This window comes from Peromyscus eremicus, chromosome 1 (genome assembly GCF_949786415.1).
Source record: "Peromyscus eremicus chromosome 1, PerEre_H2_v1, whole genome shotgun sequence".
In the NCBI taxonomy this organism is placed as follows: Eukaryota; Metazoa; Chordata; class Mammalia; order Rodentia; family Cricetidae; genus Peromyscus; species Peromyscus eremicus.
The window spans coordinates 174951893-175023981 of record NC_081416.1 but is presented as its reverse complement, the minus strand read 5'-3'; the positions used below and the strand labels follow the sequence as shown (position 1 = coordinate 175023981).

The following is a 72089-nucleotide window of genomic DNA, read 5'->3' as shown; positions in this document are numbered from 1 at the left end:
TCTGCTTCGCAGAGGAAACTGCCAGACATTCTACCAGACCCAGAGAGAAGTGACTCAGAGACTTTAGGCCTGTGGGCTGAAGACAGGTGCCCCAACTTTACCTAGGGACTTTAGATGACTGTCTAGGTTGCAAGCAGTCTCTGTCTACTCTTGCAAGACTCCCAAAAGTTGCTTGCATCCTTCTCCCATTTCTGAGGTAATATTATATCCTTCTGAGGTCTTTGATGTAGTTGAAGACAAGATAGTTACAATTCTCCTTAGTTATGATAAAAGATAAATTAGATTTAAAACCTTAGATTCACAAATATAGGATAGATAGGATATCTCTTTAATTCTGCCAAATACAAATAGACTATATATTGTAACTGTAATTCTTACTTGATAATTGTTTTGTTATATTTAATTTTATTATGTTAAAGTTAAAATCTTTCTTTTTGAAAAATTAGAAAAGGGGAGTGCTGTGGGGTGTCCTTTATGCTGTAAATATATGTTGCTATGGTCGATTGATAAATAAAATACTGATTGGTCAGTAGCCAGGCAGGAAGGATAGTGTAGGTGGGTCAAGGAGGAGGAGAATTCTGGGAGGTGGAAGGCTGAGGGAGGGAGACGCTGCCAGCTGCCTCCATGAGGAGCAGGATGCAAAGTACCAGTAAGCCACTAGCCACATGGCAAGGTATAGATTAATAGAAATGGATTAATTTAAGATATAAGAACTAGATAGCAAGAAGCCTGAGCCATTAGGCCAAATAGTTTAAATATTACAGGCGTCTGTGTGTTTATTTGAGTCTGAGTGGCTGCTGGCCCAGGTGGGACTAGAGATAACTCCAGCTACAAGATTACACAAGAAAAAAATTTCTGTGCTGCATAATAATAAAATCACAAGACAAACTGAACAAATAAAGAATGTAAAATTTGCAAAGGATAAAGGCCAAGTAACATATAAAGCCTGACCTATTACACTTACACCGGACTTCTCAGTGGAGACTCTAAAAACCAGAGGGGCCTGGAAAGATGTTTTGCAGACTAGACTCTAAGAGTCCATGCATGCCAGCACAGACTACTATACCCAGTAAAGCTTCCAATCACCATAGATGAAGAAAAAATATATTCTGGGACAAAGTCAAATTTAAACAATATTTATTCACAAACACATTCCTACAGAAGGTACTAGAAGGAAACTCCAACCCAAGGTGGAAAACTATATCCACAAAAACACAGGAAATGAACAATCTCTACCAGTAACACCAAAAGAAGTAAAACACATACACACACACACACACACACACACACACACACACACACACACACACAATCACACTCACACATACAGGCACAAACATGCACACCACCAACAGCAACAACAATGACAATAACAATGAAATAATAGGACTTAACAATCACTGTTCATTAACATCCCTCAATATCAATGGACTTAATACCCTAGTAAAAAGACACAGAATAACAGGATGGATGTGACAAAAAGATCCATCCTTCTGCTTCATATAAGAAACACATCTTGACACCAAAGAGAGGCATTGCCTCAGAGTAAAGGGTTGGGAACAGATTTTCTAAATGAATGATACAAGAAGCAAGGAGGCTAACTTTTGTTATATCTAACAAAACAGACTTCCCACTAAAATTAATCAAAAAAAGGGAAGTATACTTCACATTTATCAAATAAAAAAAGACACCTCAAATCTTAAAATCTATGCCCCAAACTCAAAGGCTTCCACATTTGTAAAAGAAACATTACTAAAAATTAAATCACACATCAAACCTCATACACTAATACAAGAAAACTTTCATGCCACACTTCCTCTATTGTACAGATTATCCAGACAAAAACTAAACAGAGAAATAATGGAGGTAACAGACATTATAAACCAAAAGGACCTAAAATATAATTATAAAACATTTCTCCCAAACACAAAAAATATACCTTCTTCTTAGCCCCTCAGAAAGTATTCTCCAAAACTCACCACAAACTCAGCCACAATTCTTAATAAATACAATGATATTCAAATAACCTCCTGTATTCTATCTGACCACTATGGATTAATGCTGGATTTCAATAATAATAAAAAAACAGAAAGTATACAAACTCACAGAAAATAAACAACACTCTATTGCATGCACAATGGGTCAAGGCAGAAATAAAAAATAATCAGACTTCCTAGAAACCAATGAAAATGAATGAACACCATACCCAATCTTATGGGATACAATGAAAGTGGTCCTAAGAGGAAAATATATTGCAATAAGTTCCTTCATTAAGAAATAGAAGACATCTCAAACTAGCAACTTAAAGAACACCTGAAAGCCCAAGAACAAAAAGAAGCAAACATATCCAAGGAGATGGCATGAAATATAATCAAACCATAGGCTGAAATCATTAAAATAGAAACAAAGAGAACAATACAAAGAATCAATGAAACAAAAGTTTGGTTCTTTGAGAAAAATTACAAAGATATACAAATACTTACCCAATGCAATGAAAAGACAGAGAGAGAATATTCAAGTTTCAGCTCAGAAATCAAAAGGGGTAAGTAACAACAGACACCAAGAAGATACAAAGAATCTTTATGTCACACTTTGAAAACATATACTCCACAAATTTGGAAATGGAAAAGAAATATAGAGTTATATACCACTTACCAAAGTTAATTCAAGATCAAATGAACAATTTAATTAGATTTATAAACCCCAAGGAAATAGAAACAGTCACTAAAAGTCTTTTAAAGAAGAAAACCTACTCCTCCAAGCCACTGGAGCCCCACGGACTGGCCAGCTGCTTCTCTCCCTGTCCCCTTGCCAAGAAAACAGCCCCCTTGTGACATTGGTGAAAACTGGAGATATGAGCCCACCCTGCACCGAATGGGAACAGAAAGCGGGTCCGATCTTGCACCAAATGGGAATAGCTGCTCCCTGAGACATGGCCCAGTGGTGCTCAATGGACTAAGATCTGTTCCCTGAGACTCAGAATCCATCAGCACCAACTGGACCAAGAGCCAGAATTAGACCAAAATCTCCCATTAAATCTAGATTATCAATCAGAAGAAAAGAAGCTACCTCAGACACAGACAGTACTTGCATGGAGTAGAGGAAGAAATGGGTAGAATCCAGTGCAAAAATACAGTCAAAAACATAAAAATCAATATGGCACCATCAGAACCTAGTGGTGTTACATCAGCTAGACCTGAACATTCTAAACCAGAAGAAGCAGAAGAAATAGAACTTAAAATGACTTTAAGAAGATGGTGAAGGCTTCAAAGAGGAAAGGAAAACTACACTTAAAGAAAATGAAAAAAAGACAAACACAAAATTGAAAGAAATCAATAATACCCTTAAAGAAAGTCAAGAAAACGCTATTGAAGAGGTGAATAAAAAAGTCCAAGATTTAAAAACTGAAATAGAGGCAATAAAGAAGAAACAAACTGAGGGAAGGTTAAAAATGAAAAAATATGAGTAAACGAACAGGAATTACAGATGCAAGCATAACCAAGGAATGCAAGAGATAGAAAACAGAGTCTCTGTCATTGAAGATACAGTAGAGGAAATAGATTGATCATTTAATGAAAACACTAAAGCAAAAAAGTCATAACAGAAAACATCCAGGAAATTTGGGACAACATAAAAACACCAAACCTAAGGATAATAGGGATAGAAGAAAGAGAATACCAACTCAAAGGCACAGAAAATATATTCAACAAAATCATAGAAGAAAACTTTCCCAACTTAAAGAAGGAAATGCCTATGAAGATACAAGAAACTTACAGAACACCAAATAGATTGAATCCAAAAAAAAGACCTCTTGCCAAATAATAATCAAACCACTAAATGTAAAGAATAAAGAAAACCATATTAAGAGACACAAAGGAAAAAGGCCAAGTAACACATAAAGACAGACCCATCAAAATAACACCTGACTTCTCAATGGAGTCTCTGAAAGCCAGAAGGTCTTGGACAGATATACAGACACTAAGAGACCACAGATGCCAACCCAGACTATTATATCCAGCAAAAGTCTCAATCACCATAGACTGAGTGAACAAAATATTCCATGATAAAAACACATTTAAACAACACCTATCTACAAATCCAGCACTACAGAAAGCAATAGGAAGAAAAATCCAAACTAAGGAAGTTAGATACACCCATGAAAATACAAGCAATAGATAATCCCACACCAACAAATACAAAAGAATAGAAATACACAACACTACCATCAAAAAATAAAAGGAATTAACAATCACTGCTGTAGCTAGAGTTTTCCTGCCTGGCCCACACTCAGGATAAATCTCTCTCACCCGCCAGTCCCACAGCCGCTCAGACCCAACCAAGTAAACACAGAGACCTATATTGTTTAAACTGTTTGGCCTAATGGCTCAGGCTTCTAGCTATCTAGTTGTTACATCTTAATTAATCCATTTCTATAAATCTATACCTTGCTATGTGACTCGTGGCTTACCGGCATCTTCACATGCTGTTTGTCATGGCGGCGGCTGGCAGTGTCTCCCTCCTCGGCCTTCCTGTTGTCTCAATTTTTCTCTCTGTTAGTCCTGCGTATACTTCCTGCCTGGCCACTGGCCAATCAGTGTTTTATTTATTGACCAATCAGAGCAATTTGAAGTACAGAACATCCCACAGCACACTGGTCATTAATATCCATTAATATCAATGGTCTCAATTCACCTATTAAAAAGACACAGGGTGACAGAATGGACATGAAAACAGGATCCATCCTTCTGCTGCATACAAGAAACACACCTCTACTTTAAAGACAGACATTACCTCAGAGGAAAAGGTTAGGAAAAGACTTTCCAATCAAATGGAATTAAGGAGCAAGCTGGTGTAGCTATCCTAATATCTAATAAAATAGACTTCCAACTAAAATCAATTGAAAAAGGTCAGAAAAAAACATTACCTACTTATAACATTGAAGTCTCAATTTTGAACATTTATGCCCCAAATACAAGGGCACCAAAATTTGTAAAATAAACATTACTAAAGCTTAAATCACACATCAAATTCCACATGCTAATAGTGGGAGATTTCAACACCCCACTCTCACCCCTGGATACATCTGCCAGACTGAAACTTAACAGAGAAATAAGGGACCTAACAGATGTTATGACTCAAATGGACTTAGTAGATATCTACAGAACATTGCACCCTAATACAACAGAATAAACCTTCTTCTCAGTACCCCATGTAACCTTCTCTAAAATTGATGACATGCTCAGTCACAAAGCAAATCTCAACAGATACAAAAAATGGAATAACCTCCTGTATTTTATCAGACCACCATGGCTTAAAGTTGGATTTCAACAACAACAAAAACTACAGAAAACCTACATTCTCATGGATACCGAACAATGTCCAAATGTATCACCAATGGGTCAAGGAAGAAATAAAGAAATAAATTAAAGATTTCTTAGAATTCAATGAAAATGAAAATACAACATATCCGAACTTATGGGACGCTATGAAAGCTATGCTGAGAGGAAAATGCATAGCACTAAAAATACCCACAGAAAGAAAATGGGAAAATCTCACACTAGCAACTTAATAGCACATCTGAAAGCTCTAGAACAAAGAGAAGCAAACTCGCCTAGGAGGAATCAAAACCAGGAAATAATCAAATTGAAGGCTGAAATCAATAAAACAGAAACAAAGAAAAACAAAAAATCAATGAAACAAAGAGTTGGTTCTTTGAAAAATCAACAAGATAGACAAGCCCTTATGCAAATTAATCAAAAGGCAGAGAGAGACAACCCAAGTCAACAAAATCAGAAATCAAAAGGAAGATATAGCAACAGACAATAGGAAATCCAGAGAATCTTCAGGTCATAGTTCAAAAGCCTATACTCCACAAAATTGGAAAATCTGAAAGAAATGGAAAATTTTATGCATAAGTACCACATACCAAAGTTAAACTAAGACCAGATAAACTATTTAAATAGGCCAATAAACCCAAAGGAAATAAAAACAGTCATCAAAAATCTCCAAACCAAAAAAGTGCAGGCCCAGATGGTTTCAGAAGAGAATTCTACCAGAATTTCAAAGAAGAGCTAGTTCCAATACCCTTCAAATTGTTCCACACAATAGAAAAGGGGAACATTACCAAACTCTTTTTATGAGGCTACTGTTAACCTGATATCCAAACCACACAAAAATGCAATGAAGAAAGAGAATTACAGACCAATCTCTCTCATGAACACTGAGGAAAAAAATCAATAAAATATTGGCAAACAGAATCCAAGAACACATCAAAAAAATTATCCACCATGACCAAGTAGGCTTCATCCCAGGGATGAAACGATGGTTCAACATATGAAAATCTGTCAATGTAATACACCATATAAACAAAATGAAAAAAATCATCATCTCATTATATGCTGAAAAAGCCTTTGACAAAAATCCAACACCCATTCATGATAAAAGTCTTAGAGAGGTCAGGAATTCAAGGAACATACCTAAACATCATAAAGGCAATGTGCAACAAGCCAACAACCAATGTTAAATTAAATGGAGAGAAACACAAAGTGATTCCACTAAAATCAGGAACAAGATAAGGCTGTCCACTCTCCCCATACTTATTCAATAAAGTACTTGAAGTTCTAGATAGAACAATAAGACAACAAAAGGAGATCAAAGGAATAGAAACTGGAAAGGAAGAATTCAAACTTTCACTATTTGCAGATGATATGATAGTGTACATAGGGGACCCAAAAAATTCTACCAGGGAACTCCTATAGCTCAGAAACTCCTTCAGTAATATGACAGGATATAAGATACAAAAAAAAAATTAGTAAGCTTCCTATATACAAACGAAAAAAGGCTGAGAAAGAAATCAGAGAAACATCACCCTTTACAGTAGCCACAAATAATATAAGATATCTTAGGGTAACTCTAAGCAAGTGAAGGACCTTTATGACAAGAAGTTTAAGTCTCTAAAGAAAGAAATTGAAGAAGATATAAAAAAATGGAGAGATCTTCCATGCTCATGGATAAGTAGGATTAATATAGTAAAAATGGCAATCTTACAAAAAGCAATCTACAGATTCAATGCAATTCCCATCAAAATCCCAATACAATTATTCACAGACCTGGAAACAACAATATGCAACTTCATATGGAAAAACAAAGTAACCAGGATAGATAAAAGTATCATGTACAATAAAGCAACTTCTGTAGGCATCACTAGCCCTAACTTCAAGCTCTACTATAGATCTACAGTAATAAAAACAGCTTGGTACGGTCATAACAACCAACATGTGGACCATTGGAATTGAATTGAAGACCCTGACATTAATCTGCAAACATATGAACACCTAGTTTTTTACAAAGAAGCCAAAACTGTACAATGGAAAAATAGAAAGCATCTTCAATAAATTGTGCTGGCATAACTGGATGTCAACATGTAGAAGACTGCAAATTGATCCATATCTGTCACCACGCACAAAACTTAAGTCCACATGGATCGAAGACCTCACTATAAATCCAGTTACTCTTAACCTGATAGAAGAGAAAGTAGAAAGTAGTCTTAAACACATTGGCACCAGAGATCACTTCATAAATATAACCACAGAAGCACAGAAACTGAGAGCAACAATCAATAAATCAGACCTCTTGAAACTGAGAAGGGCTTTCAGGCAAAGGAAATGGTTAATAAGACAAAATGACAGCTTACAGAATGGGAAAAGATCTTCACCAACCGCACATCTGACAGAGGGCTAAACTCCAGGATATATAAAGAACTCAAGAAACTAGACATCAAAATAACTAACAGTCCAAGTAAAAATGGACTATAGAGCTAAACAGAGAATTCTCAACAGAAGAAGCTCAAATGGCTTAAAGACATTTAAGGAATTGCTCAACATGTTTAGTCATCAGGGAAATGGAAATCAAAATGACTCTGAGATATCATCTAACACCTGTCAGAATGACTAAGATCAAAAACACTGAAGACAGCTTATGTTGGAGAGGATGTGGAGCAAGGGGAACACTCCTACACTGTTGGAGAGAATGAAAATTTGTACAGCCACCTTGGAAATCAGTATGGCAGTTTCTCAGAAAATTGGGAATCAATCTTACTCAAGACCCAGCTATATCACTCTTGGACATATACCTGAGGAATGCTCAATTATACCACAAGGACACATGCTTGACTGTGTTCACAGCCGCATTATTCCAGAACCTGAAAACAACCTAGATGCCCCTCAACTGAAGAATGGATAGAGAAAATGTGGTACATATACACAATGGGGTCCTACTCAGCAGTAAAAAACAATGGCATCATGAAGTTTACAGGCAAATGGATGGAACTAGAAAATATCATCTTGAGTGAGGTAACCTAGACTCAGAAGGACAAATTTGGTATGTACTCATTCATAAGTGGATACTAGATATAAAGCAAAGGACAACCAGACTGCAACCCACAGATCTAGGGAGGCTAGCTAGTAAGGAGGACCCTAGGAAGGACTCATAGATTACCCACCAGTGGAGAAATGGATGAAATCTACATGAGCAAACTGGGGGTGAGGGGGTTAAAGGAGGGCAAGGGATGAGGGATGAGAGTTTAGGGGAGCACAAGGTTTGAGCTGCAATGGGAACAGAGTGGGAGAGCAAGGAAAGAGATAACATGATAAAAGAAGACACCATGGGAATAGGGAGAAGAGTACTAGGCAATTTCCCAGGAATTCACAAGGATGACTCCACCATAGACTACTGGCAATAGTCGAGAGGGTACCTGAGATGGCCTACTCTAGTGATCAGATAGCTGAATACCCTAACTGTCATCATAGAACCCTCATCCAGTAACTGATGGAAGCAGATGTGCAGATTCATGGCCAGGTGTCAGGAGGAGCTCCAGTAGTACAATGGATGAGAAAGAAGAGGGATTTTATGAGCAAGGGATATTGAGACCATGATTGGAAAAAGTACAGAGACAACTAGCCAAACTATTGGAAACGCATGAACTGTGGACCAATAGCTAAGGAGCCCCCAAGGTACTGGATTAGGCCATCTGCATAAGCAAGACAGTTGTTTAGGTTGAACTGTTTAGTGGGCCCCCAGGTAGTGGGATCAGGACCTGTCCATTGTGCATGAGGCAGCTTTTTGGAGTCTAGTGCCTATGGTGAGACATTTTGTGCAGCCTTGGTGCAGGGAGGAGGGGCTTGAACCTGCCTAAATGAATGTACCAGGCTCTGCTGACTTCCCATGGGAGACCTTGTCTTGGAGGAGGTGGGAATGGGGAGTGGATTCGGGGGAAGGCTGAGGGGCAGCAGGAGAGAGGACATGGGGATCTGTGATTCTATGTAAAATGAGTAGAAAATCTCTTAATGAAAAAAAGGAGAAAACCCATGGCAAGTCAATATTATCACAGATTTCTACCTTCAAAGAGTTCGACTTTCAAAGAAGAGCTAATACCAACAAATCCACAAATTATTCAAAAAAGTAGAAAGAAAAGGAACATTGCCAAATTCATTTTATAAGGCCACAATCACCCTGACACCCAAACCACACAAAGATATAATAAATACAGACAGTTAGAGACCAATTTCCCTCATGAACACTGAGGCAAAAATACTCAATAAAATACTCACAAAAGATATCTAAGAACACATAAAGGGATCATCCATCATGATCAAGTGGGTGTCATCCAAGAAATGCAGAGATACATCAACAAACAAAAATCTGTCCATGTAATATATAAACCATATAAACAAACAAAAAGAAAAAAAAGCACATGATCATCTTATACGATGCTGAAACATCCTTTCAAAAAATACAAATGATACAAAGAGCATACCTTAAAACAGCAAGACTATAGCCAACATCAAATTAAATAGAATCTCAAAGCAGTTGCACTAAAATCAGGAACAAAAGAAGCCTGTCCACCTTTTCCATATCTAGTCATTATAGTCCTAAAAGTTTTAGCTAGAGCAAGAAAGACAGCTAAAGGAGATCAATGGGATACAAATTTTAAATGAGGTCGTAATATCATTAATTGCAGTCAATATGACAGTATACATAAGTAACCCAGAAAATTCTACCAGGGAACTCCTACAGTTAATAAACACCTTCAGTGAAGTGACAGGGTACAAGATTAACTAAAAAAAAATCAGTAGTCCTTCCTATATACAAATGACAAGCAGGCTGAGAAAGCAATTAGGGAAACAACTCCCTTCACAATAGCCACAAACAATAAAAAATATCTTGTTGTAACTCTAATCAAGCAAGTGAAAGACCTGTATGACAATAATTTCAGTTCTTTGAAGAAAGAATTTGGAGAACATATCAGAAGACAGAAAGATCTCCAATGCTCATGGACCTGTAGGTTTAACATAATAAAAACGGCTGTCTTATCAAAAACAATCACTAGATTCAATGCAATTCTTATCAGAATTCCAACAAAATTCTTTACAAACCTTAAAAGAACAATATTCAATTTCATATGGAAAAAAAACAGGACAGCTAAAACAATTTTGTACAATAAAAGAACTTCTGGAGGTATTACCATACCCAATTTCAAGCTGTGCTACAGAGCTATAGTAATAAAAACCACATGGAACTGGCATAAAAACAGACAAGTGGATCAACATAATTGAATCATAGACTCAGATATAAACCTACTCATCTGAATTGTATTTTAAAAGTGTCAGAAATATACAATGGGAAATAGAAATCATCTTCAACAAATGCTGTTGTTATTACTGGATTTTGGCCTGTAGAAGAATGCAGATAGACCCACATCTATCACCCTGCATAAAACTCAAATCCAAGCAATTCAAAGACCACAACATATAACCAGAAACAATAAACCTTATAGAAGAGAATGTGGGGAATAGCCTTGAACTCATTGGCACAGGAGACAACTTCCTGAACAGAACACCAATAGCAGAAGCACTAAGATTGTCAATTAAAAACTAGGACATCATTAAACTGACAAGCTTCTGTAAGGCAAATGATACCATCAACAGCACAAAACAGCAACCTGTTGAATGGGAACATATTTGCACCAGCTCATCTGACAGAGGGATAATATCCATAATATATAAAGAACTTAAGAAACTGGACATCAACAAACTAAATAATCTGAATTGAAAAATTAGGTACACATCTGAACAGAGAATACTCAGCAGAGGAATCTCAAACTGCTGAGAAGGACTTAAAGAAATGTTTGGCACCTTTTTCCAGCATGGAATTACAAATCAAAATGACTCAAGGATGTCATCATATACCCCTCATAAAGGCTAATGTCAAAAATACAAGTGATAGCTGGGTGGTGGTAGCATATGTCTGTAGTTCCACCACTGTGGAGGCAAAGGCAGGTACATCTTTGTGAGTTCAATGACAGCCTGGTCTCCAGAGCAAACTTTGGGAAAGGCAAGTCTACAGAGAAACTCTCTAGAAAGACAAATACATTTTAAATTAAAAATAAACTTTAAGTGACAGATCTTGATGGCAAGTGTGTGAAGAAAGGGAACACTCTTTCATTGCTGGTGGACACTTGCTCAACTATGTTCATGGCAGCATTATTCATATTAGTCAGAAAATGGAAAGAGCCTAGATGTCCCTCTACCAAAGCAGGGATAGAGAGATCAAGGATATGGGCCTCATAAATAGCTAAACATGTCTCATAATTGCTCATAGAGACTGAACCAACTTTTCTGTATAACTTTGTAATTCTCAAGTTTGGGGGCTAAAAAAGTCCATTCTGAAATACTATCCTCTGTTTGCATAATAAGTCCAGTAGGGGAATTGGTAGAAAGTAAAATAACCAAAATATATTCAAGATTAGGACTTAATTGATCTAGATATGCCTCAGGTAATCTTTTTTTCCACTTGTGTCAGTTCTCTCTCTGCTTCAGCTGTTAGATCCTACACACTATTTAAATCTGAATTACCATGCAAAATTTGAAATGAAGTACTTGATTCTTGAGTAGCCCCAATCCAATACTGAGTCATACCCAACTAATAGCTCCCAATAATATTTAAAAACCAATAAGAGTTTGCAATTGATGTCTTCTGGTCTAATCCTCTTGGGGTTGAATATTTCTGTTGACTTAATTTAAATTCTGAATAGTTTATAGATTCCCTCTCTGAATCTTCTCAAGTGTAATCTATAATTTCCAACAAAGTAAAATCTTTCTTGCTTCATTAAACATTCTTTCTAAGGTATCTGCATCATAAACAGCCAAGAAAATATCATCTATATAATGGTAATTCATGGATTGATATAATTGTTTATGAACCAATTTCAGAGGTTGAGGCACACCATATTGACATAAAGTTGGACTGTATAACACTCCTTGTGTAAGAATTTTTAATTGTTATCTTTTATAGGCTGATAATAATTATAAGCAGATGTCGTAAAAGCCAATCTCTATCTTGTTCTTGTAAAGAAAGAGTAATGAAAATATCATGTAAGTCAATGCCTATAATAGGCCAATCTTTGGGTAATAAAGAATGTAAAGGAATTGCAGGCTGTAAAGACCCCATAGGTTGAATCACATTGTTTTCAGATCTTAAATCAGTTAACACTCTCCATTTCCCAGATTTCTGTTTTGTTACAAATTCAGGAGAATTCCAAGATTAGTAGTTTCCTCAATATGTTTAGCATCTCACTGATCCTTTACTAGCTGCTCAAGGGCCTGCATGTTTCTTTAGTTAGGGGTCCCTGCTCCACCCAAACAGGCTTACTAGTTAACCATTTTAAAGGTAGGGTATTTGGTATTCCGGCAGTGGCCTTACTCCAAATTTGGGTAGCCAGTTCCTGCTTTGTCCTGCTGCTGGACAACCTGTATAGCCTGTGATTTCCTCAATGCCATTTACTTGTCATTTCAACTTTGGCATCTCACTACTGATAACACTTTACCTAAATGCCTTCATTCTAATACTTCTAAACCCTCTTTTCCTACACATTGTAGCTGTTTTATTTCTAAAATATGGGAGTAATAATAGTTGATCAATTCTATCACTTAATCCTTTTTGCATAGTTCTTTTTACATAAGCCATAATTTTAATTTTTCCTTTGTAATCTTGATCTATATTCCTGGGGGTACTATAAATACTTGAGGTATTAATATATTCCTTCCAAAAGTTATCACCATAGTCTCTGCGGGAAGAGGAGCATACATCCCAGTGGCTACTTTACAAGTAAATTGTGGAGATAACATAAGATGTTTACCCTCAGCCAAATATAAATCAGCACTACCCAAAGTAGCATGCATTAAATCTCTAGTACTAAGCTTACTATTCACTGATTGCTGTCTTGATGAGTTATTCCTTTGCTGAGAGAATATAAGTTGCTGATATTGTTTGGTCCCTGGTGATGAACTAGGTCCTTTATCAGGTTTCCCTGTGGTAAGAGATTAGCATGCACATCTCTTGCAGATTTACATTTATTAATCCAATTCACTTAATCAAAATCTGTTTCATCTAAAGGAGTAAGAGGAGATTGATCCCCAGTGTCTTGAGTGTCTATACCTCTCTCTAATGCAAAGTTTTTTCCCCTCCAAGACAATATTCTCCACAGCTGACTGACAACTCCTAGCCAGCCTATCCTTCTTATTTCCCTTTTCATATCTAATGAAGTCTTCTCTGATTCATTGCTCTGCAACAGCTCCAAAGCATTTGGAATTAATTTACATACAGGCTAAATCTGTAAGAGTATAGCTTCTCTTGGACGAACTTTCTTCAGTGCTATCAATACTTTGACACTGTCATTCTAATTGAGCATGAGGAGTTGCCTGAATCCAATAGCAAACCCACTTATTTAGTACTAAAAGCTCAGTAAGCTGTTTTTCTTTCACTTTCACTCCATGTCCTTTTGACAAGAATTTTAGCAATTACACTTATTGATGCTTCTGAAATGGAGAATTCCTCATGTTTCTTCCCAAACATGGAGTGTCAGTTGCCTGTGAATATACTTAACCTGCATTCCTGGAGCATCTAGATCCTTCATTTCTTTGAGCACAACAGGTTGGGTACCAAATGTGACTAACTGTTTCATGTGAGATATCCAAAAAAAGAGAGACACTCCAGGATGCTGTGAAGCCTTGAAAGAGCAAGGGGAATCACATTGGATTGAAGCCTGATAAGCCTTGAAATAACATTTTATAAATTATTACCCAAAAGGTATTTTTAACAGGTCAAATTTCACATTCCATAACCTTTGATCTGATCTAGGGGTTGTAGAAGGAACACATTACATGAGCCATTCTTAGCCATTACAAGACTTCCTAGTTTGCCATGAATGTCTTTTAACTGAATTCATGCAAAGACTATGAAGCTCCTACAGAAAAAGAAACTGTATAAATCTCAGATAACAATCACTACTTACTGCAAAAATTTATTTCAAAGCCTTGTTGTGCCATCACTCTCAAGTTCATACCAGGTACAATGGCTCTTATATATTTCCCATACTAGCCTGTGTGTCTGCTGCAATGTGACTAGCTACTTCAAGGTCCTATGCCTTGACTTCCTCACAATGATGGGTTGCATCCTGGAACTACATACCAAACAAAGCCTTAATCCCTTAGGTTCCTTTTTTCTTGGTATATTATCACAGCACAGGAAATCAAACTAAGGTAGTTTTCTTGATCTGAGTTAATTTATCAGCCCACAGGACCCAGAGGAATATAAGACTGTTGCCATAGGATGCCATCTAGAGTGAGAATTTCAAAAAGGAATTTAGCTCAGACACCCAGTAAAAGAGGGAAGAGTGCATATGATGATAAAGCAGGACACATGCTGTGAGCTGTCTTTCTGCGTGCTGTAAATATGTTTTGCTTTCACTGGTGGATAAAGCTGTTTGACCAATGGAGAATCAGAATAAGAATAGGCAGCACATTAAAACTGAAGGTGGAGATGAAGAAGGGTAGTGTCATGTCAAAAGCTGAGAGCTGCCACCAGGAGAAACAAGATGTAAGGGAACAGGTAATGCCATGAAGCCACGTGGCAAAACATAGACTAAGAGAAATGCTTTGAATTAAGTTATAACATTAACAGTAATAGTGCTGGAAAGTACTGTGCACACTGCAAAAGAAGAAGACAAATTATTAGTCTCACACATCTACAAAACTTGTGATCTACCAGAGTGACCTACCTTCAAGAAATATTGGTGCAATAATAGAAGAAATGTTATGGGGGTGATCAACAACTATTTAATTGGGTTTAAATTCAGCTCCATCAGTTAGAACTCATAAGTGACACCAAGAACCTGATTCCACATAAGTCATAGACTCATGGCAAAAATTTTATTATTATAATTCTGCTAAATGAACATTGCAATAAACTAAATCCTGATGACATATTGTTATGCCCATAGATTAGTGCATTGCTCAACTGTCAGAAAAACATCTGTTTTTGCAGTAGATGGTAATTAACAGAGAGACTCAAAACTGGACAATGTGTGCTCATTGAGAAACATGAAGAACTCATCCCAAAACAGGACGTTTTCATAAAACACATCTTACCCATGTCTCTGAAATCTATGAAGAACAAGAGAGGTATCAATTGTAGGAGCTACAAGTTTTGCATGACTTAAAAGACCAGAGAATTCCAGACATAAGAGGGTTTGTACATGTGTGAACTCATTGATACCAATAGAATGCATGAGATTTGGACAAGTTTAATCCAAAGTTCCAGCATACATAAAGGGAGATGAAATCAAAGTTTCTCTCCTAAGTAGGAAGCTATATGCAATATATAACTTTTAGGAAAGAGAAAGTCAGTTTTCTCCAATGAAGTGTCACTGCAGATATCAACCATAGTACAGTGTAGTCCTCATATCCAGGAGCAGTTGACAAACACTAAAACAAACTCCAGGTTTATTTAGTGGGGAAAAAGGGTTTCAATTTTTGTTTAGTTAGTGTTTTTGTTTGTATTTTTATTTTTGCTTTTCATTTTAGAAGAGGGGATAAAGTTCAGTGAGTAGGAAGGATGATAGGATCTGGAAGGTGTTGTGGTTTGGAGAAGTTAAGATAAAATATATTACTCGAAAAAAATAAGTAAAATATATGTAATGAATTTTTTTAAAGTACAAAGGTGTCAGGAGAAAGAAATGATTTGTTTAAAAACTAGGCTATATTGAAAACTGGGCAATATCTCTGACTCAAAGTTCTCAAGAAAAGAAATTAAAACAGCTAAGAAATGTCTTTTAAATAGGTCAACATCATTAAAATTAATAAAATTAAAATTAAAATTACTTTGAGATTTCATCTTACTCTAGCCAGAATGTCTATTATCAAGAAAACAAGCAACAAAAACGCTGGTGAGAATAAATGTTAGTGAATATGTGGGGAAAAGGGAACCCTCATTCACTCTTAGTGTGATTGCAAACTAGAGTGGCCACTCTGGAAAACAGTGTGGAAAGTTTACTACATGGCCCAGACACACTACACCTTTGCATATGGGCAAAGAACGTTATATCCTAATACACATATTCTTCCTTAGCCATGTTCATTACTTCTGTATTCACAAAGGCTAAGAAAAGGAAACAAATTAAATGTTCTTCAACTAATGAATAACTAATTAAAATGTAGTAGGTACATACAATAGAATTCTACTCAGCAGCAGAGAAAAATGAACTCATGAAAATTTTCAGTAAATGGGAGGAACTAAAAAGTATTATATGAGTTAGGTAACCCAGCCACATAAATACAAATGTTCCCTGTTATTTGTGATTTCAGTCTTTGAATTTGTAGTTGTGCATTTATAACCCGGAGAAATTGCAGAACTAAGAACGGAAAACAGGACCAATTGGGGAAGTAACTCTAGATACCGGGATAACATGTAGGTGCTACAAAGGGAGAAACAGAATAAATGGAGGGGCCTTTAACTAATAAGTGGTCACAGAGGGCAACAGACAATGACAGAGAGGAAGGAGGGATAAATACTACAAGGATGTTTGAAAAAAACATAGGGAGGCATTTTATCTCTTATTTATCTAAAGTCATATATAATATGTATGTATTAACATGTATTTTAAAGATCTTGCCCAGGACTTCCCTTCTGAAGCACAGGTGAGTGCCCTAGCTTGCCCCCGACCCCATCCCTGGGCACCAGCCACTCCGGGGAAGACCTGCCCAACTTGGGCCCAGGTTCTGGACCCCGGGCAGGTGCCCTTCTACCCCAACCGGGAAGGATCCCCTTCTCCAAGACCCCTGGCAGACCCTGCAGTCTCCACGCCCTGCCCCCACGCCCATCTGCCTGAGCCCCAAGCCTCTTCCTGAGACTTAGAGGCCGGCCCCCAGCTCCCATCTTGCCCAGGACTTCCCTTCTGAAGCACAGGTGAGTGCCCTAGCTTGCCCCCGACCCCATCCCTGGGCACCAGCCACTCCGGGGAAGACCTGCCCAACTTGGGCCCAGGTTCTGGACCCCGGGCAGGTGCCCTTCTACCCCAACCGGGAAGGATCCCCTTCTCCAAGACCCCTGGCAGACCCTGCAGTCTCCACGCCCTGCCCCCACGCCCATCTGCCTGAGCCCCAAGCCTCTTCCTGAGACTTAGAGGCCAGCCCCCAGCTCCCATCTTCCCCCGGACTTCCCTTCTGAAGCACAGGTGAGTGCCCTAGCTTGCCCCCGACCCCATCCCTGGGCACCAGCCACTCCGGGGAAGACCTGCCCAACTTGGGCCCAGGTTCTGGACCCCGGGCAGGTGCCCTTCTACCCCAACCGGGAAGGATCCCCTTCTCCAAGACCCCTGGCAGACCCTGCAGTCTCCACGCCCTGCCCCCACGCCCATCTGCCTGAGCCCCAAGCCTCTTCCTGAGACTTAGAGGCCGGCCCCCAGCTCCCATCTTGCCGTGGATTTCCCATCTGGAGGAGAGAGAGAGAGAGAGAGAGAGAGAGAGAGAGAGAGAGAGAGAGGAGAGCACCCATCCTCCCCCGGACTTCCCTTCTGAACAAGAGCTTCCATCCTGCCCCGGACTTCCAATTTGGACAAGAGAGCTCCCATCTGGACAAGAGAGAGAGACTTCCTGAATCTGTCAGCTCTGAACCAAGTGTGCGGATAAGGCCAGGAACGAACCACAAGGAGATGGGCAGACGTCAAGGCAGAAACACATACAACAAAATGAATAGTAATACACCATCACCAGGCCCTAGCCCTCCTCCAACACCTAGACCTGAACATCAGAAATTGGAAGAAGCAGAAGAAAATAGCCTTATGAATGTCATCATGAAGAAGCTAGAGGCTCGTGTAGAGGAAAAGACAAAAAAATGTGAAGAACGCTGTAAACAACTAGAGGAAAGGGCAAACAAATTAGAAGAAATCAATAAAGTCCTGGAAGAGAACAATAAAATACTGAAAGAAAATCAAGAAAAATCAATGAAACAAATGAAGGAAACAGTCCAAGACCTGAAAAAGGAAATAGAAAAAATGAAGAAGACACAAACAGAGGGAATGCTGGAAATAGAAAATCTGAGAAAACGATTGGGAACTTCAGATGCAAGTATAATCAACAGAATGCAAGAGATGGAAGAGAGGATCTCTAGCGTTGAAGATACAATAGAAGAAATAGATTCATCAGTCAAAGAAAACACTAAAGTCAACAAAGTTATGAACCAAAATGTCCAAGAAATTTGGGACACCATGAAAAGACCAAACCTACGAATAATAGGGGTAGAAGAAGGAGAAGAATACCAACTCAAGGGCACAGAAAATATATTCAACAAGATCATAGAAGAAAACTTTCCCAACTTAAAGAAGGAAATGCCTATGAAGATACAGGAAGCCTATAGAACACCAAACAGACTAGACCCCCAGAAAAAGTCCCCTCGCCACATAATAATTAAACAATTAAACGTACAGAATAAAGAAAGAATATTAAGAGCAGCAAAGGAAAAAGGCCAAGTGACATATAAAGGCAAACCTATCAGAATAACACCCGATTTCTCAATGGAGACTTTGAAAGCCAGAAGGTCCTGGACAGATGTAATGCAGACATTAAGAGACCATGGATGTCATCCTAGACTAATATACCCAGCAAAACTTTCAATCGTCATAGATGGAGTGAACAAGACATTCCATGACAAAGCCAGATTTAAACAATATTTATCCACAAACCCAGCCCTACAGAAAGCACTAGAAGGAAAATTCCAACCTAAGGAAGTCAGATACAACCTCGAAAACACAGGCAATAGATAAAGCCACAGCAGTAGACCCCAACGAAGAAAAGCACACACACATCACCACCAAAAAATAACAGGAATGAACAATCACTGGACATTAATATCCCTCAATATCAATGGACTTAATTCACCTATAAAAAGACATAGGCTTACAGAATGGATACGAAAGCAGGACCCATCTTTCTGCTGCATACAAGAAACACATCTCAAATTCAAAGATAGACACTACCTAAAAATAAAAGGCTGGGAAAAGACTTTCCAATCAAACGGTCTTAAGAAAGAAGCGGGTGTAGCCATCCTGATATCCAGCAAAATAGACTTCAAACTAAAATCAATCAAAAGAGATCAAGAAGGGCATTACATACTCATCACAGGAAAGATCCACCAAGATGAAGTCTCAATTCTGAACATTTATGCCCCAAACACAAGGGCACCCACATATGTAAAAGAAACATTATTAAAGCTTAAATCACATATAAAACCCCACACATTAATAGTGGGAGACCTCAACACCCCACTTTCACCACTGGACAGATCCCCCAAATCGAAACTTAACAGAGAAATAAAGGACTTAATTGATGTCATGACTCAAATGGACTTAATCGACATCTACAGAACATTCCATCCTAACAAAAAAGAATATACCTTCTTCTCAGCACCCCATGGAACCTTCTCTAAAATTGACCACATACTTGGTCACAAAGCAAATCTAAACAGATACAAAACAATTAGAATAACCTCCTGTGTTCTATCAGACCACCATGGTCTAAAGTTGGATTTCAACAACAACAAAAACTACAGAAAACCTACAATCTCATGGAAACTGAACAATACCCACCTGAATCACCAATGGGTTAAGGAAGAAATAAAGAAAGAAATTAAAGACTTCCTAGAGATCAACGAAAATGAAGACACCACATATCCAAACCTATGGGACACTATGAAAGCAGTACTAAGAGGGAAATTCATAGCACTAAACGCCCACATAAATAAGCTGGAGAAATCTCACACTAGTGACTTAACAGCACACCTGAAAGTTCTAGAACAGGAAGAAGCAAAGTCTCCCAGGAAAAATAGATGCCAGGAAATTATCAAAGTGAGAGCTGAAATCAATAAAATAGAAACAAAGAGAACAATACAAAAAATTAATGAAACAAAGAGTTGGTTCTTTGAGAAAATCAACAAGATAGACAAGCCCTTATCCAAACTAACCAAAAGACAGAGAGAGAGCATCCAAATCAACAAAATCAGAAATGAAAAGGGGGACATAACAACAGACATTGAGGAAATCCAGAGAATCATCAGGTCATACTTCAAAAACCTCTATTCCACAAAACTGGAAAACCTAAAAGAAATGGATAATTTTCTGGATAGGTACCACATACCTAAATTAAATCAAGACCAGATAAACTATTTAAATAGTCCAATAACCCCTAACGAAATAGAAACAGTCATTAAAAGTCTCCCAACCAAAAAAAGCCCAGGACCAGATGGTTTCAGTGCAGAATTCTACCAGATCTTCAAAGAAGAGTTAATACCAATACTCTCTAAATTGTTCCATACAATAGAAACAGAAGGAACATTACCAAACTCCTTCTATGAGGCTACAATTACCCTGATTCCCAAACCAAACAAGGATACAACAAAGAAAGAGAACTACAGACCGATCTCCCTCATGAACATGGATGCAAAAATACTCAATAAAATACTGGCAAACAGACTCCAAGACCACATCAAAACAATTATCCACCAAGATCAAGTAGGATTCATTCCAGGGATGCAAGGATGGTTCAACATACGAAAGTCTGTCAATGTGATACACCATATAAACAAACTCAAAGAAAAAAACCACATGATCATCTCACTAGATGCTGAAAAGGCATTTGACAAAATCCAACACCCCTTCATGATAAAGGTCTTGGAGCGATCAGGAATACAGGGATCATACCTAAACATAATAAAGGCAATTTACAGCAAGCCAACAGCCAACATCAAATTAAATGGAGAGAAACTCAAAGCAATTCCACTAAAATCAGGAACGAGGCAAGGCTGTCCGCTCTCCCCATACTTATTCAATATAGTACTTGAAGTTCTAGCCAGAGCAATAAGACAACATAAGGAGATTAAGGGGATACAAATTGGAAAGGAAGAAGTCAAGCTTTCCCTATTTGCAGATGACATGATAGTATACTTGAGCAACCCCAAAGATTCCACCAAGGAACTGATACAGCTTATAAACACCTTCAGCAACATAGCAGGATACAAGATCAACTCCAAAAAATCAGTAGCCCTCCTATATACAATGGACAAAAAAGCGGAGAAGGAAATCAGAGATACATCACCCTTTACTATAGCCACAAATGACATAAAATACCTTGGGGTAATACTAACCAAGCAAGTGAAGGACCTATATGACAAGAACTTTAAGTCCCTGAAAAAAGAAATTGAAGAAGATGTCAGAAAATGGAAAGATCTCCCATGCTCATGGATAGGCAGAACTAACATAGTAAAAATGGCAATCTTACCAAAAGCAATCTACAGATTTAATGCAATCCCCATCAAAATACCAACACAATTCTTCACAGACCTGGAAAGAATAATACTCAACTTCATATGGAAAAACAAAAAACCCAGGATAGCCAAAAGAATCCTGTACAATAAAACAACCTCTGGAGGCATCACGATCCCTGACTTCAAGCTGTACTATAGAGCTACAGTAATAAAAACAGCTTGGTACTGGCATAAAAACCGACATGTGGACCAATGGAATCGAATTGAAGACCCTGATATTAATCCGCACACCTATGAACAAATAATTTTTGACAAAGAAGCCAAAAGTGCACAATGGAAAAAAGAAAGCATCTTCAACAAATGGTGCTGGCAAAACTGGATATCAACATGTAGAAGGCTGCAAATAGATCCATATCTATCACCGTGCACAAAACTTAAGTCCAAGTGGATCAAGGACCTCAACATAAATCCAGCTACTCTGAACCTGCTAGAAGAGAAAGTAGGAAGTATTCTTGAACACATTGGCATAGGAGACCACTTTCTAAATAGAACACCAGTAGCACAGACACTGAGAGAAACAATCAATCAGTGGGACCTCTTGAAACTGAGAAGCTTTTGTAGGGCAAAGGAAACGGTCAACAAAGCAAAGCGACAGCCTACAGAATGGGAAAAGATCTTCACCAATCCCACATCTGACAGAGGACTGATATCCAGAATATATAAGGAACTCAAGAAATTAGACATCAAAATGCCCAACAGTCCAATTAAGAAATGGGCTATAGAACTAAACAGAGAATTCTCAACAGAGGAAACTCAAATGGCTGAAAGACATTTAAGGAATTGCTCAACATCCCTAATCATCAGGGAAATGCAAATCAAAACAACTCTGAGATACCACCTTACGCCTGTCAGAATGGCTAAGATCAAAAACACTGAAGACACCTTATGCTGGAGAGGATGTGGAGCTAGGGGAACTCTCCTCCACTGCTGGTGGGAATGCAAGCTTGTACAACCACTTTGGAAATCAATATGGCGATTTCTTAGAAAATTGGGAATCCATCTCCCCCAAGATCCAGCTATACCACTCTTGGGCATATACCCAAGGAATGCTCAACCACACCACAAGAGCACTTGTTCAGCTATGTTCATATCAGCGTTGTTTGTAATAGCCAGAACATGGAAACAACCTAGATGCCCTTCAACTGAAGAATGGATAAACAAAATGTGGTACATATACACAATGGAATACTACTCAGCAGAGAAAAACAATGACATCATGAGGTTTGCAGACAAATGGATGGATCTAGAAAAAATCATCCTGAGTGAGGTATCCCAGACTCAGAAAGACAAACATGGTATGTACTCACTCATAACAGGATACTAGATGTGGAACAAGGATGACTGGACTGCTACTCACATCACCAGGCAGGCTACCTGGAAAACAGGACCCCAAGAAAGACACAGGGATCGCCCAACGACAGAGAAATGGAATGAGATCTACATGAACAGCCTGGACAGGAGTGGGGGTAGTGAAGGGCGAGGGTCGAGGGAAAGAGAGCTTGGGTGAGTGGGAGATCCCAGCTGGATCAAAAACAGAGAGGGAGAACAAGGAATAGGAGACCATGGTAAATGAAGACCACATGAGAATAGGAAGAAACAAAGTGCTAGAGAGGCCCACAGAAATCCACAAAGATACCCCCACAACAGACTGCTGGCAATGGTCGAGCGACAATCCGAACTGACCTACTCTGGTGATGGGATGGCCAAACACCCTAATTGTCGTGCTAGAAACCTCATCCAACTACTGATGGACCTGGAGGCAGAGATCCATGACTAGGCCCCAGGTGGATCTCTGGGAGTCCAATTAGCGAGAATGAGGAGGGTTTATATGAGAGAGAATTGTTGAGACCAAGGTCGGATAAAGCACAGAGACAAATAGCCAAACAAACGGAAACACATGAAATATGAACCAATGGCTGAGGGGTCACCAACTGGATCAGGCCCTCTGAGTGGGTGAGACAGTTGATTGGCCTGATCTGTTTGGGAGGCATCCAGGCAGTGGGACCGGGTCCTGTGCTCATTGCATGAGTTGGCTGTTTGAAACCTGGGGCCTATGCAGGGTCCCTTGGCTCAGCATGGGAGGAGGGGACTGGACCTACCTGGACTGAGTCCACCAGGTTGATCTCAGTCTGTGGGGAAGGCTTTGCCCTGGAGGAGATTGGAGTGGGGGGCGGGCTGGGGGGAAGGTGAGGGGGGCGGGAGGGGGGAGAACAGGGGAATCTGTGGCTGATATGTAGAACTGAATTGTATTGCAAAATAAAAATTTAAAAAAAAAAAAAAAAAAAAAAACATGTATTTTAAAGATGTTATGCAATTTATAATAGTAATACTCCCCCAAGTGCCATGGACTATAGAGGAAAACCCCCAGAGACATGCATGAGAAATCTCCCCTCAAGTTGTTCAGAGTACTCCAAGCAGCCTCTAAAACAATACCAAGTATTATTACCTTTGATTGAATTGCTCACAGAACTTGAATAAGCAACTCTGTTATAGAAACCACAACACACTTTCAGACCCAGAAATTGGAGGAATTGCACTGAAATTGACCTGGAACCTCTTCCATGAGGAGTATCTTTCATAAAGTAAAAAGCTGCCAAGGGAGAAGAGCAATCACCCACCTTATCCAGGTGTGATGTCTGTGAATCAGAACAGTAAATTAACTGGCAAGACATCCACGATGGTTCAATAGTGGAATTTTCATCTTGGAGCTTTCAAGGGCTGTCTAATTGGACTTAAGGCACACTCAACAAGAGGGAAGGCATATCTGGCAATGTACACAAAATCTTATTCCTGAAGAGGGCATAGATCCAAGAGGTAAACCTGCTACTGTCATTTTCAGAATCCAGTAAACTTTCGGTTTTTTCTTCCTTTTTTTAATTAAAAAAAATTATTCATTTTACATACCAACCACAGATCCCCTTCTCATCTCTCCTCCTGCTCCCCCTAATCCCGACTAACCTCCCTGACCCACCTCTCATCCCCTCCTCCAAAAGCGTAAGTTCTCCCATGGGGGGACAGCAAAGCATAGTGCATTCATTTGATGCAGGAACAAGCCCTTCTCCCATGCCTCAAGGGTGAGCAATGTGTCCGACCATAGGTAATGGGAACCAAAAAGCCTGCTCACGCACCAGGGATAGATTCTGATCACACTATCAGTGTCCCTTCAAACAGCCCCTGCTACACAACTGTCTGCCATATGCAGAAGATCTAGTCTGGTACCATGAAGATTTCATAGCATGGTCTAAAATTTATTAGTTCCTATGAGCTAGTTTTGGTTGTCTCTGTAGATTTCCCCATCATGATCTTGACCCCCTTGCTCATATAATCCCTCTTCCCTCTCTTCAACTGGACTCCCAGAGCTCAGCCTGGTGCTTGATTGTGGATCTCTGCTTCTTCAAGCTGTTTTCTTAATACTTGTCTTTTACACACAAATAAATATAGTTCTCACCCTCATCAAAAAGCATCTTTTTGCAATATGTGGAGACTATCACAAAGTGCCACAACTTATCAAAATGCAGACAATAATTGACTGTATGGTGCCCAATCCCAACTGGTAGATCCACAATGAATCCATTCAACCTAAGGCTTGGAAAAAAATTTCATTAAAATGTCTTTAAAGGTTTGGCATAATTATAAGTAGGCATTGTAAAAGCAAATATTTATCTTGTTCTTGTAAAGGGAGAGTAAAAAATTCATGTAAATCAATAGCTCTAATAGGCCAATCTTTATGTGATGAAGAAGATAAAGGAATTGCAGGCTGTGAAGATCTCATAGGATGAATCACTTTATTTTCAGCTCTTAAATCAGTTAATACTCCATTTTCCAGATTTCTGTTTCATTACAAATTCAGGAAAATTCCAAGACTAGTAGTTTCCTGAGTATATTTTAGCATCTCACTGTCCTTTATCTCAAGTACCTGCAATTTTTTTCTTTAGTTAGGGGCCACTTCTCCACCCAAACAGGCATACTATTTAAACATTTTAAAGGTACAGCAGTTGGTATTCTGGCAGTGGACCTACTCCAAATTTGGTTAGCCAGTTCCTGCTTCGTCCTGCTGCTGGACAACCTGTATAGCCTGTGATTTTCTCAATGCCATTTACTTGGCATTTCAACTTTGGCCTCTCATCATTTATAACACTCTGCCTGAAGACCTTCATTCCAAAACTTCTACAGCTTCCTGTCCTACAGGTTGGAGCTGCATTACTTTTTAATATGGGAGTAATAATAATTGATCAATTCTATCACTACATGCTTTTTGCATAGTGCTTTTTACAGAAGCCATAATTTTAATTTTTCCTTTGTAATCTTCATCTGTAATTCCTGTGTGTACTATAAATCCTTGACCTATTAATCTACTCTTTCCAAAAATTATCTCCACTGTCCCTGAGGGAAGAGGAGCATACACCCCAGTGGTTATTTTACAACAAGTAATTTATGGAGATAATGTAAGATGTTTATTCTCAGCCAAAAGTAAACCAGCACTACTAAAAGTAGCATACATTTAATATCCAATTCTGAGTCTTTGTTCCCCTGATTGGCATTGTTGATGAGTTACTCAATTGCTGACAGGATATAAGTGGCTCATATTGTTTGGAACCTGGCCAAACTAGGCCATTTATGAGGTTTCCCTGTGGTAAGAGATTAACATGCACATCTCTCACCAATTTGCATTTATTAATCCAATGCAGTTCACCCAAATCTGTTTCATCTAAAGACAGAAGAAGAGATTCATCCCCAATGTCTTGAGCCTCCACACCTTCATCTTATTACAATACAACATTTTTATTTTTCCCTGAATCTAGACTCTCCTCTGACAATTCCTAGCCAAAATATTCTTACTCTTACTTCCCTTTTCCACTACTGAAGGAGCCTTCTCTGACCTCTGACTCTTCATTCTGCAGCAGCCCCAAAGCCTTGGAGAGTAATATAAGTAAAGACCAAATCACTAATAGTTTAGCTTCTCCTTTTTGACAAACTTTCCTCAATGCCCTCAATACTTTGACACCACCATTCTAACTGAACATGAAGAGTTGCCTGAAACAAATAACAAAGCCATTTAATTGGTGCTAAAAGCTTGCTAAACTGTTTTTCTTTCACTTGTCTCCATTTCCTTTTGATAAGAGTTTCCGCAACTGCACATATTACTGCTTCTTAAATGGGAAAATCTTCATCCACTTCCAAACTCAGAGTCTCATTCACCTGTGAATGTACTTAACCTGCAGTCCTGGACCATCTGGACCCCTCAATTCTTTGAGCACAACAGGTTGGGTAACAACTATCAGTGACTGTTTCATGTGAGATGGCCGAGAGAGAGAGAGAGAGAGAGAGAGAGAGAGAGAGAGAGAGAGAGAGAGAGAATCGAAGATGCAATGAAGCCTTGAAAGAGCAAGGGTGCAAGCACATTGGATTGAACCCTGAGCAGCCTTGAAAAACATTTCATTAATTGTTACACCAAAGAAATTTTTAACAAGTCAGATTCCACTTACCATAACCTTTGATCTGATCTATGAGTTGTCAGAAGAAACATTAACCAAACAGTTCTCAGCCATTAACAGACTTCTTGATTTACCATGAATATTTTGTGACTGAATTCACACAAAGACTCTGAGCCTTCTACACAAAAAGCAACTCCATAAAACTCAGATAAGAATCACTGCTTATTGCAAAAGGTTATTTCATTACCTAGTTGTGCCATCACTCTTGAGTTTATGTCAGGTACAATGGTTCTACTATATTGTCCACAGTAGGCTGTGTGTCTGCTGTGATGTGACTAGCTACTTCAAGATCCTATGTCTTGGCTTTCCCACAATGATGTGTTGTATCCTGGAACTATGAGCCAAACAAACCCTTCATTCTTTAAGTTACTTTTTTCAGGGTGAATTATCACAACACAGTAAATGAAATTAAGGTAGGTTTCTGAATCTGAGTTAACTGCCACCTTCAGCCCACAGGACCTAGAGAAGTATAAGACTGACACTACCAGATACTAGCTACAATGAGTACTTTAAAAGGGACCTCTGCTCAGACACCCAGAGAAAGAGGGAAGAGTTCTTGTGATGATAAAGAGGAACACAGATATCAGAAATGTACTGACAGAGGGGAGAGAACCTGGTCTGTGAAATGGTGGTATGCTCCTGTTCCTCCTGTCATCCAGAAAGTTAGCTTGGTGGAGATGAGATGGAAGACAGGATTTAGGGCATTAACCTGCTTGCTGTCTTTTCAGAATGGTGGTTCTCTGAATACTGCACGATGGAAAGCTTCTGTTCAAGTTCCTGCTTGTACACAGTTTGTGTTCAGAAACTACATAGGTTACATGGACTGGCTGCACAGATGGCATGGATTTCATACTTTGTGCTGAGACATTAAAGAAAAGCACTGACTGTAACCAGGGCTGGTGATGCCTGGATTTGGGCTTAGAGATATGGGATGGAAGGTCCTGAGCAGCTGCCTAGTGATTTCACTCAGAGACTTTCCTTGTACTAGGACCTTTCATCAAACAAATTGAATTGCTGCACTTTGTTGTTTTGCTTCAAGAGTATTTTCTGGCCTCTTTTTTTTAAAAAACAATAATTAAATATTTTATGTGAGAGTATGTATACATACATATATGCTTATATAAGTGCATGTGCTTGACTGCATGTGTGTATGTACATATATGTACATGCATTCATTTCATTGATCATACTTTATTTTATTTACTCCTCATAGTCTTGACTAAAAGAAAAGAGAAAAATAGAAACAGGCCGGGCGGTGGTGGCGCATGCCTTTAATCCCAGCACTCGGGAGGCAGAGCCAGGCAGATCTCTGTGAGTTCGAGGCCAGCCTGGGCTACCAAGTGAGTCCCAGGAAAGGCACAAAGCTACACAGAGAAACCCTGTCTCGAAAAACCAAAAAAAAAGAAAAATAGAAACAGGATATGAGTAGAAAAGTAGTCCGATGAACGCCTCTCGCAGATGATATTGCCCCACATGTCACAAATCCTAAAGATTCCTCTGAGAAAACTTAGACCTGGTAAGTCCTTTCTGCCAGGCAGCACTTTCAAATGACAACAATGAACATGTTGAGAAAGAAATATGAAAAAGCATTGTTGACCATAGCTTAAAATATACTGGAACTAGCCGGGCGGTGGTGGCACACGCTTTTAATCCCAGCACTCAGGAGGCAGAGCCAGGTGGATCTCTGTGAGTTCGAGGCCAGCCTGGACTTCCAAGTGAGTTCCAGGAAAGGCGCAAAGCTACACAGAGAAACCCTGTCTCGAAAAACCAAAAAAAAAAAAAAATACTGGAACTAATCCTTAAATAGGAAGAAAAGTCATTTACAGCAAAGACTTAAGAAACCAAAGAAAGCACCTAAAAAGGACAACACAAACTGAGATTAACTCCCCCCCACACACAGAATGCTAGCTTCACAGAAGGGTAAATTTAATATTATGAAAATGACTAAGTTACCACAGGAAATTTAGAGGGCAATTGTGTCCAACTTTAATTGCATTCCTTTTTCTGATATGTTTTGAGTTTATTTTACTGTGATGTTTGGGTGTTTTACTCACAAGAATATCTGTGCACTTCATGTATTCCTTGTGTCTGTTGAAGCCAGAAAAGATCACTGGATCCCATGGAACTATAGTTACAAATGTTTGAGAGTGATATATAGGTGACAAGATGGGACCTGGGTCTTCAGGAAGAGCAACAAGTGCTCTTAACCACTGAGCCATATTGTGCCTCTCCTGTTTTATGGTCTGCTTATGAATAAATAAGAGTTTCCACAAAAGTCTATGAAATCCTGACATCTCATAGGTCTAATCTCTTGTTCTTCTCCTATTACAATTAATGTTTGTGTCTTAGTGTTTCCATTGTTTTGAAGAGGCACCATGACAATGGTAATTCTTATAAAAGAAAACATTTAATGGGGTAGGTCACTTACATTTCAGAGGTTTAGTCCACTATTGCCGTGGAGAGAAGCAAGTCAATGTGCAGGCCAACATTGTGCTGGAGCTCAGAGTCCCTTATATCTTGATCCAAAGGCAACAAGAAATGGTCTGAGTCACTGGGAGTGGCTTGAGCATATATAATGAGACCTCAGAGCTCACCCCACAATGGAACACTTCCTCCAGCAAGGCCACACATACTCAAACAAAGCCATACCTGCTAATATTGCCACTTCCTTTGAGGGAGCATTTTCTTTCTAATAAACAAAATTTCGTATATCAAATGAAGTAAAGTTTGTTGTGGAATATTACTTTAACTATGTGAAGAGGTGTTATATTTCTTTATGTGGAAGAATATTATTTTATCTATGTAAATGCGTTACATTTGTTTATGCTCCATTTGTTTAAATGTGTACTTATATGTTGAATTTGTTTTACTTTGCCTCCCTAATATACCTCATTGACCTAACAAAAAGCTGACCAGCCAGCCGCTATGCAGTAGACGTATAAGTGGTGCTGGTGGGAAGAGAGGATAAATAGGAGGAGGAATCTAAAAAGAAAAGAAGAGTGGAGAGAATGAGGGAGAAATAGAGGCAGGTCCCCAGGTCCAGCAAGCTAGACACAGATCAAGCAGGGCAAGTAGGACATACAGAATGAAAGAAAGGTAAAAGGTCTTGAGGCAAAATGTAGATGAAGAGAAACAGATTAATCTGAGTTATAAGAGCTAGTGGAAGAAGGTTAGATAAGGCCGAGCACTCATAACTAATAATGAGTCTCCGTGTCATGATTTGGGAGCTGGGTGGTGGCCAAAAAAAAGCCTGCTCCAAAAAAAGCTGTTCTGTTGTTACTGGATTTATTCTCTAGTGTTAGTTAGAGAATTTCCCCAAACTGAAATCCTGTGAAATATCAAAATAATAGGCCAGATCAAATCTTTATCCACAGGCATTTCAGATTATATATATATATATATATATATATATATATATATATATATATATAATATATATATATAATATATAAATATATATATATATATTTGCCTACTGTATCCTATAATTAATACTTAAGAGGTTGGAAAAGCTGTATGGAACCCTACTACTTTAGGAGCTTCTTAAAGTAAACAAATCAATTTAACTTGTATTATGACATATGGGGAGATCATGTTTCATCTATAAATCATATGCTACCAATTAAAATCTCAAGTACTAGGAACTGGTTATATTTTGTGAGTTGTTCATCAAAGCAGTCTTATAGAACCCCCCAAACATTGTAGGCTATTGTCAATGTTATTGGTTACTATCCACAACCAGATGGTAAGGCCTTATTTTTTGAAAACAGAACTTAACTTATATCATTAAACAGGGAGAGCTGGTATCCAACAGGAACCTTCAAATCTACTGATTATCATTAATAGTGCTGCAAGGTATTGTGTACACTGCAGGAGAAGAAGAGCAATCACGGGTCTCACACACCTACAAATCCTGTGACCTACAACAGTGACATACCCTCAAGATATAATTGTACAATGATGGCACAGATGTACAATGATGGGAGTGATCCACAACTTTTTAATTGTATTTAAATCTGACTCCATCAGATGGAACCCATAGCAGACACTGATAATTAGGCCAAGAACCTGATTCTACATAGGTCATAGACTTATGGCAAAATCTATTACTATTATTCTGCTAAACGAACAAAGCGATAAAATGATTTCTGATGATACATTGCTATGCCCATAGATCAGTGACTTGCTCAACTGTCATTAGAAAAGCTATGTTTTTTCAGTAGATAGTAACTAACACAGAGACTCACAACTGGGCAATGTGTGTTCAGTGAGAAACTTGGAGAACTCCTACCAAATCAGAATGTTTTCATAAAACCCATCTATTCATGGCTCTGAAACCTATGTAGAACAACAGACAGACTGTAGGAAGGAGCCAGAAGTGTTGGATGACTTCAAGGAAACAGAGAATTCCAGACACAAGAGGGTTTGTACATTTATGAACTCATAGAGACCAGACAAAATTCCAGCACAAATAAAGGGAGGTAGACACAAAGCTATATGTGATCGATACCTTCTAGGAAAGGGAAAGTCACTTTTCTCCAATGAAGTGTTACTGGAGGTATCAACCATATTCTAATGCAGCCCTCATACCCAGGTGTAGTTGGCAAACGCAACACAAATACGAGGTTTATTTAGTGAGGGAGAGAGGGCTTTCATGTAATTTTCTTTAGGTTTGGGGGTTTGTTTGTATTTTTATTTGTGCTTTTCTTTTTAGAAAGAGGGGATAAGTTTGAGTGGATAGGAAAGAGGCTAGGATCTGTAAAAAGTTTGAAGATGGTGAAAATTATTATCAAATACATTACATGAAAAATATTAAATAAAATATAGGAGAGGAATTTTTTAAACGTACAAGGGTGTCAGGAGAAAGAGATGATCATTGTAAAAATTGGGCTGTCTTGAAAACTGGGCAATATCTCTGACCCAAAAATACTCAAGAGACTAATTTAAAATGACTGAGAAATATCTTTTAAATTGGTCAACATCTTCAAAATTAGGAAAGTGAATATTAAAACTACTTTGAGAACTAATCTTACTCCAGTGAGAATGGCTGTTATCAAGAAAACAACCAACAAAAAATTCTGGCCAGGCGGTGGTGGCACACATCTTTAATCTCAGCATTTGGGAGGCAGAGCCAGGCAGATCTCTGTGAGTTCGAGGCCAGCCTGGTCTAGAGAGCGAGATCAAGGAAAGGCGCAAAGCTACACAGAGAAAACCTGTCTCAAAAAAAAAAAAACACCAAACTCTGGTGAGGATAAATACTGGTGACTATGTGGGTAAAGGGGAAACCACATTATCTCTTTGTGTGATTGCAAAACAGTGTGGCCACTCTGGAAAACAGTGTAGAAAAATTATCACATGGCCCAGATACACTACTCGTTGGCATATGACCAAAGAGCTTGATATCCCAATCCACATATTCTTCCTTAGCCATGCTCATGACTTCTTTATTCACAATAGCTAAGAAATGAAAACAAATTAAATACTCTTCAACTAATGAATGACTAATGAAAATGTGGTACGAACATAAAATAGAATTCTACTCAGCTGTGGAGAAAAATGACGTCATGAAATTTTCAGAGAAAAGAGTGGTACTAAAAGTGTAATAGTGATTGAGGTAACACAGACAGAGAAACACAAATGTTAAATGTTCTCTTTTATTTGTGTTTCTGGCTTTGAGTCTGTAGATGTGCATTTATATCCTTGAGTAACTGCAGAACAAAGAGAGTAAAACAGGACCAGTTGGGGAAGTAACTTTAGATACCGGAATAGAAAGCAGGTGCTATAAAGAGAGAAATAGAATAAACAGAAGGGAGCTTTAACTGAGAAGGGGTCACAGAGGGCAACACAGAGTGACAGAGAGGAAGGAGGGATAAATACTACTAAGGATGTTTGAAAACCCACAGGGAATTTTATTATCTCATACTTATCTAACTAAAGTCACATATAATATGCATTAATTAACAGGTATTTTAAAGATGGTATGCCATGTATAATGATAATACTCCTCCCAAGTACCATGGACTATATAAGAAATACTCAGTAACATGCATGAGAAACCTCCTCTCAAGCTGTTGGTCAAGTTAGTCCAAGTGACCTCCAAAACAATATAAAGTATTCTTGCCATTGATTGGCTCACAGAACTTGAATTACAACTCTTTTATAGAAGCCACAATACACTTCAGACCCAGAAACAGGAGGAATTAAACTGAAATTGACCTGGAGCCACTTCTGTGGGAATTGACTTTCATACAGTGAAAAGCTGCCAAGGCAGAAGAGCAATCACTCACCTTATCCAGGTGTGACATCTGTGAACCACAAGAATAAGTTGACTGGCAAGACATTCACAATGGTGCAATAGTGGAGTTTTCATCTTGGGGCTTTCAAGTAATGTCTAATTGGATTTAAGGAACACTCTACAAAGGGAAGGTATGTCTGGCACTATAAACATAGACAAACAATTGAGCCTGGAGAAAGAATAGATCCAAGAGGTGAACCTGCTACTTCCAGTTTCCTAAACCAGTATTCTTTCTTGATGTTTCCTAAATGCCTATCTTTTACACAGAGATAAATGTAGTTCTTACCTCACATCAAAGAAACTTTTTTTTTTGTAATATATGGAGACTTTCACAAAGTCTCATAACCGGTCAAGATGCACAGAACAATTGGCTGTAAGGTGCCCAAACATAACTGACACATCTGCAATGAATCCATTCAACAAAAGGCATGGGGAAAACCTCAGAAGATGTGACAGAAAGCTCCCCAAGGCCAAGGATTCCTACTGATAGAATACATCCCTTCAACCTGACAGGGAAATGCACCCATGAACTCTCAATAGTATATTTAGCCAAATGAACCAGCATGATGGCAACAGCTGGTACACACATAAGGACAGGGGAAATTCTACAAGGTCTTACCCCCACATGAGGCATACATCAGGTTAATGGCTACTGAAAGAGGGAGCATCAGATGCCTCAGGGAGATAAATCCCATAAAGTGCTCAACTCAGGATTCATTCATGTACACGCAGAACTAAAAGGACTCAGTAGTTTGGGTTATATGTTTATATATATACAAATGAAAATTAAAGAAGGGATCATAAATATGAGAAAGGGAGAGGTATTAGAGAGAGAGAGGGAGGATTTGTTTCTTATAGTGCAGCTAAGGCACTGAGTTTCCCAAAAATAGCCACTACTTTTAAAAAAATAACTGCACATGGCAACATTTTCTATGATCTCTGTAATGTTTTTGCACATTTCGAACCATTCTGAAAGCTAAATTGTGTTAAAAAACATTTAAAATTAAGCCCCATTTCTATGTCCCATTACTTATTTTTGAATATCATGTTTGGGGTCATGAATTCAGGCTCACAAATGCTACAGAGCAGTCTCTGAATGAGGTCACAATTGCTTAACACAACAACCTTTGACTGGTTGTTCCAATATCTATTTCTTCCTGTCAGCAGCTAGTTTTACAGTGAACATTGTTGTTAATGATTTCTCTTATTTGCATCAGAAATTTTACCTCTCAGCATTTGCTATAAGCTGAAGAGGTGGCTAATGCTCGAATCCTAACAGCAACCACAAAGAGCTCTTTGCCATGCCAGACTTACTTTCGTTTGAAGGAATACCTTTACCTGGCATAGTGGTTGAAAAAGAATTTATTGAAGAAATTTGTGATAAGTTTATGATCAGAGATGAAGACACAGTCATACTGTCTTACCCCAAATCAGGTAAGGACTGTGAGTGAGAATGATCCTGAAGTGTATGAGGAAGGCTAGGGCTTTGATACCTCTTCTTTTGGGTGATGAGTGGAGTGCTCTATATATCTGATGTTTAAAATGCTTTGGGGGCATGGAAAGCTGTGTGAGAGTAATTGTGTATGCACTCAGAGAAAGACCTCTAGCCTGCTCTGTGTGGGTAGAGGATCAGTTAAGCCATCAGAGCAATGTCAGTGGATCTTAAAGCAGACTCTGGCATTGTTCTGTCTCTATGTGGAAGAGAGTGGAAGGGAGAAAGATGAAAATAACCAGAAGAAACAGCACCAAGAGAAAAAGGCATGGATGTAAGAATATATGGAAGAGGGAACAATGTTAGATACAAGAATTACCATGGATCTTGTCCAGGGAGTGGAAAAAGTCTCAAAACACAAGGAACCAAAAAGAAGCATCATGGGTTCTGGGGGAGGGATGTTTGCTGGTTGGCAGAAGCACTGAACATAGGTAAGTTTTATGTTTCTGACATTAAAAGTTAAATAATGTGGAAAAGCCAAGGGCAGTGGAATGCAGGGGAAAGATTCATACAATGACCCAGATAAGAAAGCTAGAGAAATATCTATTTACCAATGCACATGTAACACAAATACAAGTGTGTGTGGTAAATAGACAGAAGGGGTTTATTTACATTTAAGAGAAGCAGTACTCATACACATACTGCACCATGGCTGCATCTCCATTGCTTGGTAGTAAAACAAAGGAGCCTCTCTCAAAGGACAGATTCTATGACTACATCCCTGTGAACTCTCTGGGGTAGCTGAACTCATAACACCACATGTAGAATGATCATGGTCCGGGACTGGAGTGGATGTGCAGTAGGCAGGTGGAGTTAACTGAGTGTATTCTCAGTTTCCATAGGAAGCATTGGCAATGTGTTGGATGAATATGCTTTGTACTTACAGCATGTAAACAGTGTGAACACCACAGGTCTGTGTGCTTGGAAACAGCTGTACTGTGAATTGTATAGTTATATATCTACTTCATGCCTTTTCACAGTTACTGTTGAAAAATGTGATCATGACTTTTCCCTCTTGTTCAGGAACTAACTGGCTGATTGAGACTGTCTGCTTGATTCAGACCAAGGGAAATCCAAAGTGGATCCAATCTGTGCCCATTTGGGACCGCTCCCCCTGGATAGAGAATAAAGCATCATATCAAAAGTTGATCAGTAAGGAAGGACCACGCCTCCTCACCTCCCACCTCCCCTTCCATCTTTTCCCCAAGTCTTTCTTCAGCTCCAAGGCCAAGGTCAGTGTCCAGTGGTTGAGAAATCTTTGACCAAATGCTCTTTGAACTTATTCTACAACGATAAGCCCTGGAGATCTTGCTGCAATGTATTCAGATTTTGTAGTTTGGGGGAGGGAAGCTTGGATTCTCATGCACTAGGTGATGCTGAGGTGTCCCTTCTTGACACTGCATCAGAGTACCAGGATGTCATTCACCACACAGTGATCCTAGATAAAAATATGAGAGAAGTATAATATCACACCAGAGCATTCAAGAACTATACATACAGGTCAACAGTGTTCAAACATTGTGTACAGTGGATATTACTGTTTTGCTGTCACAAAGTCAATTAGCTCATCTTGATTCTACATATATCCCATGAGCAGTGGGTGAATCACTCAAGACAGAGTTTCTCAAAGTGTAAGAGGCTGATCAGGCACGAATGCTGTAATCATGGAGATTGTTCAAGTGTCACGTCTCATCTGTATCCACTGCGTCTTGTTGTGTCTAGCTGTTCACTGAGATCTGTAGCTACAGAATTCACACAAATCCCTGGTAGAGGATCTCCAAAAACCATCAAAGATATCTGTGTTCTGACCTATCATAGCTTCTTGTTAGTAAGAAAGTTTTCTGGAAGCTTCTCTACCATGGAACCTAAAAATACTTTATGCTTAAACTACAAAGACAAACTTGAAAAAATTATCTCTCTTGAAACTATCACCATGAAGTTGTGACCATTCATTTATATGCATGTGTGTTATCTCGATTTAGTCAACATTTGGCTAGAGAAATTGAGACCTAATGAGTTGAATACTAGAATAATGTCACAAAGAGAATTGGTACAAAATATAAATTTCCTTTTATTAAAATTATTATATATTTTAATGTATTTCTTTTATTTTTGAAATTATAATATAATTACATATATCAATCCCCTTCTTCTTTCTCCCTCCAAGCTTTCCCCCTTTCTATCTTTCAACATTATCGTCTCTTTTTTATTTATTTATTTATTTATTTTTTGGTTTTTCGAGACAGGGTTTCTCTATGTAGCTTTGCGCCTTTCCTAGAACTCACTTGGTAGCCCAGGCTGGCCTCGAACTCACAGAGATCCGCCTGCCTCTGCCTCCCGAGTGCTGGGATTAAAGGTGTGTGCCTTTAATACTGCCCGGCTATGGTCTCTTTTTTCATTAATTTTTGTTACATCTGTTTACGTATCTATGTATTTCTCAGTATTTAAATACAAAGTGTTCAGTCTATACAATGTTACTTGTATGCATCATTTCAGGGCTGAGCTTTTGGCATTGCATAACAAATTGTTATGCTTTGCCACAAGAAGCCTATTTCTCTGACTCTGCATTTCTGAGTTGCTTGTAGGTCTTTGTTTTCACCATTGTGCAACGACACACTGGCTTTGTACTTTGAACCATGATTCTTCTGAGAGTTATATTTGGTAGTTACAGTTGCAGAAATCAATTAGTTTCTCATTTGGAGAGAGATTCAGCACTGTACTCATCACTCTGTGTACATAATATGTTCTTTCATAGTGCATGGATACTTTTTCAAACTGAAAGATACTGATTTCTACAACTATAGAAATGGTGTTGGATTTTTGTTATTGTTGTTGTTTTATTTTTTTACATTATTACTGACCTTAGTCATTTTGCTGTTACATGCTTGTAAATGAAATAAAAATTATAAAAGAGGATTCTGACAATAGGTATTTTGTACTTATGTAATTATTTTTCCAAATAAAACAGATAAATGTTTTTAGAAACCTCATGGATATTTGATTGACATTTCATATAAACGGTGCCGGTTAAAAGGTTTGGATTGACTATGTTGACCTTCATGTACACATTTTTCCATTTAAGGTGATCTATCTCATCAGAAATCCCAGAGATGTTCTTGTGTCTGGTTATTTTTTCTGGCATAAGAAAAAAATTGGTAAGAATCCAAAGTCACTGACAACTTATTTTGAATGGTTCCTCAAAGGAAATGGTGAGTATCTTATTAAATATAGGACTTGGGGGAGTCTCAGAGACATTTTTAAAGTCAAGGTGAGATATAGCCCAGGCTACTACAGGAAATAATCTTAAAAATGTTTTTTATACCTATAAACCTTAGATTTTATCTTTTCATAGAGTGACATATCTCGGAATTACAACTCCTATGTTCTTATTATGTTATCTTCATTCTTATTAGATTGCCCCAAGTCCTCTGCCTTGCATTCACACTGTGATTTTTTTCCTTTAATAATATCTTATTTATTATGATCCGGTGTGTATATATGTTCATGAGTGTCTGTGTGAGTACACACATCCCGAAGAACATTTGTGATAATCTGAGAACAACTTTACGGTGTCAGTTGTCTCCTTCTAACTGATGTGGGTTACAGAGACAGTTTGGTCATCAGGTTTACACAATAAGAACTATTTAATCCATTGTTATCGCATAATGCCACCATTCCCGTTTGTATCTCTATTTGCTTCATTTGCTAATTATTAGTTGTGTAGATCATTTGTGCTAATTTCTACATTTCATATTGCAGTAAAGTTGATTTAATAACTTACTCTTCTAAAGTATGTTATTAGGGGCTGGATAGATACTGCAGTGTTTCTAAACACTTGATGTTATTTAGGGGAGTGGAGTTTTTTCCCAGCACTCACATCAGGGGTCTCAAAATTTTACATGACTCCAAGTTCAGGGTAACTGATACTCTTCTCATCTCTGTGGGTTGGCACATACACACACACACACACACACACACACACACACACACACACACACACATACACACACGGGCGGGAGAGATTTATACTCAAATGAAAATGAGCAAACATATACAAAAATAAAAAATAAATGTTTTAAATGTGATTTCATTAACTTCAAGTCTCTAGGGCCTTGTATGATCTGTGAATACCGTGTATAACATCCTCTCTATCTGTGTCTCTGTGTCTCTGTCTCTCTCTCTTTCTCTCTCCCTCCCACTCTCTCTACTCTTCTCCACCTCTCTCTCTACCAGATGACTTTCCCCCTCACTCTGTTCATTGATTTGGTTATTAATGATGTGACACAACCTTGATTCATACCTTCATTTGATTTCATTCAACAGGTTGTTGTATTGATGGGAATCATTCTTACCAACATCATACAAAAATACCACTCTTCTCTTCTTTGTCATTGGATCTTTCTGTCTTCTTTACCACACCTTACTAGGAGGCAGGCACTGAGTTATGTGCTTATTGAACATTGCTCCCTGCAAACTCTCAGATCTTGTAGTTGTGTGTTGTTGGATACAGTCATCAAGTCTCATCACTTGAAACATATCAATTAAAATGTAACATAATAGTAAATATCCAGTCTATTTAGTATGGTGCAAGCCTGCAATCACATTATTCATGGTGTGGATTCAAGTGAATCCATAGTTCAAGAGCATCCTTGCCTACATGCCAATACTGAGGCAGCCTTGTTAACATACCATTTGCAATCTTTTAAATCTCCAAATAAACACATATCTTTTAAAAGGACTCCAAAGGCAGAACAGCTGTTAATTGTAAGCTATGTATATGTCATTGGCTTATTTTTGGTGCTCAAACCTACATGGTTTTGGCTTTTTGTTTCTTTTCAGACAGGATCAGTTGTATGAAATAGTGGCCACAAATTCTCTGTGTACTGGAAAATGACATTGAACCTCTGGTCTTCTCTTGTCTCTACCTCCTGAGTTTTAGTATCACAGACGTATGACACCACATTTGGCTTGGATTTTAGCTTTTCTTTTGATGTGCATAGGTGTGTGTGTTTAACATGGTGTGCATATCAATGTGAGAATGTGGCTGTTCTTGTGCCAAAGCTGGAGTGTGAAACACAAACAACAACATCAGGTGTTGAGCCTTAATTTCTACCTTGTTTGAGACAGAGTCTCTTTCTTCTTGTTCAGCACTGTGTGTGACAGATAAGTTGGTCACAAGCTTCTGAGCATTCTCCTGTCTCCACCTCCCATGTCATAGAAGGAGCACTAGGGTAACAAATTTACTGCATCACCATCTTTGAGTCCTTCCAGAGGATTCAAACTCAGGTCCTCACACATGCAAGGCAAATGCTTTCCACTGAGCCATCACCTGAGCCCAACTTTCAATCTCAAGTGGCTTAATTCTGTCATGTATTGTGCAATTTACTTTCCCTTCACTACTTACCTGTGGATCATTTACCCCCAGCTTTCAATAAAAAAATTCTGTCATATATTGTTCTATTCACTTTCCCTCTACTACTTCTGTGTAGATCATTTACACCCAGCTTTTAATCAAATTGTGTATTTCTTGAATTCATGTGTTCTACTGCTCTCACTACGGCTTAACTCTTAACTTCTATCCTGATTTGATTCTGTTAGTTCTTCAGATAATGGCGCAATCCAAGAGTGCAATGGAGGCTGAGACTTTTACAGAAAGCCTTAGACAAGGAACAGTGAAGACATTGTGACTGTTGAGAACACATCACAATAGTCCTAGGAATGTAAATGAAGTTTTGGGGTGAAGCATTTGGGCTGTGCCTGGAAAGTCTCTAGTTGTCTGTGTTTGGGGAGTTTAGTTGATGAACCACTATTGAGAAGTGGTGGAAGCTTAGAGGTAGATGCCAGGATGAGGGGATCTCCCTCAGAAAGGGTTAAGATAGTTCTTCAGACATGATGGTAATACAAAGTCCAAGCCTGGCCATGCCAAGAACCCCTGGCTTACTGTACTGGTATGATTGCTTTTCTACAACACATACCTCTATCATTGCAGCCCAATAAGAGTATGTCTCCATGTGGTATCAGGTGAGGTGATGAGTGTACTAAGGAATTTGATTTAACCAGCTCACTATATGTGTGTATGGGTCCAATTTGACATTGTATACTTTAAATACTGTCTGCATTCCCCGAAAAGTGAAGAATATCAGGCAGACCTCACTTTCATACTTTATAATCAATTCTTTCCTCTTCCCTTCATACAGTGGTATATGGATCATGGTTTGAGCACACATGTGCCTGGCTGTCCATGAGAGAAAAGGACAACTTCCTGCTACTGAGCTATGAAGACATGAAACAGGTAGCTTTAATTCTTACAGCAATCACAAAGATTCTCACAAACTCACACCATGCAGCACCCCACATTCCTCAGATTCCCATGTCATTGTTAGGCTAATGAAGAGTCAATAAAAGTGAGACTATGCTCCATGTCCTTTATTGCCCTGCATCTGGCACTTTCTCTCTAGCCTGTTTGTCCATCACCCACAACTTCTTTACCCTATTCCATTCTGGGGTAGCTCACACTTGCACTATAGGTTTTTTAATTCTGTCTATGCAACACATTCAATACACCTAATAACCCAATGGTCAATGGGGAATGGGTAAAGTGGTGTCATTTCACTGTTGTTCCCAAATGTATGTCATCTCCCCTTGATGGCAAGAAGAGTGACAAAGGCAGGAAATCCATCTGTGAATCCTGGGAGAGCACAAGAGTTGAAGTCACATGAACAGCACTGAGTGATGCTCACATCTGACTAGACATGTACAGGATGCAGCCTGCCACGTGATCAGATTAAGGGTGTGTGCCACCACTGACTTCTGCTAAATGGCTTGCTTTTAGCTCTGACTCCCGGGCAACTTTATTTATCAACATACAAATAAAATCACATTTCAGCACAAATAAAACATCACTACATAGGTCACAGCATGCTGGTGCTAGCTACTCTACCTCTGTTCCCCCAGAGTCTAATCTCATGGCAGCAGCATGTTTACCACCAGCATTGGAAACCATGTTTACTTCCTGATCTCTAGGAAATTTGTAGGTCCATGCTACCCCAGAGTAGCATGTTGACAGCTGCTCAAAAAAACCATGTAAGTGTTTGGAAGTAGGGCCTCTTAAAAGAGCCATTGCCCAATTTGCCACTAGCACTGTTGTGCCCAGATCGTGACCCCCAGAGAGACCACCAAAGACAAGCATGCCGGAATGCAAAAGCATGGTTTAATTCTGGATATCTAAAAGCAATACAAGCCTAGCCAGGGACTTCGTCCAATACACCCAACGCAGTGGAGGCTGGAGGAAGCGCCCACCTATCTGCAAGCTCAGCTTTTAAAGGGAAAAGTCACAAGGTTACATTGTTTAGGGGTGCTAGTACGGGTACAATTCTGATTGGCTCGCTTCTAGGGGCTTCTAGAAATTACTTCTAAGGGAGTGGTTGCCCGCCACCATTTCTCATTGGCTGCCCTCAGGTGGGGGCATTTTTATGGTCAGTTACCCTGGAAACTAGGGAGAGGACATTCCATAGTCTGGCAGGCATTACCTCGTGACTATCTTGTGACTCTGTACTTTTACACTTCCTGGTTTCTGGAATCTGAACTGACTGGTTTTAGTAACTAATGGCCTATTCCCAAAAGGAAAAATCTTAGGCCTTAATTTTAGGGTGAAAGCATTTTAGTCTTATTTCTAAGATGGCTCATTTTGGTCTCACAGCACCAAGCCACAAAGCCGTCTCTTGAAGGAGCCATGCCTCTGCTCACTGCCAGCAAACAGAGCCCACCGGAGAAAAGGTCACTACCAAAAAGCCGTGCTTGACTATATTCTTGTGTGTCTAGTATCCTTTTTTAATTTTTTTCAGGTTTTATGTGAAAATTTTGGCCACACATTGGAATGCCATATGTAAAGGGACATTTCCTATCCCAACTGCTTAGTCCCAAAGTGCAGAATCAGAGGATGAATATGTATTGTAAATCCTTTGCTGATAGTGTAGGCTTGTTACCAGCTCAATCTTATATTTAAATTAAGTCATTTCTATTAATCTTCATAATGCCTAGTGGCTCGTGGCTTTACATGTCCTCTAGCATGACTTGCTTCTTGATCAGCTGGCTGGCATCCCTCCTGACTCCACTCTTGTTCATCCTGTCGTTCTCAGTTTTGCTTTCCCATCTAACTTCCTGCCTGGCTAACTGTATGTCACCTTTTTATTAACCAAGGTGAGTAATACATATTCATAATATAGAAAAGGATTGCTCCACAGCAAACAACTTTGTAGATCAAAGGATTTGTGGCTGGCTTCATGTTATCATTTCTCTTTTCATAGTGTGAAAATTACATTCCAGTAACAAAAATGCTAGAAAGTAGAGATGAAAGCTCTATGTAGTTGTCAGCCAAGCATCTCCATGTTAAATGACTTATAAAGGTGTTGACTTCAGCAATAGCACCTTGCTGTCAGTTTGTGAAGAGCAACCTATAGCCTGTGTTGTTAGGGGTTCCCATGAGGTCTCTTTGGCCAACAGCTCAATTAGATATAAACCAGTCTCAGTAATAAAAAATTCCTTTGGTGACAAGAGATGTCTATTTGGAACACCATCTCCCCCATTATTAGGTCACATTATTTAGATGGTCCTCATATGTATGTATACTGTATTAGGTTGCATATGTTCCCTCAAATGCCCTTTAATTTTAGCTGTGACTCCCCCATATTCCCTCCTCCAAGTCTCTCTCCTTTCACCCTCTCCACTTGATTCTACCATTCCAGCACTTACCAACTCATCCACAATTTGCACTTTATGTTTATAATTTTCTATAATTATTATATGCTAAGGGAACTTTCTTTCCTGATTCAGTCTACTTTGTGTTCTCTTTGTTTCTTTTACTTTGATAGTCATGTCTTTAGGTTAAAGAAATTTTTTTTCTATGATTTTGTTGAAAATATTTTCTGCACCTTTGACCTGTGTTTTCTTCTTCCTCTATTTTTAATTTTAGACTTGTACTTTTCATAGTGTCCCAGATATCTTGAATGTTTTATGAAATGAATTTTTTAGATTTAACCTTTTCTTCAACAAGTGTATCCATTTCTTCTGGGATTCTCTCATTCATTTCTTCTATTCTATTAATAAAGCTCACATCTGAGGTTCCTGTTTGAGTTCCTAAGTTTTTCTTATGCAGATATCCTTCAATTTGGGTTTTCTTGGTTGATTGTATTTCCACTTTTGGATCTTGAGTGGTTTCATACATTTCCTTCCACTGTCTGTGTTTTCATAGATATCTTTATGGGATTTATTCTTTTCCATTTTAAGGACCTTTTTCATCTCTATGCAGGCTATTTTAGAGACATTTTCTTGTTCTGTAGCTGTGTTGAAATACTCAGTGCCTGTTGTAGTATGGTTGCTGGGCTCTAGTGAAAACACACTGTTTTGAATATCATTGACTGTGCTTTTAGGTTGGCATCTAGGCATCTGCGATTGGTAAATTTTAATCCTCTGCGTGAGGATATCTGGTCTTGTCTTTGTTGGGTTGGTGCTTCCTTCCTAAATTTTTATTACTCTGTCTGGTACTTAGGAGAGTGTGGTGGCTGTGTGTTGCCTTGTAGGAAATTCTTCTGGGATTCTGATAGGTGTGGACAGAGGGAGTTCCATTTAAAATGTTTCCAGATATAGAAAGCTTGCACTTAGGAATCGGCATCATCCAGGAGGAGGTCATTAGAAGGTCCATAAGAGGGAAGAAAATGTGGCCACTGAATGAGGTCAGGCCACAGCAAAAGTTCAATATCAAGCTGTAAATAAGATTGAGGCATGGACTTGGAAGAATGGAGAGAAAGATGAAAATTTGCAGTTAGCCTACTTGCTTTCCTGGTTAGAGTGGCCTGTAGGTGCTTAGGGAGTGTCATCTGGATTTCAGGATTGGCTAGGACAAAACAATGAGTAGGGAGAAGGAACTTGGGAAGATAAGATTTGTGTATTTGTGTTATCCATATGAAACAAGGGCATTTGGGGTGGCAGACTGTAGCAGGTGCTCTACAGAGAGCTGGGAAGGAGACTAGGAGACTGGACTTGAAGGAACTAATGGAAAGGTGAAGGTTTGCATTTAGCCTAATTATTCCTTGCCCAGCTTGGTCTGTGGGTTCCCAGGAATTGCATGATGGAGTTGAGGTGTAAAACAAATCAATGCACTGGTGTTAGGACATTAGGAAGTGTCTGGGAAATGCACTAGAGATGTGGGTGTGTAAGGCAGGTGCTCTGTTGCAGAGTTGGGGGTAACCTGGGGGAATGGACTCAAAGGAATGAGGGTGAGGTGAAGATCTGTAGTTAGCTTACCTCTTCCATGGCCAGAGTAGTCTTTGGTTTCCAAATGAGGGCCTGTTGGAGTTGGATGTTGAGATAGTGCAATGAGTTGGAGGACAGGTCCTAAGATCTGTATAATCTACTCTAGATGGGAGGGGGGAGTTGCTACAGATTTTCTGTGGCATAACTAGGGATGAGACTGGGGAACTGGGTCTGGAGGAGCACAGGGAAAGGTAAATCTGCAGTCAGCATACCTGCTTCCATGGCAGGAGTCAAAAATAATTTTTAATGAAAAGTATTCAGGAGCAACAAAAAATGGATTATTCAAAAGGAAATTGATCTTTTAATGTTATCATCCAGGAACAGAAAGTTTCCACATAAGTACCAATACTAAGGACTGCTTTGTCTTTTGTAAAATCTTTTACTTTCTCTTCATAAAATTCAGTATTCCCCATGAAGCTTCCTTACTCAGCTGTCTCTGTTGTAAGTGCAATTTCCCATATGTTTTCTGTCCAACCATTCAACACATTTTTTCTGTTATTTCTATGGTTGTTTACCTTCCCTTGAAATATTCACTGAATCTGTGATAAAATATGTAATAAAAGTTTTTGAAACAATAATACCACAATAATACCTTTAGGCCCCCAGGAAAAGAACTGGAATTCAAAGCAAAGTCCAAACCTGTGCCTCCTTCTGACTATTTCTTAATATTAACCCTGTTGTGGCAGTGCACAGTTGTATTTCCAGAATATGGTATCGGAAGCAGGAAGACTGTGAATGTGATGCCCATCTGAGTTACAGCATGAGGTAAAACTCAACACAAACTGATATCTCCCAGAAGTACCCCCAAGTAATAATTATTCAGATCAGTCTCATGAAAGTGTAAACTTATATTATTCTCATTTACCCATAGAATACAGTATTACGTTGTGTAAACATTAACCTCTCTCAAATTCTTTGCACACATTGCCTTCATTCCCATGGATCACTGTCTAGAATTATTTCTATAAGTCTTTTTGAACATCTCAGGGCAGGTTGGGTATGGTGGTGCACACCTTTAATGTCAACACTTAGGTGGTAAAGGCATGTGGGTAGATCTCTGACCTCTTTGAGCTTGAGGTCAGTCTGGTCTCCAGAGCAACTTGCATTCCATCAGACAGGGCTCCATAGTGAGATCCTCTCTCAAGAAAAATCATTGCAGTACATTTAGTAGATGGGTTGGCACACACCTGTGAACATAGCACTACAGAGATTGAAGCAGGAGGATCAAATGTTCAAGGACTTCAGCCACAATGAAGTAAGCTTGAGAACAGCATCGGTTATATGAAACCCTGTCTCTAATATCCTCTCCTCCCCAGAAGAAATTCCAGCCTTTGTCTTTTAGGGACACAGATCAGCCACAATTCAAGCCTTCTCAATATACAAATGCTGTGTGGGACTCTTACCCTCTCTACATGTTCTGTTTCTTTCCAAAATCCTTTATCATTTCATGATGCCATTTCTTTTTTCATGTCCCTTTCTTCATCTTCCATCCATAGTTCCAATCTCTGCATCTGTTCTCTCAGAGCTTTCTGTTGATTACCTTCATTTTTGTTTCTTCTTTTAGGACACAAAGAGCATCATAAAGAAGATTTGTGAATTCCTAGGAAAAAAATTAGAGCCAGATGAGCTGGATATGGTCCTCGAATACAGCTCCTTTCAAGCCATGAAAGAAAATAAAATGTCCAATTTCAGTCTCATCCCTGAAAATACGGTTACTCACAATTTGGTTCTCTTGAGAAAAGGTGAAGAAATTTTTGAGCTTTAAATTATGTCAACATGTGGAAGGCTTGTTGCTGGGAGCCATTCCCCAGCAGTGGATGGGTCCTGCATAAGGTGTAAAGAGTTGGCGGGAAAAGGAAGTGAGCCAGGCCATGGTGGTCAGGAGAATCTTGCAGCCTGACTGACTAGCAGCCAGAGTGTTTCTTTATTTATACAGAATTTAGTTAGCAGGGATACATTCATGATGTTCCAAAACATAGATCATATCATTTTTGTTTTTGGACATGTGTTTTACTTCCTTTTGCTCATCTTTTAGTCATCATTAATAAACTATGACAGTACAGAGTTATCATTTCCAATCATTTTCCCTCAAGTTTTGACATCATTAATAAACAGAGATATCATACTTACTCATTAACCCCATAACCCAATTTTCGAGAATCTAGAGGCATATGACAGCCTGTGCTCAGGCTGGTTATTTTGGTTGCTTCAAGGACATTAGACCAAAACAAAATCTTCAACCACCCTGGGCATTTTGCCATGTCTCAAGTAATGTATTACTAACTCTTAGTGGTCAGGGTGCCCAGAAAAAATCCTCAGGCTAAAGCTGCTGTAGTTATTATTCAAATCCTGGCATAATACAATCAATGTTCACATTTATATCTTTATAGAATTTGGCATTCTGTTGTTCCTTGACATTATAGTGGCTTTAAATTTTAAGAAAGGGAGGTCCTGACTTCTTATACTTTTATCATCTTTCCACTATATACTTTCTTTATCAATATGTCTCTATGTGGGGAAGAGTTGTATGCCACGTAATTGTCTGAGTGTACAGTGGGAAGAGGCTTGTAACCTGAGCTGTGGCCAACTCCTCTGGTCCACCAGATCTTGCTGACCTTTTTGAATTTACTTTGTTTTGAATATCATGTTCCAGTGTAAATACAGGGACAGATGTTTCAAGAATATCTCATAGCCTCGTGAAGAGACCTCTGGCTTCTTCTTTATGTGTCACAACCTCCAAGGCATGAGGAAGACCTTCAAGTAGATAAGGATATCTCCCTAAAAGTGGTGGGGGGAGAAAGTATGTTCAGGACTTTCCTGGATAAGCATAGAAGCAGCATTCCTGGGAGAAGGCATAAATGATTCATAAGGAATTTTCCATCAATCCAACATCCCCAAATTGTACAAATATTAAAAGTGCCCCAAGTATGTAAAAGGTGGAGATGAGAACCAAAGGTGGCATGGCAGCCATCATGTGGCTCAGCTTTGCTGGATCTTTGTCAAGCAGTTGTGCCGGCTCTATGATTTCTGCCATTCCGTTCAGATATGGCTGTGCCATCTCCCCATTTTTTGTTTTAAAAAGATGAGTGGAAGGAATAGAATCAAAATAAGCACAACTCCTAGGATTATTCCCAAATTAATGATAATAGACAAAAAGCTCTGTCCTGAACAAAAGAAGTGAGAGATTGTAAAAGTCTGTTTGTAACCTCAGAAGCCAAGATGGCCTCTAATTGAGCTGAAATAATGGCTATACTTTGTTGAAGTAAAGACTGTATGTTTGTCACTAGTTTAGGATTGTTTCATAGGCCATGGAGGTAGGACCTAACCTGTGCCTAGATTATCTTAGAAACTATTGTATGGAAGTGGAGTGACATAAATCCATTTAAATTGTGAATGACAAGAGACAGTTAATATAACCTTAATATTTGAATTTGATTACCCATAGTAACGAGTATAATAATGTCTAAAATTAAAGCAGCAGTAAATCTTTTAGCCTACTGAGAACATTAGTAATTTTTGATACCATATGTTAAATAGGCACCTTAGCTGTATATCCCAGGTTAGGAAATCAGTGTTCCAGTCTTTTGTAAATAAATGAATAAGGGGCAATGTAATCATCTCACTCCTTCCTGCCAAAATTTGGGGCATAGCTGGGGACCCAAAAAGCTGGAATGTTGACCAAGTCCAGGAAGAGAAGACTGCTTCATTTGTTGTCCAGGTAATGTAGGACCATCTGAAGCTAGAGACGTGCAGGCAGCAGCTTGTTGTTCCGGTGAGACTGAGGTGGGAATGTTTCTGAAGTCACTGCACATCACATCATAGTTTCTCACAAACCTTACAGAAGAGTCATTCCATGGTGATGATGTGGTCTTCAGTAGCTCTGAAAAAAGTGATTTGTTCTGGGAGAGCATCTTGGGATTGCAGATGGTTGTGTTCAATACCCTAAATGGAAAACAGAAGGGTAGACATGTTGCAATGAGGCTTTGTACATCTCCCTGTCATAGAAACTCCAAAGAAAACATTTAGTGCATGGGACTAGAGATATACCTGGGATAATAAACAGAAAAAACTTCCATTCATGGCTGAAAAAAATTTTAACCCTGTCACGATTGCTTTCTCACACCAAGCTGAGAATAGACCCCACAGAGACTAAGTTAGTTATTCACTAGTGTTACAATCTGATGATGTTTACCAACCTCAATTTGATTGCTTCAGGCTCAGGGCTACGCAGTTTGTTCTGAAATGCCTCTCCAGGAATGGGAATATCCATCTTCTTTATGTCTGTGCTAACTCTCTATGCTGGGAGCATATTGTGGGTGTGGTTTCAAAGCTGTAAAGTTGAGGAGCAACTTTGCCAGAAAGAATCACACCTGGAGTGTAACCTTTACCTAGTTAGCAAATAATTAGTGAGATGGTACTTGGCAGTGAAGAAGGAATGAATCAGATGTCAGGTCTTTGGGGACAAGTAAAGAACATGGGTTAAAACACATCAAATGGAGTGTTATGAGTATTGTATTTAATTTTCTTCTTCCAATAATTTACATGCTTTAGCCTTAACACCCAAACCTCCTCCACCCTAGAATGTAAGGTTCATGTCCTAGAATATAAAGACATCAGGACTATACATATAGCTAAGTAAGTTAAAGTGGTTAGCAGACTGCATTTAATCCAATAATACTGGTATCCTCACAAGAGGAAGTTTGGGCTCAGATTTGAGCACACATACATGTCACTTCAAGAATATGGTCATTTGTACACTATGTACTGAGCCCTCTGGAGAATCCACTGCTATTGACAGATAACCTCCGAATACTGTTCTCCAGACTCTGTAAAGACAAAGTTGTCTGCACTAGAACTGAAGGTCCCACATAAGAAGAGAAGTTGCCAATTCTTGGATTTCCTGTAATGAATCAGAATTTGGCAGAGGTAAAACAGTATGTATACATAAAGGCTTTAATGAAATGCCAAAGGGAATGAAGTGGCTTGTTTAATAGGGAAAGTCTATGGAAACTAACAAGTAAAAGTTCTGTCAGAAACACACTGGAGCAGATGTAATAGAATCAAGCACACAATTCCATGAAGACAGCTGCCATTTCCTCTTTTCCATGTAGATTCTTCCAGGATGACCACAATGAATTTTAGTTAAGTCTCTCCAAAACATAGTGTTTTTCATGTACCATGTATGTTAGTTCTGTCAAAAAACTTGATCTGACTCCATAAGTCATTTGTAATTTAATCATCATAGTGATTATATATGACATTCATTTCTTTTATGATTGAACATAACTTTTACTCTGGGGAATTATTTTTCTTGTACTCACACTCATTATAAGCCGTAAGTCCCATTGAAACCCAGGTCATTGAAGGGGGAGACCAACTTCATTACTTGCCCCACCCTGACTCATGACTTCATTACAGAGGATGCTGAGATGGATATCTGGGAAACACTTTTGAAATAATAAGATGCATGAGGATAATGTTGGTCTTTTCAATTCATACATCAGATTGGTTCCTTTTTTTAATCTTGAAAGTATGAGCAGATCAAAGATTAATTCTAAAATTAATTTAATTACTTACCATTAGATACCTAATATCCTAAACCACAATCCATGAAAAGCTTTGATAACTGTTAGATTGGCTTTAAGTGGGAGGAATTCACTCTCCTTTAGTTGCTCTTCTCAGGATCCAAGAAAAATACCTGTTCTTGCCTCTGGAGAGCTACTCTTTACCTGGGAGACTCAATCATTTGGCTAGGTGGGATGAATCTGGTTTGAAGCTTCAAACAATATTTTTCTACAAGCAATGTTGATCATTACAATTCCATATTTTGATACTGCAGGAAATACAGACCAGAGAGATGGTCATTCCCATTCATCTGCTGTTTAGTAGACAGAACTTTTATAAAGACATTGTCACAATGAAGACATGATGAAGCAAAAATCTTCTGACAAATTTCAAAGGTTTTGGACCTCAATACTTCAGAGTGGATGTTTCCTAAATACAATGCTTGAGCCACTAATCATTTTCACTGGTGTCCTGAGAAGGTATTAATCTGAGACACAGAGGGAAGAACACCTAGAGATAAGCATACTAACTGCAGGCCAATAAAAAGACAGGGAAGGTCTGGACAACAAACTATTAGGAGAACTGAGACCTCCAGAACTATGAGGAAGTTCCTTTTCAACAAGACTTAAGCCACCAAGCATTAGGATTATCCTGTTTCCTGACACACCAGAGTTTGGGGGGATTTTTAGAAAGAGTGAATGAAGAGAAATATATGCTTGTAAGGTGCACAGGATTTTGACATAATTCGACTTACAACTTCATGTGTGTACCTGCAAAGACATGCTTCTCTCATCTGGACTTATTCAATCCAAGTGGGCAGCCATATTGAATTTACTGAGATTCTGGTAGCTCAGCATCCAGTCTGGCTTATCAAGAGCCAGGTGTGCTGTGGAAAACAATAAATAAATTTGTTCTAATAATGAAGATAATAAGAAAGCTGAGAGTAGCAATGAATACTGCCAGGTTACCTTCTTAACTGATGACACTCTTGTAGACATATTGATTAATGGCATATTATTTGAATATGGTATATCAATCATTACCATTTAATTCTGAATATTTTATATTTTCTTTAATAATACCACTGGGAATTTAAAGTTAACTTATATGATACATAAGGAATACAATGTGGTGAGGAAAACCATGACTTCTACTATCAGTCTTCTTGGCTTCAGGTCAACATCCACCACTCTCATGCTGAGTAACATCTCAAGGACTAATTTTTCCTCATCAGAAAAGTGGAAACAAAGCCAGTCATTACCTTCCTCACTCACTCATGAATGCTTTCAACAATTCCATACTGAGTATGATCTATGTGTCTGATATGATTTGACGAATGAAGACTTTGGTGATAAAAGAAACATTTTACTTTTTAAATATATGAGATACATATTTCAAGCATCTTTACAAAAAGTAAATTAATCAAAGTGTCACAGTTATGAAATAACAGACAGCAAGGATGGGTCTGCAGAGTCCTACATGTAGGGAAGACAGGAAGAGGTGGTCACAGTGGCATAAATTGGGAAACCAAAGAACATCAAGTGTGTATATGGAAGACATCAGCACTCTAGAAAGAAGGAACACACAGTTCAATGAGAGCAGATAGACAATTTGTCATCTCTAATGTCAAAACCAAAGACATACTAGAATGGAGTGATGAGAACCAAAGTCTGGTGAAAAGATATGGTAAAAAGATCACGTAGTTCTTCATGCATCACCAGACACTATATTGCCTGAAAATAGAAATCTTGAGATGTTCTCAGCTGGCAGTATCTGGGTCTCTTGCATCTGATGAAAGCATCAAGATGATTGTCATGTAGCTCACAACATTGTGCATCTCCAGCTCAAGGGGATCAGATGCCTCAAAGCTCTGCAGGAACCTGCATTCATGTGTACCTACACACACATAACTAAACATAATTTTAAAGATCTTTTAAAAGTTGCTTGCATGTTTTTTAGAAGTTTTAAAAGTAAACACTAAAATTTGGAAAGAACAATTAAAATCTGCTTAGATAATTGAGATAAGAAACTCTTTTGGGTTGGACAGAATGATGGATGCAGGTGTGTGGGAAGCAGGAATAATCTCAACATCTAAAAGCTAGAGCTAGTGTGGAAGCCCTTAGAGTGTGTAGTTGATATGAGATAGGAGGAGGGAGGACATCATTGCCACAGAAGTAGAATTCTGATGTATAATTTTTCAAGGGGTAAGATGTGTTCTGGAAGTCATTGGTACTTCCCCTTTATTAACTGTGTGGCCCTTGTCAAGTACATGGTAAGACCATGTGAAGGAAGGACTGACAGCAGTGTTGAGGTCATCATTAACAAATGTATGTGTCTGCTTCACATTTTCTAGGCATATCTGGGGACTGGAAGAATCACTTTACAGTAGCCCAAGCTGAAGCTTTTGATAAAGTGTTCCAAGAGAAAATGGCTGATTTCCCTCCAGGGCTGTTTCCATGGGAATAAATTCTTAAAATTGTAAAAAAAAATATGGTGAGTGGGGTTTATTTTCCTGTTCTTGTACATGTGAATGACTGGATGTTGTCACAGAATAAATCTTGTTATTGAATTGTAGAGTTTGTTTTTTTTAGATATTAATTGATAAAGTGTTAGTAGTGGTAATAGTAGAGGAGGTAGTTGTAGTGTGTGGTGTGGGGTGTGTGTGTGTGTGTGTGTGTGTGTGTGTGTGTGTGTGTGTGTCTATATTTCCACGTACAGTGCTTTCAGAGGTCAAAAGAGTGCATTGGTTCCAATGGAGTTGCAGTTACATGTGCTGTAAGCCCCCTGCTTTGTGTCTTGGAAATGAACTCAGGTCCTCTACAAGGGTAGTGAAGTGCTCTTGACCACAGAATTATCTCTCCACTCTGAATCTTGAAGTCTTGAGTCATAAAATATTTGCTTCTTTGATTAGTGGTTTGTTTTACATTATCAGCTAACTCTAATATGCTTCATGGAATCCCAGCTTAAAGCAATCTTTGTAACATTTTAAACATTAAAAATAAACTACAAGAAACTTTAAGTATTTTTTATTCTATGACTTTTTGCCAAAGAAATAAAAAATGTTATCTATAGAGACTTTGAAACTTCATTCAAAATGCCTAAGGTATAATATGATCTTTATAAACTTACATTTCTGCTCAGTATTTTGTATCTCTATTTCACTCATTTTTTTGTAATTTTTACTGGGTGTTACATTATGAAACTTTGATACAGACATGCACGTCATTGTAATTTATTCAGTATTTCTCCTCTATTGTCCTGTCCTTAGCTACTGTTAATATGTTCTGCTCCCACATGGTCCACTCTGCTTGTGTGTCCTAGAGCCACACTTATATTTAAATTTGGATGTGCAAATGGGAAAAGAGTGCATTATTTTCTTTCCTTTTACAGTTAAGAGGAAAGTTGTTATGATAGACATGATGGAGAATACAGCATGAGTCCAGAGCAGGGAGAGAAAGTAGTAGACTGAATACGGCCAGCAGAATAGGCCAGGCCATGAGGAAGGGAGCAAGAAAGGAGGATGAACAGAGAGGAGCAGAGGGAGAGAGAGAAAGAGAGAGACAGACAGAGACAGAGACAGAGACAGAGAGAAAAAGAGAGACAGAGAGACAGAGAGAGGCAAAGAAGACAAAGAAGCCAAGAGGTGCATAGTCAAAATGTCAGCGTTATATAGGAATCAGAAGCTGGGGAACGGAAGCCCGTGATCTGGAGAGGAGAAGGGTGGAGCCTGGAATGAGAGGAGCTGAGAGGCGCTGACAGCAGCCAGGATTCCAGATACCTGAGTGGACTCTGTAACAAATACTTGGCCCAGAGTGTTTGGAGGCCAGCATGTACTTTGTTATGCTAATAGGCACTATAGTCAGCATTTGTTCTGAATTTCTTTTGGGCCTGACATATCAACCTTTTTGTTGATGATAATGTAATCTATTCTGTAACTTCTTTTAAGCTAAAATTGGGACATTGTCAGGACCTGGGCAGGTTGGAGTGCTGATCAAAAGTTGGGAGAAAGGAGAGAAATTCAGGCTTTCTAGGTTCTGTGTGACCACTTGGGGCTAGCAAAATGCAGGGAGCTTCTGAGTAGTCTGAAAATTCTGATTCAAGCCAGAGGATAAGCCCAACTGGACATTCCAACAGAAGCATCTAGTTCACATTGGTTTTCATTAAGTCTAGGACTAGCTGGTTTTGATTTGTGGCAGTTTGCAAACTTTAAATGATTTGAATTCTGATTGAACAGGTGTAGACTAGAGAAATAAGGTAAAGTTAAGGAACTTAGGGGAAATATCTTTTTCTTTGATGTACCACTGAAACTTCCAGACCTGTGATCCTGGTAGTTGTGATGTGGAAATGGTCTGAAGACTAGGGTTAGCAGGAACAGAGAGAGAGGGAGAGAGAGGGGGAGAGAGAGAGAGAGAGAGAGAGAGAGAGAGAGAGAGAGAGAGAGAGAGAGAGAGAGAGAGAGACTACAATTAAGTATAGACAGTAAATAAGTGGGGAAGCTTAAGCTGTTGATTGAGAGGAGTACATACCTGGAGTCTGTTTGACCTGTGATAGGTGGATCCAAGTCATGACTCATTGAAGCTTGCATGAATTTTTTAAGTTTACAAAGAGAGATAGAGGTTTTTGATATACGAGCATTGACACTACTTATAATCTATACTGAAATTCTCACTGTAGAGAAAGCAGTTAACAGGTGTCGGTAAAACAGCTAGAGTAGACTCATGCCTTAGAGTCTTATCAAAAGCTGTGCTTTTGGGGTAAAAGCATGAACACTTTTTTCTCTATACAGAGGGATGGATATATAAAGATTAGAATGAGATGTTTTCAGCACAATGAGAAGCACTTTTAAGTCTATACCTAGAAAAAAAAAACAAAGGAATTTTAAATTTTAAGCTTGTGACTATGATGGTAGTAGTCAGTACTTTACCAGGGAGAGATTAACAGTTTATCAGAACTCCATTGATTTATGTTAAAACACTTAATATTTAAAATCTTAGTAAAACAATAGCACAGAAAGAAAGAAAAATATGAAACATTTCTCATTTTTCACAATCCTTCACATAGCTTAAACCACTTTCTTAGACCCTCATAACTTAAGCATTCACATCCTCAGACCTTTACAACTTGCATTTAAACACTTGAAATTACTTCCTTAGACCCTCTGTCTTAGTTATGGTTTCTATTGCTGTGAAGAGACACCATGGCCATATCAACACTTCTAAAGGAAAGCATTTACAGTTGCAGATGTTTAGTCCATTATCATCAGGATGGGAAGCATGGAAGTGTGTAAGCAGACATGGTGCTGAAGAAAAAGCTGAGAATTCATCATCTTGATCTGCAGAGAATATGTCTCTCATGCTGGGTGTTGCTTGAGCATACACAAATACTATTTTTACCCAGCTCCAAATCAGCCAACAGTGGAAGTCATATCATGTTCCAAATATCTGTGTCCAAAATCCTTGAGGGAGAAATGTTATGATAGAAAGAAATGTGCAAGTTTAATATCAAAATGTTAAACTTAATCCGATAAGGAAAACAAAAAATCAAAATGTAAACAAAAATGGCAGATGAGTGTAATATCGCTATGAAAACCATAAAAATGACAAGGCTCTACAAACAAGTCTTCATAGTTAACTCATTCTTGGTGTCATTTGGCCCAAATATGTTAAATCAATACACTTCATATTTTGTATATTAATTTAATAAAGATAAAAACTCCTATATCAACACATGAACATCTTTATGGTCAGATATAATGTACATTCCATTAGTAAACTTCACGTGTTAAATTTTCATGTGCAAACTTGCATTCATACACATATTTATACATAATTAAAAACTAAATTTTTGTTTGTTTTTCACGACAAGATTTCTCTGAGTAGCCCTGGCTGTTTTGGAATTTGCTCTGTAGACCAGGTTGTCCTCAGTCTCAGAGATCCACCTGCTTCTGCCTCTCAAGTTCTATAATTAAAGGCATGTGCCACCATCACCCACCTAGAATAAAATATTTTAAGAAAATATATATTTTAGAGGGACACACTGAATGTCTGGTACCCCTGTCCTTGTGTTCTTCTTGTTTCATGTGAGGACATACTTATGGAACTTATACTCCAATGTAGTACCCCAAATCACTCAAGAGTAAAGTCTAAAATCAAGAGGGGAAATGTAACCAACATAGAATGAAAAGTCATATTATAACTCTAGAGTCTATGAAAAATAGGGTTTTTTACAGGATATGTTAAGAATTTTATATGGGAGCTGTAGAAATGGTTCATTGGTTAAAAATGAGTCCTGCTCTTGCAGAGGACCTAAGTTCCATTCCTATTACCCATTTCTGGTGGCTCATAAATGCCTAACTGCAACTCTAAGAGATCAGCAAACTCTTCTTTGCTCCTTGGGAACTACACACACACACACACACACACACACACACACACACACACAATTAAATATGAAATGTTTTTGACAAATACATAATGATCTCTCATGGCAAGAAGTGAGAGGGATCCTTCAGACTTTAAATGTTTTATTTGCACTGAATTACTTTTATTTGTATATCTGAGTGTGAGTATAAAGAAGTCAGAAGACAGTTTGCAGGATCAGTTCTCTCCTTCCACATAGGTTCAGGGGGTCAAACTCTGATCCTCACAATTGGCCACAACTGCCTTTTCCAGCTGAGTGATGTTGCCTGTAAAATAGCGTGGGGGGGCTATGCACTGTAGCATGGAAGTCCTAATAGTCCTCACAACCCCAAAAGGGAATAATTCTCTCTCCCAAGCAGTTAGAGCTCTTCAGTATGGTACTTGTCCTAGAGATCATGTGCCCCATCGATGACAGACTTCTGCTGCTTGACCTCCTGCAGGTGTCCACAGCTGCTGTGATTTCATTTTGTTGCATCATGATGAACACATTAAGGTATATTATGAGCACTTTTTGAAATTAATTGTTCAACAAATGGTTTCTCCTTGGTTTCCCTATAACCTCTGACCCTTAACCCATTTCTTACTAAATATCCATAACATAAATATTCTCTTTATCCAGAACCCTAAGCTTAGGTCTGATCTTTCCATCATCCTTAATCTAGTAGTTCCTTTTAATTTGATATATTCTGTTCATTACATTATCTAGGGATTTTTTTTCTGTTAAATGTCTTTTGAGACAGAGACAAACTATATAACCCAGGATGGTTGTCAAATCTCAATGAAGAGCAGGCTGCCCTTGAACTCATAGAGATCCTCCTGCCTCAACATTCTAGGTACTGCATGACCACACCTGGCTATTGTTAAATAAGAGCTATATGGTTGAGGAGGTTTTGGAAGAAGGTTTGTGCACATGAGAACATTTGCACAAGTAGACTCTAAGAAGCCCTCATATACCCTCAAGATGTTCTATAGAAGGTTGTGAGCTCCCCAACCTGGGTTCTGGATATTGAACTCCGTTCCACTGGAAGAGCAGTAAGCAATCTTAAACTCTTATTCATATATCCAGTCTCAGTATATTTTATTCCTTAAATAATTTTATCTATTGAAACAATAGAGCATTAAGGCTGTTAGAAATATGTTTAAAATGATCCAAAATTTGATATGTCTGAGAATCCTTGGAAATAGTGACATACTATCCAAGAAGAGGAATTTGAAAATACTGGAAAACTTTTTCCCACATTGGTATTTTTCTTAAATGTATCAATATGTGATCAATAAACATACTTCTTTTAAATTAAAATTAATATAAATACCGTGTTACAAGTAATCTGAAGGGAAATGGTGAAAACAAGGGTGTGTACTAACTACAGAGGGGATATAGATCCGTATAGAAGGAATAAGAATGATAAATTAAGAATATGTATAAAATATCATAAGGAATCATGCTATAAAGAAACTAGCATATAACACATAAACATATGTAGTTTATTTGAAAATTTCTTTCTTAAATGTGTAAAAAAAAATCTACATTTTATTTTTGCAAAATTTCATCAAAGATCATACAGAATTTAAAATAGCTCATTAAATAAATATCTATAGATCACTTAGCTTAATGCAGACTTACTTCAGGATAATAAAAAGCCATAGGGATTTATCATCTTCATATGAAGATCACCTGGTATGAAATGTAGAATTTCCAGGTTCAGATTTAATAAATCTTATATATTTACAACATAGAATTATTTCACACATTCTAGGGTTAGGTTTGAAAATCAAATATCAATAAAATAACAACAGCCAAAACACATTTTGTGGATTAAAAAAGGCTTCATCTAAAGTTGAATTGTGGAATATAAAGGTAATTCTAAAGAATTAGTAATTTTAAAGCCATCAAAATGTATGACAAGCACCTTGTCTTCCACTCACCATCAAAGATATAAAAATATGTTAAGATGTGTATGAGAATAATGCAGTTGGCTTCCTAGTTTCTTTTTTATTTTCTTTCTTTTTTATTATTAAGAAATTTTCTATTCATTTTACATACCAACCAGAGATCCCCATTTCTCATCACCCCCGTCCAGCATTCCCCCAACTCCCACGTCTTCCAAGGTAAGGCTTCCACGGGGAGTCAGCAGAGACTGGTACATTCAGTTGAGGCAGGTCCAAGACCCTCCCCCTGCACCAAGGCTGTGTAAGTTGTCCAACCATAGGCACTGGGCTCCAAATAGCCCACTCATGCACCAGGGATGGATCCTGATCCTACTGCCAGGGATCCCTTTAAACAGTTCAAGCAAAACAACTGTCTCAGCTATGCAGAAGGCCTGGTCCAGTCCCATGGGGGCTCCAAAGCTATTGGTCCACAGTTCATGAGCTCCCACTAGTTTGGTTTGATTGTCTCCGTATCCTATCATGATCTTGATGTCCCTTGCTCACAGAATCCTTCTTCTCTCTCATAGAATGGCCTCCTGGAGCTAGGCCTGATGCTTGGCTGTGGATCTTTGCATCTGCTTTCATGAGTTGCTGGATGAAAGATATATGATGACAGTTAGGGTATCCACCAATCTGATTACTGGGGTAGGCAAGTTAAGGCATCCTCTCCACTATGGCTAGTAGTTCAAGGTCAGGTCGTACTTGTGGATTCCTTGGAACTTCTCTAGTACCCCATTTCTCCCTATTCCCATGATGTCTCTATCTATCATTATATCTCTTTCCTTGCTCTCCCTTTCTGTCCCTGTTTCAGCTCGAAACTCCAATTCCCTCGTGTTCTAATCCCCCATCCCCTACCCACCATTACCCACTTCATCCCCAGTTCACTCATGGGGATCTCATCTATTTCTCTTTTGCAGGGCAATCCATGCATCCCTCTTAGGGTCCTCTTTGTTAGGTAGCTTCTCTGGAGCTGTGGATTGTACTCTGGTTATCATATGCTTTACATCTAGTATCCACTTATGAATGAGTACATACCATGTTTGTCTTTCTGAGTATGGGTTACCTCACTCAGGATATTTTTTTAGTTTCATCCATTTGCCTGCAAATTTCAGGATGTCTTTTTTTTTCTGCTGAATAGTACTCCATTGTGTATATGTGCCACATGTTCCTTATCCATTCTTTGGTTGAGGGGCATTTAGGTTGTTTCCAGGTTCTGGCAATTATGAATAATGCTGCTATGAACATAGTTGAGGCATGTGTCCTTGTGGTGTCATTGTGCATTTTTTGGGTATATGCCCAAGAGTGGTATAGCTGGGTCTTGAGGAAGGTTGATTCCAAAATTTCTGAGAAACTGGAATACTGATTTCCAGAGTGGATGTACAAATTTGCACTACCACCAACAGTGGAGGAGTGTTCTCCTTGCTCTACATCTTCTCCAACATAAACTATAATCAGTGTTTTTGATCTTAGCCATTCCTACAGGTGTAAGATGTTATCTCAGAACTATTTTGATTTGTATTTCCTGATGACTAAGGATGTTGAGCAATTCTGTAAATGTCTTTAGGCCATTTGAGATTCTTCTGTTGAGAATTCTCTGTTTCACTCTGTAGCCCATTTTTTTTTATTGGATTGCTTGGTATTTTGAAGTCTAGTTTCTTGAATTCTTTATATGGTTTGGAGATCAGTCCTCTCTCAGATTCGGGGTTGTTGAAGATCGTTTCCCATGCTGTAAGCTGTCGTCTATGTCTTATTGACTTTTTTTTTGCACTACAAAAGTTTCTCAGTGTTAGGAGGTCCCACTTATTAATAGTTGCTCTCAGTGTCTGTGCTACTAGTGTTATATTTAGGAAGGGTCTTCTGTGCCAATGCATTTAAGACTACTTCCTACTTTCTCTTCTATTAAGTTCAGTATAACTGGATGTATGTTGAAGTCTTTGATCCAGTTGGACTTGAGTTTTGTGCATGGTGACAGATATGGATCTATTTGCAATGTTCTACATGTTAACATCCAGTTATGCCAGCACCAATTGTGGAAGATGCTTTCTATTTTCCATTGTATAATTTTGGCTATTTTGTCATAATTGTGAGGATTAATGTCAGAGGCTTCAATTAGATACCATTGGTCTACATGTCGGTTTTTATGCCAATACTCAGCTGTTTTTATTAAGCTATAGTAGAGCTTGAGATCAGCAACTGTGATGCTTCCAGTGGTTGCTTTATTGTACAGGATTATTTTAGCTAGAATGTGTTTTTTTTTTCTTTTTCCATATGAAGTTGAGTATTGTTCTTTCAAGGTCTGTGAAGAATTGTCTTGCGATTTTGATGGGGATAGCATTGAATCTGTAGATTTCTTTTGATAAGATTGCCATTCACTATGTTAATCCTACCTATCAATGAGCGTGAAAGTTCTTTCAATTTTCTGAAATTTTCTGAAATTTCTTTCTTCAGAGACTTAAAGTTCTTTTCATACAGATCTTTCAGTTGCTTCATTAGAATTACCACAAGGTATTTTATATTATTTGTGGCTACTGTAAAGGGTGATGTTTCTCTGATTTCTTTCTAAGCCCATTTATCATTTGTGTATAGGAGAGCTACTGGTTTTTTCCAGTAAATCTTGTGTACTGCCACATTACTGAAGGTGTTTATCAGCTGTAGGAGTTCCCTGGTAGAATTTTTGGTGTCATTTATGTATACTATCATAGTGTCTGCAAACAGTGAAATTTGAATATTTCCTTACCAATATGTATCCCTTGATCTCCTTTTGTTGTCTTACTGCTCTAGCTAGAACTTCAAGTACTATGTTGAATAAATATGGGGAGAATGGACAGCTTTGTCTTGTTCCTTATTTTAGTGGAATCACTTTGAGTTTCTCTCCATTTAATTTGATGTTAGCTATGGCTTGTTGTAAATTGCCTTTATTATGTTTAGGTATGTTCCTTGTGTTCCTGATCTCCCCGGTTTGTTTATCATGAAGGCGTGTTAGATATTGTCAAAGGATTTTTCAGCATCTAATGAGATGGTCATGTGGATTTTTCTTTCATTTTGTTTATACGGTGTATTACATTGACAGATTTTTGTATGTTGAACCATCCTTGTATCTCTGGGATGAAGTTCCCATAGTCATGGTGGATAATTTTTTGATGTGTTCTTGGATTCAGTTTGCCAATATTTTTTTGAGTATTTTTGCATCAATGTTCATGAGGGAGACTGGTTTGTAATTCTCTTTCTTTGTTGCATCTTTGTGTGGTTTGTTTATCAGTGTAAATGTAGCTTCATAATAGTGTGTTAATATTCCTTCTGTTTTTGTTGTGTGGAACAATTGGAGAATATTGGTATTAGTTCTTCTTTGAAAATCTGGTAGTTTCTGTGCTGAAATCTTCTGGAGCTGGGTATTTTTTGGTTCGGAGACTTTTAATAACTCTATTTCCTTAGGGGTTATTGGATTATTTAAATAGTTTTCTGGTCTTGATTTAACTTTGGTATGAGGTACCTATCCAGAAAATTGTCCATTTTTTCAGATTTTCCAATTTTGTGGAGTATAGGTTTTTGAAGTATGACCTGATGATTCTCTGGATTTCCTCATTGTATATTGTTATGGCTCCCTTTTCATTTCAGATTTTGCTAATTTAGGTGCTCTCTCTCTCTGTCTTTTGGTTAGTTTGTATAAGGGCTTGTCTATCTTGTTGATTTTCTCAAAAAACCCAACTCTTTGTTTCATTGATTGTTTGTATTGTTACCTTAGATTCTCTTTTATTGACTTCAGCCTTCAATTTTATTATTTCCTGGCATTTATTCATCTTGGGTGCATTTGCTTCTTTTTGTTCAGATGTGCTATTCAATCAGTATGTGGGATTTCTCCACGTAGTTTATGTTGGCACTCAGTACTATGAATCTTCCTCTTAGCACTGCTTTCATAGTGTCCCATAAGTTTGGGTATGTTATAGTTTTGTTTTCATTCTATTCTAGCAAATCTTTAATTTCTTTCTTTATTTTTTCCTTGACACATTGGTGATTCAGTTGAGCATTATTCAGTTTCCATGAGATGTAGATATCTATTAAATCCATTTGAATCATAGTATCTGTTAGTTCCCTTATTTCTTTGTTAAGTTTCTCTCTGGCAGATCTGTCATTTGGTGAGAGTGGGGTGCTAAAATCTCCCACTACTCATATGTGTGGTTTGATGTGTGATTTATGCTTTAGTAATGTTTCTTTTACAAATGTGGGTACCCTTTTATTTGGTGAATAAATGTTCAGAATTGAGACTTCATATTGGTGATTTTTTTCTGTGATAAATGTGAAATGCCGACCTGATCTCTTTCAAATATTTTAGTTTGAAGTCTATTTTATTAGGTATTAGGATAGCTACATGAGCTTGCTTTGTAAATCCATTTGATTGGAAATTCTTTTCCCAGCCTTTTCCTCAGAGGTAGTGTCTTAGAAGTTTAGGTGTGTTTCATGTATGCAGCAGAAGGATGTGTCCTGTTTTCATATCCATTCTGTTACCTGTGTCTTTTTATAGATCAGTTGAATCCATTGATATTAAGGGATATGACCAGTGACTGTCATTTTTGGGTGTTAGTGTTGTGTGTTTCCCTTCTTTGGTATTTTTTTGGTGTGTGATTATCTATTGCCTGTGTTTTCACAGGTGTATCTGACTTCCTTAGATTGGATTTTCCTTCTAGGTCTTTCTGTAGGGCTGGGTTTATGGATAGGTATTGTTTAAATGTAGTCTTATCATGGAATATTTTGTTTACTTTGTCTATGGTGATGGAGTGTTTTGCTGGGTATAATAGTCTGGGTTGGCATCCATGGTCTGTTAGTGTCTGCATAATATGTGTCCAGAACATTTTGGCTTTCAGAGTCTCCAATTGAGAAGTCACCCATTTTTCTGATGGGTCTGCTTTTATATGTTACTTGGCCTTTTTCCTTGCAGCTCTAATATTTTTTCTGTATTCTGTATGCTTAGTGGTTTGATTATTCTGTGGTGAGGGGACTTTATTTTTAGATCCAGTCTATTTGGTATTCTGTAAGCTTCTTGTATCTTCATAGGCATTTCCTTTTAGGTTGGGAAAGTTTTCTTCTATGATTTTGTTGAATGTATTTTCTGTGCCTTTGAGCTGGTATTCTTCTCCTTCTACTATGCCTATTACTCTTAGGTTTGGCCTTTTTGTGGTGTCCTAGATTCCCAGCAAGATTTGTGTTATGACTTTGTTAGCTTTAATGTTTCTTTGACTGATGAATCTATTTCCTCTATCATATCTCCAACTCCAGAGATTTTCTCTTCCATCTCTTGCATTCTATTGTTTATCCTTGCATCTTTAGTTCCTTTTTCTTTACTCAGATTTTCCATTTCCAGCATTCTCTCAGTTTGTGTCTTTTTTATTGTCTGTATCTCAGTTTTCAAATCTTGAACTTTTTCCTTGACCTGTTTAATTGCTTTGTGTGTGTGTGTCTGTGTGTGTGTGTGTGTGTTATTGTTGTTGTTTTGTTTTGTTTTCTCAGCTTTCTTAAGGGATTTATAATTTCTTTCAATTTTTTGTTTGTCTATTTCTCAGTTCTTTAAAGGAGTTTTTAATTTCTTGTTTAAAGAACTCCATTATATCTTTAAAATCATTTTTAAGGTTGATTTCTTCTACTTCTTCTGCATTGGTATGTTTAGGTCTTAGTGATGTAGAACAACTAAGTTCTCATGGTGACATATTGGTCTTTATGTTGTTGACTGTATTTTTGTACTGGTGTCTACCTGTCTCTTCCTCCACTCAGTGCAAGCAGTGTCTGTGTTTGAGGGAGCCTCTCTTGGCCTGATCAATACTCTTGGTCCAATGGGAGCTCTTGGTCTAATCAGAGCTCTTGGTCCTATCAGTGCTGATGGACTCCATCTCATGGAGCAGCTGCAGTCTCAAGGGGTGAGTGTGTTTCAGGGGGTGGGTGGTTATTGTAGGTTTCAGGGTCTGTTGGGGGATAGTGGTAGTCTGGCCTGGCTGGAGGAGACCTGCCTGCTGGCTTGAAACTGAGACTGCAATGGGTGGTGGTGTGTAGTACAGGGTTGAGCCTCTGGGCCCAAGGCCTAGAGGTTGTGGTGATCTGCTATGAGAACAAAAACTCACCTCTTAATCCAATAGGTGCTGGTAGATTCTCTTTATTAAAATTTCTTAGCTAAATTGACAATGCTCCTCAAAACTATTGTCTGATGAAAACAATCACCAGCCATGAAAGCCCTCTTTTGATTTGTGGACAAATTTCTCTTAGAAATTTTCAAAAAAATTTCAAAGTAAGTCCTGATTGCTGAAGACATCATACACTCCAAACACATGGCACAAAGGACACAAGCTGATATGAAAGCATCCTCTTTAGTACTAGCTTTCATTGTACCAGAAGGAGCCATGTAAGCTTCAAATGAAGGGAAGTAACCAATAGTCCCACCCACCTTAAAACCTACATACCACAACACTGGCATGACCTGACTTTAAGAAAGCAGATGCACGCATACACTGATGTTAATCAATACCTCTCTAATTTGACTTATGACCAATACAAGTGGTAAATCATGCTAGGTAATAGAATCCTAGACAATTACCCAGGCCTATGATGTCATGAATCATGGAGGAGAACCTACAACCACCAGTTTACTAAACCTGCATAACCCCCAACTACACTATAACTATTTGTCCTTATGCATACAGGTAAATTTAACACTCACCCTCATCAATGAAACTTCTCTTTACAACACACTTAGACTGTTACACAAAAATGAAACAGTCATTGTACACCATAACCAAACAAAATGCAGAGTTGTGGATCCCAGTCCCAACTGATATACCCACAAAATAACTCTTGCATCCAACTAAGGTCAGGTATTATTGTCCAAGAGGGAAGGGAAAGAAAAACTAGAGGACTAGGAAGTTTGCCATCAGATTATGTCTCCTAGAAATGTCAGAGTTGCTTCACCTATGATGTCAAGTCTTACTAACATGGCTGTCTAAGGATGACCTGAACAACAACAACACAAGTGGGCATGATAGCATGTGGAGGAAAAATCTCAAGAGGCCTCAACCCTAGACAAAGAAGTATAGGAAACTAAGGAATTCTGAGAATGAAAGTAACAGTTTTCCCAAGGTTAAGAGAACAACAGTTGGTTATCTAATAGAACCTAGTAAGTCTTGAAAAAATGTAAATACAAGTAATATTATACAGACTAGGTATATTCCTAGTATGTATACTTACATATATGTATACTTACATATATGTATACTTACATATTTAGGAATAATATATTCATATGAACAATGAAAGCAAAGTAGGTCATGAATTTGAAAGAGAGTGAGGTAGAGCACATGAGAGGGTTTGGATGGAGGAAAGAAAAAAGAAAGTGATGTAATGTTCTTTCAAATGCTAAAAGAATTTTAATAAAAATTATCCAAAACTAATAAATAAATATCTGTGTTATTATTTAGTGTATGTAAAGGTCTAGAGACTAAAACACTTGCCTTGAATCTACAAATGCGGGCCTGAGGGGTTGTGCCACAGCAGTAGAACACAGATCTAGAATTGCTCAAATGAGGTCCTGGGAGTGTGGCTTAGTGGCAGCATACCTGCTTGGAATCTGCAGGTAAGGGTTGGGTGGCATGTCTCAGCTATTTTCCACTAGCATAACATTAATGAGACATTGATTTAATGTCTAGCAGCTAGAAAGGAAAAAAACAAAAACAAAAAACATCTGCTATAAGTTTAGTTTAGGCAGCCAAACTCACCCAAAAGTATTAGTTTCTATGTCAATCTTTATAAACCATCACCAAATTCATGTTTTCTGATTTAGCTCAAATTGCAAACTCTCTGCAGCTTTTCCTTATTTTCCTGTCACTTAAAAGTGGGGTTTCCCTTACTTTCCCACATCTGAGGCCGTGTGGAAAATCTAGGTGGTAATTAGAAATCACAACACCAAGCACCCACGTTTGGGGTGCACACCGGGGCTGGGATGTGGGTATGTTGCTGCCTCCTAGTGGCTATTAGCATCACAACAGCTATGAATGCCTAAGCTTCCCTTCTTTTCTGGCAGATGAGTAGGTTTGCTCCTCCATCTAATACTCCTGGACCACAAAGTGACAAGGAAAACCAGTCATCAGGGACTGCAAAGAATCCAAGTTCTTTTTCTAGTTCCCTTGTTAACAACTGCCTGTAACTCTCCATCCATACAATCCAACACCCTCATCACCTTGAGGACCCCTGCACTTCTGTGGACTTATCCAATGCCACACGTACATAACAAATAAACAAACAAATAAATCCAGGTGAAGTTAAATGAAGTGTTTAATGATAAATAATTATTAAAAATGAATAATAATGTGGACATATGTGTGTGGGGCTACTGCCCTCAGAAACTCAAAGAGAGCATCATACCCCTGAATCATGTGTAACTAAAGATACACATAGTTTTAAGTCACCATATTGGTTCTAGGAATCCAACCTGTGTCTTCTGCAAGAGTAGTATTTTTTAAGATTTATTTAATTCATGTGTATAAATGTTTTGCCTGCATGTCTGTTTGAGTGCCATTTCTGTGCCAAGAGGCCAAAAATGACAGAAGAGAACATTCAGTCCCTGGAAGTGAATGATTGTTAGACACTATGTACATGCTAAGAGCTGAACTTGGAAGAACAGGCAGTTCTCTCAACCACTGAACATTCTCTCCAGCCTCTCCTTTTATAAAAAATTCTGATGTTAGTGTACTTTAGGGGATTTTGAAGTCTCATCGACACAGCTGCCTAAATATGAGTTGAACACCTAGCAAATATGTACAAGAGAAAGCTAAGGAGACCAACCCTACACCAAGAAATACAGCAAATAAGGAATATTCACAGCAGGAGGAATAGACTTCCTCAAGGAAGTGCTCACCAAATAGTTAATTAAACAATATCCTTGAAAATATACAAGTGTTGGCTGCCACAGTTGAAGGCCAGCAGGGAAGACTCCAGTAGGCAGGCATCCCCAGCAACAACCCTCCATTCAACCCTTCAATCTATAAGATCTACTACATCCCCAAACCTACCCATCTCCCTATGACCTCAGTGGCTTCCTGAGACACAGAATCTGTCAGCTCTGATTGAACAAAGAGGTGAGTGACTCTTCTCCCACCCAGAAAGTCCTGTCTCTAGAACATAGGCCCTGGGGCATATCTCATGCCTCTCCCCATCACTGCTCCAGTTGCAGGCCAGCACGGAAGACTCCTGCAGGCAGGCCTCACCATCAACACCCCCCACCAGACCGTACAATCTACAAGACCTACTCCCTCCGCCAAACCCACTCATGCACCCACTACCTCAGCATCTCCCTGAGACACAGAATCTTCAAGCTCCAATTGGAACACGAGCTCCAACTGGAATAAGTGTGGCACCCTGAGACACAGATACAGCAAGCAGAGATTAGACCAAGAATAGCTCCCTCAGACACAGACACCCCTTATACCTATTGGAGAAAAATAAAAGGAAGACACAAGTGCAAAAATACAATAACATAAAGAGCAATATGGCACCAGAAGAACCTCATGTTTCTACAACAAGACCTGAATGTCACAATAAAATCTCCAGGAAATCTGAAACACTATGAATAGGCCACACCTAAGAATAATAGGGATAGAAGAAGGAGAGGAATACTAACTCAAAGGTGCAGAAAAGACATTCAACAAAATCATAGAAGAAAACTTTCCCATCTCAAAGATGTAGATGTTATGAAAATACAAGAAGCTTACACAACACCAAATAGACTAGAGCCCACAAAAGTCCTCTCTTTTTATATAATTAAATCACTAAACATACAGATAAAAAGAAAGAATATTAAGAGCAGCAAAGTTAAAATGCCAAGTGACTTAAAAAGATAGACCCATCAGAAAAACGGGAGACTTCTCACTGGAGACTCTGAAAGCCAGAAGGACCTGGACAAAAATTATCAGAAACTAAGAGACCACGGAGACTACTCTACCCAGCAAAACTTTCAATCACCATAGAGAGAGTACACAAGATATTCCAAGGCAAAATCAGATTTAAACAATACCTATCAAATATCCAGCCCTACAGAAAGACCTAGAAGGAAAACTCCAATCTAAGGCAGTAAGATTCACCCATGAAAGCACAGCCAATAACCCCCAAAATGTTAACTACAAGGAAATGAAATACACACATACTACCACCAAAAAATAACAGGAATTAACAATCACTGGCCATTAATATTTTTTAATATCAGTGGACTCATTCACCTATAAAAAGACACAGGTTAATAAAATGGATATGAAAACAAGATACATCCTGCTGTACATAGGAAATACAGCTCAACTCATAGGAAATACAGACACTGCCTCAGAGTAAAAGGTTGAGAAAAGACCTTCCAATCAAATGGACTTAAGAAGCAAGCTGGTGTAGCTATCCTAGTATCTAACAAAATAGACATCAAACTAAAATCAATCAAAAAAGATGGAGGACATTGCATATTCAGCACAGGAAAAATCCACAAGATGAAGTCTCAGTTTTGAACATTTATGTCCCAAATACAAGGGCACCCACATTTGTAAAAGAAACATTACTAAAGCTTAATTCATACATCAAACACCACCCGCTAATAGTGAGAGACTTCAACACCCCAATCTCACCAGTGGACAGGTCGGAGAGACTGACACTTTACACAGAAATAAGGGAACTCACATACGTTATGACTCAAAGAGGCTTAACAGACATCTATAGGACATTCCATCAAAACACGAAAGATTATAATTTCAGCTGGGTGATGGTGGCACCCACCATTAGTACTAGCCCTCTGGAGGCATAGAGTTCACAGAAGCCCAAGAATCTGTCTAGGTAAGGGTACAAACTTCCCTCTATAATTTTGATTAATCCTTCTCAGATCTCTGACATTGATAGCTAAGCTATCTGTAGCTTTGTCAGATAGACAACGACACATATATCATAATTTTTTTTCTAATGTGTTCCCTTAATAGTCAAAAAAATGAAATCCTGACAGGACAATTGGTCTTGGACATTAATTTATACACTCAGTATGATTTGCAAACTCGACTAAAAGTATATTGTTACACTGAGATTTCAGAGGTTTAGAGTTTTAACATATAAAAGGAATTCAGATAAACTGATAGAGCACTGAGTACTCACTATTCAGTCATAAGCTCAAGATTTTTAATTTTATTATAAACTTGAAGATAAATACAAACCAAATATACAGTTTTCTTTAAAGGTCCAAAATTTTAACATTTGTTTTTAGTGTGTATATGTCTCAGGAGATTTAACAGACTCCATCCAGGGAACACCTATGGATTGTAAATTGCTGAGCTCTGGACTTGCTGGAAGCTGATTTAAACCAGTCCAGACAATGTGATTTCTCCCTGTCCCTTCACCTGAAACCGCTAATCAGATGTTCCTGATAGATGTCCCATTGCCCAGCCCTTGAGTAGTGTTTCAGCCTTCCTGGGCCTTGACAACTGACACCCCAATTTCAGCTGGAAGCTGCTACAAATGAGAATACATCATGCCTGTCCCCTTACCAGACTGAAAATGCTAAGTTAAAGGCAAATTTCCTTTAGGGAAACCCCTTGACTTACATGTCAATAATTCTGTGCTAGTTCAAAAAAACAAAATTTTGACCATTGCAGAAGGAAACTCTTTACTCTGCTCCATCTGGATGATGGGTCTGCAACACAAGGTTAACCCCATACATTCATGATATGGTCCTACATGTAGCAAAAGGATAATATATGATGGTCCTCCAGGTTCAATATCATCCCCTAGAACCCTTGGACACATAGGAGCCATGATTGGTCCTCTATAGTTACTTGTAGAATGGGAAATGAAGAGGCCTAACTTAACATTAATGTAGCTATGACAGGCTGCAGACTAACAATACTGGGACTAGGCCTCAACATTACAAAAACCAGGAAAAGCCACAAAATATACCCTGTAGGATACCAATCAGAATTGACACAAACAAGTAATAAATGTTATAGAACATAAGGCTTGCTTATGTCACTTCTATATAAATTTCCAATTTCCTTGCAGCAATGCCAGTATCAATCACTGTTTAACAAAACTTCTGTTGCTTCAATAAGGAGTTCAACTGCCACGTGAATCTGGAATTCTCCTAAACTCCATTCATTATTCCTTAAAAACCCTGCCTCGACTGAGTTCAATGATCTCTCTGATTCCACTGTTATATACAAATAGATGGGAAGCCCAAGCTCAAGCTTGCAATAAAGGCTCTTTGCTGTTGCATCTGATCTAGGACTCCTGATGGTCTCTTGGGACTCATAACTCAGGCAGAACACTCCACCACAGAAGTATATCCCAGTTTTCTTTAAAAAATGTTTGTGTGTGTGCCATTTTTGAAAAAAAAATCATGCAATCAGTAATTCTGGCAAGGACAAATATTTTAAAAAATGTTTGCAAAAATATATTCCAATTTTATTTATCATGTAAGAAAACAATTCTTAATCAATATTCTAATTTTTTTTTCATCTCAGTGTATTGCCCACACTGGCCTGAAACTACTACAGATGAGCCTGCATCAGTCTCCCAAATCCTGAGATTGAAGACATGAACCTCCACACCTCTTCCTTTCTGGAAATATTTCTTTCTTTTTTTTTTAAATTATTCAGTAGCTCTTTACTTTTTTTTTTAATTTTTATTTTGCAATACAATTCAGTTCTACATATCTGCCACGGATTCCTGGACTGCTCCATGTAAGAGGTATTGTATGGAGTCAGGATGTAAGTCCAAGTCCACAGGTCCTACCATGTGTCCAGATCCTCAAGAATGCATTGCCAGAGGGGCTCAGTAGTTGGATATAACTCATGAGCACCATTTGGTCCTCTGGCTGCAGC

General features: G+C 38.4%; 1 protein-coding gene across 1 annotated transcript; it reads left to right on the top strand.

The window, feature by feature from the left end:
• Positions 1–34802: 34802 nt before the first annotated feature.
• LOC131898331 (sulfotransferase 2A1-like) lies at positions 34803–53335 on the top strand. Its single transcript, XM_059249501.1, has 6 exons — positions 34803–34935; positions 36017–36225; positions 38076–38202; positions 41191–41285; positions 46869–47046; positions 53223–53335. Exons 1-6 carry the CDS (start codon positions 34803–34805, stop codon positions 53333–53335), a joined length of 855 nt encoding a protein of 284 aa, XP_059105484.1.
• Positions 53336–72089: the final 18754 nt, after the last annotated feature.

Excerpts from the sequence above, each read along its gene's own strand:
- LOC131898331 (XM_059249501.1), top strand. The coding sequence starts at position 34,803 with ATGCCAGACTTACTTTCGTTTGAAGGAATACCTTTACCTGGCATAGTG. Across the intron at positions 34,936-36,016 it reads ACTGTCTTACCCCAAATCAG|GAACTAACTGGCTGATTGAG; the intron begins GTAAGGACTGTG and ends CCTCTTGTTCAG. Across the intron at positions 38,203-41,190 it reads ATGGTTCCTCAAAGGAAATG|TGGTATATGGATCATGGTTT; the intron begins GTGAGTATCTTA and ends CCCTTCATACAG.